The 72,089-nt window shown below is 37.3% G+C and overlaps 4 long non-coding RNA genes across 5 annotated transcripts; 3 read left to right on the plus strand and 1 right to left on the minus strand.

Moving 5' to 3' along the window:
- Nucleotides 1-5,641: 5,641 nt before the first annotated feature.
- LOC126927018 (uncharacterized) lies at nucleotides 5,642-17,477 on the minus strand. The gene is made up of 2 exons (XR_007715085.1): nucleotides 16,303-17,477; nucleotides 5,642-6,170 (listed from the first exon to the last, which is right to left on the minus strand). It is a non-coding gene; the product is annotated as an uncharacterized LOC126927018 (long non-coding RNA).
- Nucleotides 17,478-36,923: 19,446 nt separating this feature from the next.
- On the plus strand, nucleotides 36,924-40,161 carry LOC126927004 (uncharacterized). Of its 2 annotated transcripts, none has more exons than XR_007715071.1 (3): nucleotides 36,924-37,119; nucleotides 39,468-39,978; nucleotides 40,061-40,161. It is a non-coding gene; the product is annotated as an uncharacterized LOC126927004 (long non-coding RNA). The 2 variants fall into 2 exon arrangements; XR_007715072.1 differs by lacking the exon at nucleotides 36,924-37,119 and adding an exon at nucleotides 39,251-39,336.
- On the plus strand, nucleotides 37,376-38,652 carry LOC126927005 (uncharacterized). Its single transcript, XR_007715073.1, has 3 exons — nucleotides 37,376-37,972; nucleotides 38,049-38,336; nucleotides 38,504-38,652. It is a non-coding gene; the product is annotated as an uncharacterized LOC126927005 (long non-coding RNA).
- Nucleotides 40,162-40,177: 16 nt separating the features above from the next.
- Nucleotides 40,178-40,502, plus strand: LOC126926991 (uncharacterized). Its single transcript, XR_007715052.1, has 2 exons — nucleotides 40,178-40,269; nucleotides 40,348-40,502. It is a non-coding gene; the product is annotated as an uncharacterized LOC126926991 (long non-coding RNA).
- Nucleotides 40,503-72,089: the final 31,587 nt, after the last annotated feature.

Here is a 72,089-nt window from a genome sequence, read left to right on the forward strand (position 1 = left end):
GATGTGAAAACTCCTTACTACATTATATCTATCGACAATATTAAGAAAAAGATACATGGTAACCGATTGAAAACGTACTTTTTCCAGGATAATGCTGACCCTGGCACTAGTAACAATACCCTTGGTTAGTTGTCTTAAATTCACAGGATAGGAATTACGATTTATAAACAAATCCAACCAATTCTACTACGATCTTAGAGGACCAAGATCAATCTAAACTGGGGGGTATGTCACGACCGGCATACTTCAAATCCGATGGACCGATGATGGAGATAGAGATGTGGCGGCCTTGGCGACAATGTATATCGCCGAAGTGCCTAATGAGTCATCTGTATCCTAACGGTCCTTCCACCGAATGTCCTAGAAGTGTGACAACGGTCACGTACGCCTGCAGGGTAGTGGGGATATTGAGGGATGACAAACAAAGAAGAAACAGATGTTACCGAAAGTCAAATTGTAAGAGTTTCAGTCTTGGAAAGTCACGGCTGGAGCTCAGAACAAAATCGCAGTCAGTGTAAATTCAGAAATAAATTCTCTTGTTTTTTTGTTATCTTAATTTTTTCTTTTCGTACGAGCCTCCTGCTTTTTATTTTACGTGACAATGTCAACGAAACAACGCCATTAAGACACGTATGGTCTCGCCCTTGTAACGCCACTGTGGCTGAGAAACTATATTACTATATTACGAAACTATATTACGCGTGATATAAAACGTATTATAGCTATTGAAGTGGTCACCACTTCTAGGAAAACTCCACATCTGGTCTTTTTAGCTTCCTCAAGCGCTGAAGCCATCGACAGCACATAGACAAAAGAATAGCAGGGAGGCAGACCATAAACTGTAGACAGGCGACGTTGGCTTCGGGGTTTTTCAGTCATAAAGTAACACTGCTAGCGTGCGGATCTGGACCAGCTCAAATTGTATTCCTGTATTTCATTATCAAGTCAAATATATACTTTGACCAGCTAAACATATACTGTGAAGATGCGTTGGCATCTGGCAATCATCTTACCCGAAGGACAAAGTCTGCGTGTGGCGAGCCACGTGGCAGAAACCATTGAAACGTTTACCGTCGTGCCCCGTCCCAAGTATTTCTTTTAAGAAGAGCTATAGAATTAATTCATGCCTTTGTTAGACAAAACGTTCATCCCTTTGACCGCGGCTACGTTCGGCGACTGATTGTCGTCTCGAGCCCGAGCTCACTATCATAAATCTCAAATAAATACAGTCGGATCGAATGACAACAGTTTCTTAATACGGCTATGGTGAAATCTAAATTTCAATACTAGGGGTCTTCCCAAAGTTCCAAAGGGAAGGTTCCGGTGTTCTGTCATCTCCGACATATATATATTATTATAATGACTTATTTTAATAATGACTTAATTTGTATAGTAAAAACAGCTAAAATCTCATGTAAGATTGTTGGGATGTTACATGATATTTCTGTTGCATCATTGATTATCGTTATACTTTGAAAAATAATTAAGGAAGCGAACAATGCGTGGACGATTATGGCAGTTTTATTAATAAACGAACGTTTAATAGAGAATATGGATTTACTGGATAAATAAATGTTTCATTAAATGTAACTGTTACGCGCAGAATAATATGTTGTTACATGTATGAACTAAAGTTGATGTAATACTCATATTATATTTATGGTTTCAAAGAATTAATAAAATCTGCTGAGATTCAAACGTATGCTCTCCCTTTTATTCTATGAGAATTAAACATTTAGAAGATTTTATGAAAATGCACTAAACAATCAGAAACATCTGTTTCTCCTTTTCTTTTTCTTTTTTTTTTTTTTTTTTTTAATATGTTGATTGCCACGCGATTTTTATACTTATTTTGACTTGGATAGATAGATTAAAGCGTACCATACCAAGACATTTCATTCTTGCAAAATATTCTAGTCTATTTGCGTACGTGCTCATAATCTTGGCTGATAACCGCCATTCGCTATATACATCGTTGCTATCGACGTCAAAGGATTAACACAGTCAAATACATAATCCATACAATCCGATTTGATTGATTTTAGATCTTGCATCAAACAGATCTCTATATAAACAGATAATTTCTGATTCTAAACATTTGTATTACGTTCATCTAATTATTAGGATATTAGATATATTATAAAGGAAGATATTATGTATTAAATAATCTGCCTCTTCTTCCGCTTTGAAATCCTCTACAAACGCCATTTATAGTCGTTCAACTTTTCAGCTCACGGAAAAAAACATTACGCGTATTCCTAGCAATCGCCCAAAGACTCGAACGTGTGCTTCGATAAAGCTCGCTTAACTTTCATCGACACATCGATAACTTTGCGTTCCAAGATGTTATTACGCCCTAGAATCCCTAACATAATTTTAGAACCAGAATTTCTGTGCAAAACAATTCCATCGCTTTGTCACGCTTAACGGCTCAATCATCGAAACATGTATCATAACGCACGAATTATGATAAAAAAGAAACTGTCTTTCGAATAAAAGCAATCCGTTTGCCAGGTGCGCTTAAGGATGTACAGGACGTCGACGGAGCAAGTGTACGAAATACAGCCGCTGGAGGGTAACAGTTCCGCTCAACGTTACACTCAACAGCCGAAACAACGATTCTCTGAAATGCCTACTCCGTCGGTTTCGCCGACGTCTTCTCTCCGAAAGCGCGTCTCGGAACTGCCAAGAGCCGCGAGTGCATCCGTTTCCGGTGCTGCGGGCATTGCCTGCTCTAATACGGATCTGATATCGATCCTAAGCTCGTTAGCGTCTTCCGCGACGGAAATCAACCGATGCGGCGAGGAAGCGCCGAGTTCGCGGGACGGTAGCAAATCAAACTGGCCCGGAAAAACGACCGAACAGAAAGGAAGTCGATCGAAGAGCTTCCGTTCCAACAGCTTCGACGTGTCGACATTGCACGGAGCTAAAAGTAAGCTTAGCGGATCCTCGAAAGCCGCTATTTCGACCTTTATGGCACCGTCGAATTGGTTCACGAAGAGACACCAACCGATGTCGAAGAAGCCGGAAGATTTAGTAACGGCCAGTTTAAGTCTCAAGTTCGATAAATCGAAAGTAGTGAAGGCGGTGAAGGAAACGTTGGGTAAAAAGTCCCCTAATAGCGAGGTCAAACACAAAGTCGTATGGGACAACACTAGTGGAACCAAAGTGGACGCTCAGCTAAGTTGTATTTCTCGTTACGATATCGTTTCTTGTTTAAGAGCCATCGTAGGTGAAAGAAGGAATGCAAGAACGCACATAATACGCAAAAATCTATGACAGATTCAAAGTACAGTACGCGTTGTGATATTCGGTAAAGATAATAAGTTCTCCTATGGAGATTTCATTTTTCAAATTATTCTCGTACAAGTACGTATTTGCATAAATAAATAACACACGGTCTCTGCGTAAATACCCAGGCCAGTTATAAATATTTCAGTTTGCCAACGATATCTCAACATGTGGGACACTCACATGTGTGCTACTTCGTGAGCGATGATAAAGGCGCTGGTCAAGCCTTCGTCTCGAATTAACGCGCACGATCTCGAAGGACCTCCTATATCTAATCGCGTCAACCATACAGCAACATCGTGATTTACGTCCTTCGAGGACAGCATCTTTCTGTTCCATTTGTTCACGTTCTCGAGAGATCGTCTGGCATCGCCACGGCGGACCTACGACGATTTATTAATATTTTCTTAATAAAAGCTAGCAAATATTACGAATATATTATATTTATTATTACATCATGCATTATATACTATATATAAATATTCGTCAATGATAATAAATATACGTGCAAGTAATCGTGTTGTTGATTGTAATCAAATGTAACTTGTAACGCTATTAGTATTTTAATCTTCCTGAAAAATGTTGAAATGTTGATTCGACAGCAGAGAAGAATAGCAGAAATAGAAAAGTAAAAGGAATCGCAAGTGTCGTATATTAATGATATTATCATAGGTCTATAACATTAAATTAAGATTCTTAAGAGATGAAAAAGGTTTAATAGTCGATTATACAGATATTTCGGATACACGATAAATGCGAGGTTTGTCAATGGTCCGTGAAAATTGTTTGTTTGGAAATTTGTTTCCAAGGGATCGTTCACGGTTGTCCAATTTAACAAAATGGAACTCGTTGCATTTTATCGATCTAAAACGTCATGCGCAGATATTTTGACCTATATAATTTATATACCATACACTGTACAGATAAGTAGAAAATAAAACAATTGACACTCGCATATGCGTATCTCAGATAGTTACTACTTTAGTTAAATGATTTAATTTAATGGAAATCGCTTACCATAACGTCTCGTTTTCCCGCGTATAAAATCATTCGTACGATCACTAGAATCATGTTGGATTCGAGCGATGGGTCCATGTAAATTGCACTGACCTAGGATTAAAATACGTACGAAAATGTAACAGGCGTTAAAACAGTATTACAGCCTTACAAATAAATTATTATTGAAAACTCTCGTAAATACATCGTATCTTATATAATTTTCCTAAAAAATTAATTTTATTCGTTATATTTATCTTAGGAAATGTACGTTATTAATCTCAACAGCATTGGAAAACCAATTACCGAATGGCTGAAATTAATCGATTACAAAATTCCATTACGGATAAATTATTCGCTGAACTTTTTAAAAGATACGTGTAAGCTTTGAACAGTGTAAACAGAAAATACAGAGCTTCCATCCGAATATACGATCGAGATGTTTGAAAGCAAATAGCGTACCTTGAAAATACAGAGATACGCATAACTCTGCCCTATGTTTCCCGGTTGCTTGCGTACATATGTAGTTGGAGGTATTCTATATCTAAGTATAATAACAGAATTTCGTTTGGTATTACTTACGATGTTTAAAAGAGCCAAGATATATTGCTGTACTCGAATTCCATGAAAACGGAGTAATCAGCAGCTATTCCAAGCTCTAGCCATCGTGGCGACGAATCCTTAGCAGCTGGTCTTTTCTCTATGAAATGACTTATCTTAGAAATCGACTTATCTTCCACGAAATTAGAAAGTCTACTCGACTCGACTTGATAGGTTAAACGCATGATTATTAAAAGCATAAATTAATATCTACGAGCAAGTATTCGTGAAATAATTATTATGATATAAATAATTATTTCAAAAGTATAATTTCAAAAATATCAATTCGGTATCACCGTGAATTTCATCCTGCAAATTTCTTTAAAATTCTTGACAAATTTTGGTAAACGTATTCCTCCAGCAAATTTGTCTATTTTTCTATTTTTTACATTAAATTAGGCAAGATAGATAAAGATTCGTGCAATGGACAATATACATATGTGTAATAGACAGGGAATAATAAAATAAATTAAAAACAGCGAAATATAGATGCACGTGTAGAAGATGAAGCGAGAGTGGAACGCAATAGGGAGAATAATTGTAAACCGAGTTCCTTTTAAGGCTGAAGATAAGCTATTCTTATATTACATGCTGTTATTATTACTTTTGTACACGATAGATTGGAATATCAGTACAATTTCTTTCTTTCAGTAATATTCGATGATTCGTTAATTTATTAACCGCTATATTGTACGTGGTAAGTAGAAAAGCAACGATTCTACAAGAATGGCATTTGGAAAAATATTTGACTTACTTGATAATCTGTTCCTTTGCAATTTAGGACCAGAGAAGTATCCAATTTCCTCGGGATTTGTTATTTTATATAGGTTGGGGTTGATAATCAATCTCGGATCCACTCGGATTGGTTATCACACCTTTTATTTTCTCTCTTATACAAAACACCAAATCACACAGCAAACGTCTAAACTCTCCCAATGCGTCTTAGCAAATAAGGCGTGGTCGACTCCTATGACAAAAGAGCGTCGTTAGGAGTCGTACCAACATAACCCTAGTAACCTTTTAGTAACTAGCGGTCATACCAACTGAGCATTTCTCAACAGGATTTACGTCGATCGATAATTTTTCCACTATTGTATCGTTGTATTCTGTGCAGACATCGTCTTTTTCATCGTACAGAATCAATTTCTCAGCTTCTGGGTATTCCACGTCGAAGACGTCACCGGAAAGATTATAAAATCCCTGAACATCGTGGCTTAAGGAATCGCGTTTGCTTCGTTTCGACTTTCTCTTACTTTCTTCAACTTCAAATTTATTCGATTTCCCTGTAACCGAATTATCAACGTTTTACCACGTTTGTCTGTCTTATCTTCGCTATTCTCGTTACGGATAAAATGAAAAAATAGTTGCAAAATTTCTGAAATTGTAAATACGACCAGACTGGAACGTATCAACGACAAATACGGTGTCACAAAATTGTGACAAGTCAATATTCCAGTTGTTAGTTTGTTGAATTTACGCCACCGCTGATTAAACGTATCACGCTTTAATAGAAAATTCAATTTCCCAGCGGGGAAAATGGAATTTTGCGCTAATTAAAGTATTGCGCTTTTGTACAAAATTCCAATGTTTTCTGTTGCCCGCGAAAATGCAATTTTACGACGGACATTTCAGACAAATTTTCATCAGACGGCTTTCCATCCGTAAAAAAGAATGCTATCTATAAAAGTGTCAATGGAAATTGATCAAAGTAACGTCAAGCAAACCCGTTTAAACAGCGAGGTAAAGAGACCAATTACTTTTAACAAAACCTGTATCGTTGCTCTTAACCGTTTCACTTTTAAATATCAATCGGCGCTGTTCCTCATTAAAATTTCGATTTAAATCGAACGAGAAATACAGCGTAACACTTGGAATTTTCTATCGTTTCTCAACCATACTTCGAACATTTACGTCGCATTCTTCGATTCATAGGATCGCGATGTTGGATTCTTCGATTTCGATACAAAAACGTTTCACAGCTTTCGACGCGGGCAATTTAATTAAGAGAACAAATAATTTGTTTATAAACTGCCAATTACGTGCCTTGAATCTCCGATATATGCAATAAATTTCATTGCTACTTGACCTGAGTGGGTCATAAAGTTGCAACCGTGTAAACCGTGCCACGTAATTTTATTGCATTCAATTTTCCACGTTTCCAACAATTTATCAAATTAGAATTTATCCGCGCATCGTACGAAATTTTTCATAAAAATTGATTAATAATAGTAGATATATAGCTCCTCGTATTCGTAAAACAGATTTTTAATCTGTAAACAACGAGTCGTGGTAATTACGATACGATCGATTTTCAACTTAGCAAAATTTGTTTCCATTTAACATTCACATCCAGATTGTATTTCCTTTGTAATAAATTAATTATATAATTAAATAAATTTATTATTCGAACCGATATTCAGATACAGTTCGAGTATACTTGATAAATTTTCAGACTCGATTCTCCAAGTCGAAAATGAGAACGTTTTATCCTATACTTTTTCTTCATTTTTCCACAAGGATTCGCGTTGTTCTCGCTTTCAGACATTGTTCCGTTGCATCCTGTATATACGGGGTGTGCCAAATTTAAACCGTCAAATTGTAAGTAGTTGATTTACAGACAAGAAGAAGAAGAAGGAAGAACTTTATATAATGTTCGTCAACGGACGTTTCTTTACAGAATTACAAACGAGTATCGTTCGTACGAAACAGGTAACGACGCGTTTTCCATCGCAGCGTGCAAAAGTTCGCTGTATTATCGTGTCAGCGCAGTTGCATGCTTTTCATCATGCGACAACAAGCCCGTGTCGTTAATAGCTACAATAATGATACAATGAAAAATTATTATCTGGTATGTTTGATTGGTCGTTGGAGAACGTTGTCCGCGTGCTCGGATAGAAGCCTGACATCGATCAACGATGGGAGTAATACGATCTCGTACACACAGTTGCTAACAATTCGATCGAGTTGCAAAAACCGCGTGTTTTTACTCGTTGCGCTAGTTGTTCACGCGAACTCGCATCTCCAGAATAAACCTTCCGTTTTACAGTTGCGAAACCATAAATACAGAAAAGAAAGTGCAGTTCTTGAAACTCTGACGAAACGCTGATAATACGGTCAATTGTCGCGTGCCGTGGAATGGAAAATTCGTCGTTACTTGTTTCATACGTACGATACTTGTTTGTAACTGTGGAAAAACGCGTTTATTGCCCAGCTTCGTACGACATGTTTTTCGGTAAATATTTACAAAGCGGACAATCTCGCCATATTCAACGGCTTTGAAATATGTTTGCCAAGGCTAACATTCCGAACAACTTTTTCCTGTAATACTCTTTACCGTCGCTCTGCTTTCCGCGATATTCGCAGCAATTTCTGTCTCGACGACAGCGATGATTTCGTAGTTTCGCTTTTCTCGATATCACTGCTAAAGCTTTTCCTACCTCGAATAACGACGCAAAGCTTCGTATGAATCGTATCTATCCTGTTACTTGATACGCGAATTTAATTCGAGGTAGCCTCAGTGATGTTTCTTTCCTGTGCGAGTTGAAAATGATTATCAGAACTGCATATATATATATATATATAAATGTACGGACATCAACGTCCGAGACGTTCGTCCATGCCAAACGGTAACGCGTACAGGAAACATTTGTTCAAAATGACTTTGACTTTAGCTATATTTTTAAATTGGAATTAGCTAATGGTCGTTCGCTTTGTAAATGATTATTTCTTTTTCTCCTTTTTGCCTGCAGATTAAGCCCTCCCTGTTTGACGGTTTAAATTTATTAAATTAAATTTATTAAACCGAATATATATATATATATATATATATATATATATATATATATATATGTCGGGGCGGCGTTAAGATTTGAGTTAGGGTTGAGGGCGTGAAACGAATCCCTATTGGCGCTAGACGTGATCATTATGCAATAGAGGAGATATTTACTAGTGCAAATATGACTATGATGGAATTGGACAAGTAATAGGATAATTAGGTACTCAAGAAGCTAATGACAATGATCCTAGGCTCACTAACGAATCCGCGGTCAAGGGGATGACAGACTCTACTTTTCCTCAGCGTCTAAGTTGTACTCAATGTTAATGCACGAGGCAATCACTACGTATCTGAGAGTTACTTGAATCGTCTTTGAGATCGTACCGGAGAGTGGTTCTCCATCACGGTAACGCTGTCGAGGAAAACTATGATGGGTGTGCCCAAGGGCACGAAATCATCGGATTCGTGGAGAAAAGCCTTCATTCGGAAAGTGAGGGAAATTGGCGTTACTGTTAATTGGTCAATTTCCATGTTGGTGGTTAGGGAAGGGTGCTAGCCGCCCTTAGGAGAAAGTTCGAGAAGAGGAAGCGTCGTTGGTGAGAAAAATAGATTTCTCCTATTTTCTCGTAGCTGGGACGAGGACTGTTTGTCGGTTTGAAGGACTTTAGTTAAACAGACCTTAAGATTTATAGCAGGTCCTCGGGCTAGCTGAACATGTACTGTGGAGACGCGTCGACATCTGGTAATCATCTTACTCAAAGAATAGAGTCTGCGTGTGGCGAGCCACGGGACAGAAATCGTTGAAATGCTTACCGTCGTGCCCCGTCCTAAGTATTTCTTTTAAGGAGAGCTATAGGGTTACTTCATGCCTTTGTTAGACAAAACGTTCATCCCTTGACCGCGACTACGTTCGGCGACTGGTTGTCGCCTCGAGCCCGAGCTCACTATCATAAATCTCAAATAAGTACAGTCGAATCGAATGACAACAGTTTCTTAATTCGGCTATGGTGAAATCTAAATTACAATACTAGGGGTCTTCCCAAAGTTCCGAAGGGAAGGTTCCAGTATTCTTTCATCTCCGACACGGCCATTCTGACTATCACACGTCCTCGTGTGTAACTAAAATATTGAGTTTCCTAACATTAGACTCGATACAATTGACATTATTCACAATTTAACTAGATGTTCGAATAAGGCAAGGGTCCAGTGTAGCAACAAATCCTGTTCGGGGGTTTGGCAGCAAAGAAATAAAAGATAATGAAAATTAGTAGCGTTATAGTTAGTACTCAAGGTGATAGTTGCATTCTGCAGGTTATTAGTCGGATCGTATCGGCATGATGGACCATTTTCGATTTCGCACTCCAAAGGATCTCGGTCTTCTAGATCGTGTGAGCACATAGAGCTTTGTTCCACGGTTTCACCGAGCTTTACCATATTGTTGCCCCGAGATGCATACGAACCACACCGCATGTTCTCACTGAGCCCTTATCATACTGTCGCCCCGAGATGCATGCGAACCACACCGCATGTTCTCACTGAGCCTTATCATACTGTCGCCCCGAGATGCATGCGAATCACATCGCATGTTCTCACTGAGCCTTATCATACTGTCGCCCCGAGATGCATGCGAGTCACATCGCATGTTCTCACTGAGCCTCATCACACTGTCGCCCCGAGATGCATACGAGTCACATCGCATGTTCTCACTGAGCCTCATCACACTGTCGCCCCGAGATGCATGCGAGTCACATCGCATGTTCTCACTGAGCCTCATCACACTGTCGCCCCGAGATGCATACGAGTCACATCGCATGTTCTCACTGAGCCTCATCACACTGTCGCCCCGAGATGCATACGAGTCACATCGCATGTTCTCACTGAGCCTCATCACACTATTACCACAAAAGCGTTTGAACTACATCACACGTTCTCTCTGAGCTTTATCACATTATTTCCCCGAAACACGTGCGAACTCGCTCTGCCGGGTGTTACTGGCATAGTGCTACTGATCTTCCGAGGTCGAAGTGCTCATATCGTCATGGTCACTGTTATTGCCTTCACTACAGACATCCAACTCGGCAGGGGTGCAACCATCTGGCATTTTCCTTAACCTGTCGTGACTGTACTTGTACGGTCGCTTACCGTCTAATGTCCTTAAGATATACCTGTCCCCTTCCAAGACTTCTGCTATTACAAATGGACCTCTAAATTTTGGATCTAGTTTGGTTTGATTCCTTTCCTCATTCTTGCGTAATACGAAATCACCGAGATTAAACCTAACCGCTTAAGCTTTAGCTTTGTCAAATCCATCCTCATCATACCTAGCACTAGTTTCCATCCACTTTATTGCCTGTCGTCTTATATTGGAGATATCGATACTTTTGATGTTATCGGGTAACAACAGATCGTGAAGTCTTGCCGTTCTACCTATTAGTAGTTCTAATGAGCTCGAGTTTGTCACGCGGTTGGTGGTGCAATTCAAAGCCAACTGTATTTCCCCAATCGCGTCTTGCCACGGCCGCCCGGTCGTCTCTACTACCGTGAACATATTTTCCAATGTACCCATAACACGCTCTACCTGTCCATTGGCCCTACTAGCACCGATCGCTATCAAGTGAACTTTAATTCGTTTGCTTTCGCAGAATTCTCGAAATTCTTTTACCCTTAAAACATCTTCCCCCGATCTGCTATTATCCGGCAGGGACTCCCGAATAAAAATATAGCGGATTTAAGCGCTTTAATGGTGTTAAGGGAATCTATCTTACGAGTATGATGCAGGTATACGAATTTAGTGAAGACGTCGATCAAAACAATGACGTACTCCTTTGAATTGCTTTTACCACTCAACTTGCCTGTTATGTCCATGTGGACCGTATGCCAGGGTATGCTGGTCTTAGGTATAGAATGCAGTTCGGCTTGTATCTTACCTAAACTAGCTTTCGAAACATGACAAGCATGACAGTTCTCAATGAATCGGCGAACGTACTTCGCCATCCCTTCGAACCAGTAATACTCGTATAGTTTCTCCAGCGTTTTCTCCCAACCTAAGTGCATAACTGACTGGTACACATGGTTAATAACAGACTATCTAAAACATCTTGGGACTGTAGGTACACAGAGAATCCTGCCTTTTCTTTGTATCCTACGGTGCAGAGTACCGAACCGTAATTCGTATGTATTCGCGATGTCTTCCGCGAGTCCATCGTTTTGCAATCCCTTGACGATTTCCAAGGTTTGAGAATCACAACGTTGTCCCGCTAATAGCCAATCTTCCGAAATTTCGGCCAGTCAACTATTTTCTCTTTGATTTTGTCGAATTTAATAGGGTCAACGCCTGTGGGGTTTCGCGACAAGAAATTTGTGAGCCGTCCGTTTACTTTCCCGATACATAATGTCAAAAATAAAAGTCTGCAAGTAAGCCCATCACCTATGGTCCCTGTCATTTAAATGTACTTTATTACTCGATGCTTTCAACGAGTTGCGATCCGTGACGACAAGAAATTCCCGTCCCTATAGATAGTGACAGAAATGTTTTATGGCGTTTACGATAGCTAATGTATTGTGTTCATAGGAGTGATATCTGGATTCCGCGGGGCTGGTTCTTTTACTGTAATACCCTATTACCTTGTTCTTACCTTCGGCTTGATGCGTCAAAATCACCCCGTAACTCTCCGAGCTAGCGTCAGTATGTAGTTCTATCGGGTAATTGGGGTTGAATATCGTTAGCACCGGCGCGTCGGTCAGGGCGGAAACTACCTGTTGTCTTATTTTCTCGTGTCTATCTGTCCAAGTTATATTTCTGTTATCTGAGATGAGCGCATACAGGGATTTCATCGTCTGTGAGAATTTAGGGATGAATTTTCGGAAGTACGGAGCTAACCCTATGAACTGCCTGAGTTGTGTAACGGTCGTTGGCACAGGTGAAGAACTTAAGGTGTGTATTTTACCCGGGTTAGGACGAACTTCTCCGTTATGAATTACATATCGCAAATGGAGCACCGATGTCTTTAGAAAAGAACGTTTCGCAAAATTAAAAGAGAATCCGGCTTTTACGAGGGTATCTAATACGGTGTTCAATCTTTCCAAAGCTCGATCTATCGAGTTGGCAATAATTAGGACGTCATTGAAATAAATAACAACATACGAATGAGCGAGGTCACCTAAGGCCTTGCGAATGACCCTCCGAAAGACGGACGGTGCAATTTTTCAGTCCAAACGGCATCGTTATCTACTCATATTGTCTGTCGGGGTAACGAACGCTGTAAACTTCGTTGGATTAGGATAAATAGAAATTTGGTGAAACCCGCTGGCCATGTCCCGGCTAATAAAATATCTCGCCTCTTGCGATCTCGCGACTTGATCCGCAATAAGGAGTAAAGGGTACCGATCCGCGACGATACTTTGATTTAGATCTCGGGGATCCACTCGTAATCTATCTGAGCCGTTTTTTTTCTTCACGAGTTACGGCTCGCTAATGGCGAATTACTAGGCCTTATAATTTTTGCTTTAATTAGAACGCTTATTTTCTCACGTACCGCTCTTCGCTCCTCCTCGCTAAGTCTATGAGGACTTCCTCCTACGGTGGTGTTAGGATCAGTTAATCGTATTTCTAACCGGCCTGCATTTACGCGAATACGTAGGAAACCCGTAACGAATGAATCTTTGAATTTGTCGAGAAGAGAAATTGATCGACTTTTATTATTACCATGTACATCAGCGTCAACTTCATTAACGACGATCTCGTTTGCAGTGGTTTCATTACAGACACCAATCATTTTTGTTTTACACATAGCGAGGCTATTTTGTGTAATGTTACGTCAAAAACCAGACTTAGAGTTCCGCAACTAATCGCGACATCATATTTCAAATAACTATCAGCAAGGACATGAGAAACTATCTTCGATGTAAAAATCATTAATACACACAATGAACAAATGGGAGGCGTATGTTTAATACAGGTATTCCCTACTCCTCGCATTACTAATATGTCAGTCATTCCTTTGCCAAAAAATCTCGAGGCCGCGGACACTTTAATTAGTGAACGCTCGGCTCCCGAATCGGAGTAAAATGGAAACGACTCACCCAGATGACTTGATCTATCCGTTGGTGCTTCCAGTACGTAGAAGTCGACTCGCCACTCGTTATTGAAATTATAGTTTCCTTCCATAATCAGGTTGGCAGCTGCGCCCCATGCAGCGGAGTCGGAGCACGCGATTTTAAGGGTTAAAACGTGGTAGCGATAATTGTTAGGTCTCACACTCGATTTGCACTAGCGACTGAATTGCGCACGACTTGCGACTTGAGCACGATGATCGTAAGTTCTAGCACTGTTATAATCGGCACTGATCCCACTTCTGATGTCGGGGCGGCGTTAAGATTTGAGTTAGGGTTGAGGGCGTGAAACGAATCCCTATTGGCGCTAGACGTGATCATTATGCAATAGAGGAGATATTTACTAGTGCAAATATGACTATGATGGAATTGGACAAGTAATAGGATAATTAGGTACTCGAGAAGCTAATGACAATGATCCTAGGCTCACTAACGAATCCGCGGTCAAGGGGATGACAGACTCTACTTTTCCTCAGCGTCTAAGTTGTACTCAATGTTAATGCACGAGGCAATCACTACGTATCTGAGAGTTACTTGAATCGTCTTTGAGATCGTACCGGAGAGTGGTTCTCCATCACGGTAACGCTGTCGAGGAAAACTATGATGGGTGTGCCCAAGGGCACGAAATCATCGGATTCGTGGAGAAAAGCCTTCATTCGGAAAGTGAGGGAAATTGGCGTTACTGTTAATTGGTCAATTTCCATGTTGGTGGTTAGGGAAGGGTGCTAGCCGCCCTTAGGAGAAAGTTCGAGAAGAGGAAGCGTCGTTGGTGAGAAAAATAGATTTCTCCTATTTTCTCGTAGCTGGGACGAGGACTGTTTGTCGGTTTGAAGGACTTTAGTTAAACAGACCTTAAGATTTATAGCAGGTCCTCGGGCTAGCTGAACATGTACTGTGGAGACGCGTCGACATCTGGTAATCATCTTACTCAAAGAATAGAGTCTGCGTGTGGCGAGCCACGGGACAGAAATCGTTGAAATGCTTACCGTCGTGCCCCGTCCTAAGTATTTCTTTTAAGGAGAGCTATAGGGTTACTTCATGCCTTTGTTAGACAAAACGTTCATCCCTTGACCGCGACTACGTTCGGCGACTGGTTGTCGCCTCGAGCCCGAGCTCACTATCATAAATCTCAAATAAGTACAGTCGAATCGAATGACAACAGTTTCTTAATTCGGCTATGGTGAAATCTAAATTACAATACTAGGGGTCTTCCCAAAGTTCCGAAGGGAAGGTTCCAGTATTCTTTCATCTCCGACATATATATATATTCGTTTGTACTACGATTACTCTCATACTCTATGTATGGTATTATAATATCGACGCTATCAGTTCTTACAGTATCACGATCAGAGTCAATTTTAGAATAGAAGAAGCAATTAACGGCGGATCGCAAAGTAAGAAGCTTATAACATAATTGGCAAGGAAGTCGGTAAATCGATCAACCAATCACCTACATCCAACCGTCTAACGAAAGATGAAAAGCCATCGCGATAACGATCCTTCTCACCTGCAGGATTTTCCGGATTCACAGACACGAAGCTCGAATTATTCCTGATCGACCACCACTTTTCGTTTTTCGGCTGAAACATCACATGCTGGCCATTCGTCAGCGGCTGAACGAAGAACGATCTCTGCCCGATCAACATCAAGGCGTACACTTCTTCTTCGCATATCGTCACGACGACGAAGGAACTCGCGTCTCCTTCCAAGCTGCCTTGTCGAAGATCGCAGTTCGCCTTGGCGTTACGTCGCTCGGACTTGGTTTTACCCTGGCGCACCCAATTCACGGTGAAATTCGACGACAGTATCAATCGATCGTTGGACATGGTCCTTAAGGTCCAGTTGCTGATCTCGAGGAACACCGGCTCTTGGTGGAGATACTCGCGCTAAGTTTCTCGGTCTTCGTGGGTCGATCTTCTGTTCCGCGCGCTCTCATTCGGGATCACTCGAGGGTAAACGATCTCGTACTCCTGCAAGCTTTGCAAAAAGTCGCTCATTCGCGACTTAGTAGCGATCGTGCCGAGCAGCCACGTGGCGAGGAGAAAACTGGGAAGTTTCGATCGCGTCATGTCTCGCGCGCTTTGATCGAAATTTCAATAGGATTTTCTGGCTACCCAAAACTCGCCAGGCATGCTCGTTCACTCGCAGACGTAGTTATCGCGATGAAAGCAGCTAATTCGCAGACCCGATATTCTCATTTCATTTCGCCGGTTCGTAACGCGTTCGAAACGCCGTGTCATATAGACGCGGATGCGACCATACTCTCGCGTTCTAACATTTTCAATGTCTCGCGCTTTATCACGTAGCTAGCGCGGAAGTAATACGAAGGTGAATCGTTGGTTTTAATACACAGGGTGTTGTTTAATCGATCGTATAATGGAGAAGGGAACGATTCTACGGTACACCAGAGATGAAATGAAATCATAGAATGCAGTGGTTTTGTAGGTAGTGCTTTATCGAAAAGATTAACCGTGAATATTTGCTCGACCTATTTATACCAAATTGATACAGTATCTTAAAATACAGACGAATCTTTCTCAATTTCCTTCGATCATCGTCTCTAGGCGTACGAAACTGCCTCGTTGAATTCGAACGTTTCTCGATTTCCTTCGACGTCTTTCAATTTCTTCTTTTTTCAATCGCCGTTCGCCTTCTCAAAGCTGTCTTCGAACAGAATTCTTAGAACGACTTCCAATTCCTTTCGATTCGTCCAATCGTTTAGCTTTACGAAACTGTTTCGCTAAACTCCTTTTTCCACTGTACTTGCGTATCGTAACAAACTCGTCGGCGGTAACTCGCGTCGATTAACGATTCACCACCAGTAAAGTAACCGGGAATGCAGCAAACTAGTAATCGGTAGAACGAAGCGGAACGTAAGTGGAGCGAGCGATAAGAGCGATCGCGACAATCGCACGCCTCGCCCTGCGATTCCCACGCGAACGAATCATCAAATTCGAGCCAAAGATTCTCACTAACTCGAAGATTCGCGCCAGTATTTTCCACGCGCGCGTCACACAAATTCGAACGACTTTCGCGAAAAGGACGGAAGGATAAGACGATCGATCGGATCTCGGGTCGATCGCGATACCCCCGGACAGAAGGTTTCGACGAAAAAGTGGAGTAGACGCGACGAAGGAGCGTCGTGCAGCAACTGGTGGCCAATTTATTCACCACGTGCCGTAGGAATTTAATTTTCTTTCGCGCAAGAACGATCCACCATCGGAGAAAGTAGAATATAATTAATTTCGATCTCGTGTCGATCGCGACGTTCCGGATGGAACGTTTCGCCGAAGAGGTGGAATAAACGCGACGAAGGAGCGTCGTGCAGCAACCGGTGGCCAATTTTTCCACCACGTGGCACCACGTGGAAATTTAAACGTTTCCCATGAAAATGATGCACCATTGATGAAAGTAAAATACGATAATTAATCGGTCGTCGAGTCGAACGTGATATTCCGGATAAAACTTTTCGATGAAAAAAGTGGAGTAAACGCGACGAACGAGCTTCGCGTTACGACTGGCAGCCACATGGACGGATGAACGCGGCTGGAAACGCATGCGAGTGCAGCGGCGAATTGTGCGTAAGAGTAAGCGCGAACGCGAGACTGGAAAAAGCACCAGCGCTTACCGCCCACTGAAGTTCTAATAATGGCAGCTTTATGTGCAATCACCGAGAAACGAGGATGCTGGCGAACGCATTGTTCGAACCCGACCGAGACGATTTAACAAGGGCCGAGGATTTCATCTTGAACGTTGCTCTTGTCACGACCGGCATACTTCAAATCCGATGGACCGATGATGGAGATAGAGATGTGGCGGCCTTGGCGACAATGTATATCGCCGAAGTGCCTAATGAGTCACCTGTATCCTAACGGTCCTTCCACCGAATGTCCTAGAAGTGTGACAACGGTCACGTACGCCTACAGGGTAGTGGGGATATTGAGGGATGACAAACAAAGAAGAAACAGATGTTTTTTCTTTTCGTTCGAGCCCCCTGTTCTTTATTTTACGTGACACTCTCGACCCCACCAGAATTCTTCGCTTTCCCTTGAACCGCGAACTCGAAAATATCGTATTCAGTAAGGCGACGAATCTAATGAACGGGAATTAAATCTGTTCCGACAGCTTCCTTTGCCTGGATGAAAGAATAAGTACGAGAGATAAATTATGTCAGATAATGCACAGTGACTGGCAGAAAAGTCATATCTACTTACGTGTATGAATTCTAAGTAAAATTTATATTAAACATTTCTTTTTTTGTCTATTACACACTTTTTTTTCTATTCTACGATATCTGTCACACGTTTGCTCGTCTCGTCGATTACAATTCAGTTTTATAAAATTACAGCATTTCTTCTTCAAATTTTCTTCATGGCTTTCGATATTTGCAATGCTCAGTGCGTGGTGGCTGTGCAGCTACAGCTAACAATATCTTGTATATCAGTATCTTTTATAATCTTATACAGTGGCTGTGAAAAGGTATTTATATGCGTTAGGTTGTCCCAAAAGTTTCTTTAGTTTTATAAGGAAATATAATGTTATTATTATTGAATTCTGTACGAATAAAATAAAATGGATTCTATTACTACAAAATAGATCATACATAATTCAATACAATAATATGATACAAAAAATGTACATTTATTATTTCCTCACAAAACGAAAGAAACTTTTATGCCAACCTAATGCTAATACTTACGTATCTCTATCTTTTTCAATTTTTTTTCATCAGCCGTTACATTTCACTTTCAACTAGTGTCAATAGTTCGTAGTCATACGATAGTACTATCAAGTGACGCGAAATTTATCTGTCCATCTGCATAGTGGATGGTTTTCGACCAGTGACTTTAAGCGATTTTCCACTTTCTTCATATTTTTGCTTAGATTCCGCTTCGCTTAAAAAGATTCACATGTATCGATATGAAAATTATTGGAAGATATTCTAACAACTTGCAAGAGTATTCAAGAATTTTTGAGCACACTTTTTAAAACACGAGAACGTAAACAGATATTGCATGATCCTAAACGATCCAGCGTGTAAATGTCGGTAAGGCTTTTGCAGACAGAGGACAATTAATATGCTTTCAATTAATATAATTGATTAGCACGCTGGGATAAACACAATGGTAGAAATAATACAGAAATACTTTTTGTAGCCACTGTAAGTAGCTGTTGGGTACAGTATTGTTCAAAAGTAGACAGACGCTCGATTACTTTTGGCAAAATGTACTTTACTCGCAAGATTATGCATAAATGGACTGCAAAATTTCATAACAGTTAAACGTAAAACGGACAATAGCCTACGTTTTGTAAAATGGTTTATCGAAATTAGGAGATAAAGAATTTCAGATAAGTAAGAGTGTAAAAAAGAAGAGAAAGATGGTTTTAATATTAATTTTAAAAATATTAAAAGGGACATTTCTGATTTTCTTATCCGTTGATAAATTGTTGTTTGAATAATTGCTTCTTGGAATAAAAAATATTTCTTTCCATTTTATTTGCGTTTTACACAACGAGATGAATGGCAACGAACGAGATGCAAAATGAGAGATGCTTAGCATCGAGGCATTACGCGTGGGCGATAGATTAGTATGACTCTTCAGAAAGAAATTACATTACGCTTAACGACGATCGTTATTCTTTCCTGGAATGGTTTTATTTCCTCTTAACAAGGCGATGTCGTCTCACGTTTTCTACGAAAAACAAAAAATTCCATTCTTTGCCTTAGTTTTCATTATATGCTATCGCACGATAAATCATATCCCTTTGTTCACGGATGTGGAAATTTAATTAAAACCGATTTCTAGAAACGAATATGTGTTTTCCATTGGAACAAAACCCTATATCCCGTTAGAACCTTCCAGGAATTCAAGAACTTTGTAATTTTCCGTTTGACGATGTCGGATCTACATTCAACCTAAGCTCTCTCGATTTCTACGAAAATGATAACACGCAGATTTCCAGGATGCTGTTGAAAGAACAGAATGCACGAGTATAAACTGAATGCTTTCATTTAGGCAGTGTAATTACGTTAATTGGTTACAGCTGTAAACGCGCTGGTATAAACTATATAGTTTAAGCGATTTAGTAGATACCTGATCTCGCGTTTCCCTGTTTCCAGCGAAATTTTAGTATTATAAACGGAATGCGGATGTTTGTGCGTTTGAGAGAAATGTGGGTGTGTATAAACGTCCAGGTTGTACACTCTTGTTCACGAGTATCGAAAAATATGCCGATCGTTAAAATTGTTCGCTTCCTGCAAAATAATCAAAATAATTGGAAACCAATCGGAGGATACTTAAAAATTAAAGTAAAATAAAAAGAAAATTAAGGTATAATTAGTAAAAGAATATTGTACAGAGATCGTACGAAGGAATTTAAATAAAAGTTGTGTACAATTTTCTAATGTTATGTGTCCACGAGAAAATTCCCATTCTATTGGGTTTTCCCAAAAATTTCTTTCGTTTTATAAGGAAGTGACAGATGCACATCATTTTTTGTTTTACATTATGATCCATTTTGTTCTATTAGTAGAAAACGGATCATACAAAATTCAATAAAATAATGTAAAAGAAAAAATGTTGTGCATCTATTATTTTCTTATAAAACAGACAGAGACTTTTGGAACAACCTAATATGTTTCTCATTGACATCCTTGGGAATTAAGTAGAGGATAATGGAAAAATGGAAATCGATAAAAAGTATTTATTATTAAATCGAGAGTTTTAATGAATTTTTTTTTTTAGAAAAGTTTGTTACTTTATACAATTTATTGGTAGTGTATTGCTATAACAATTTTTCTAAAATTTACAATTTAAATTACATTGGTTCGTTGAACGATCGAGTAATAACTTAGCAGTGTTTTAAATCTCATTCTCGTAGATTTGATTGTATTTGTAATTATTATAATTATGAGCATCGTATTCTTAAGAACATCCCCTTTTTATATTATCAATTGTTCTTTGATTTATCGACATCATTAGAACGAGAACATCATTATTATTTTCTTATTTCTGAGCTTCGTATTATCGATATCGTCGTAATTTTATTGATTTATTAATCAATATTCATCGTAATATTATTATGAAACACATAAGGAATGAAACTCCATGTACACATTTATAAAATGAAAACAGCATTTTCATTGGTAATGCGATAAATCTTATGTATCGTGTTGTTGTGTAATATTACAGTGTATGTTACAATGTACGTATAAACGCGTTAATAGAACCAATTATTCTCATCGGCGACTAAAATGATTCACGATCGTGTGTTACTTCGTCTGCAATGTCAGGACGGATACATGATAATTGTTAATGTAATTTGTAATACTAAAGCTAGAAACAGATCGATCCCTCTTATCGTCAGATCGTTCGCAGCACCGGTACCGATATTGCAAAACGATTTCTCGCAGCAAGTGGTGCAAGCGGAGAGTTTTGTTCGTTCACCGACCACTATACATCCGGAGTCGCATTTGTTAGTACACTTTCTCTCCACCGACCAAGTTTGTGGACTAGACGTTGAATCTTCGGTGCTGGTAGTGTAAGAAAATCGCTTTACCTGAAGAGAAAGAAGCAAACGTGAAAGGAATATTTGCAGATTTTAAACTTTCACGATGTTCGTTATATGACATGTCCTAGCGGATCGCAAGAGACACTCGTACGCTAAAATATAGTATTTCTTTTAATTTTGTCCGAGTACGAGCTCATTTTGGGCGGCATTAAACCACGAACTTGATAGTATCGAGCGAAAAGAGAAAAAAGAAGACTGAAAAGAAAAGATGAGAAAGAATTCTACATGTACGTAGAATGATTCTTGATACTAAAATTAAATTAATATTTGCAACAATTCCTTGTTTCACTCTGTATGACATTTCACATTGGAACTTGTAACGAACACGAGTGAGTGTGAACGTAACATATTTTTAGTCAAGGGAATATCAATTTTCCAGAATATCTCGCATCATTTCCAGAGAATACGGCTCGTTCATGGTTAATTCGGTCGGTTAATATCGATTACGGATTTCGTAAAATTTTTGCCGTGTATGTGCAAACTGTACAATTATATCATATCCAATATCATTGTTGATTACCAATAAATAAGAAGAACAAATAAAAAATTGCATTTGCATATTCTCTCAAATGTGTACACCATGTACATATGTTCCTATAAAGCGGATTCAATTTCAATAAAGTACGTAATTATTATGAAACTGAATTGATCGACTATATTGAACATTTCCAAACACTAAAATCGCGTTATGAACGAAATGAAACTGTGGCTCTATCTTGAACAGCCTTCTCTCGCTCTCGTGTTGACGATAACTAATATCGCTTTTAGCTAGCTGTTTGCTATATTCTATTTGCTTTAAAAGCACGCGATCAAAGCAAAATATCAAACATCTGCTGAAACACGTGCGTGACCTGTGTATAATCAACAAGCGTTTGAATCGCTGTTATCATTTGTCATTACCATACAGGTCCTTTTATCACCAGTGCACTTGTGCCCGAAAGTGGTGAAGTTTCCGGTCAGATTGGCGCATCTCTCTCCATCTTCCATTGTATCACACTGATGACACCATAAATCGTTTGCTCGTTCCGACGCTGCGTGAGTTCGATGTTCCGTAGTTAACAGTTGGCCTGATCATCGGACACAATCAACCGACAAATACGTATTAATTTATAGAAATCGTGATTTATCCTAGATTTCTAAAGATTATTAAAATCGACGTAGGAATCGGACGTAAGACGTTGGGCAAATCGTTGTCTACTTTTTAATGCTTCGCATCTTTCTCTCTTTTATTTCTTAGAAATTACTTCCTTCTACTTCTTCCTTTCTTTCATTTTTCAAACAAATGTGTCGTGCTTTCATTAACGTCAGATTTTTGTACATTTTTGTAAAAATAAATAGATATTAGTCTTGACATTTACAGACACATCGGCGATATGCGTAAGATGAAATTTCGTCGCGTTCGTTGACAAGATTGCTAGGAAGATTGCGGAAAGGGATATCATCGAGGAAATCGTCTAATAAGGTGAAACATCGGTTTAGGTTTCTTATTTAGAACGGAATTCTTCGGATGTTTAGCTTTTCCGTCGAATAGCGTCTCTAACGATATTTCGCCAAATTTTCCTGCTGTTCTTGCGATACGTCCGACGGTAAGACTTGGCAAGCAAAATATCGTAAACGTATCCGGAAATTACGAAAAATTTATTTCGATTTATTTCAATTAAACGTATTCCGAGAGCAGCAAACGTATTCCTTATCCATTGGCAGGTAATCAACGAAATCATACACGGGTACTTAAAAATACCTACAGTTATGAAAGATATTTCCAAGTTCGGAAAAACGCTTCCACGCAAGTTTGATCAATCGTACCAATCCTCTAGAGTTTCAGCTTCTTAACAGATTCGATCATCTCCGAAGACTAAACAGACGGTATACGACTACGTTTGCATCTACACGACAATTGGATCTACGCAAGACTGCAGATTCGATATCCACGAAATATTCTATGTATATTTCATGAAGTTAAAAATTATACTGTTTTATTTCACATCTGGTTCCAATAGAATAAGATGGATTAAACGTAATTCAATAAAATAATTTAAAACAAAAAATGTTGTGCGTCTATTATTTCCTTATAAGATAAAAGACACTTTTGGGACGGTCTAATGTTAAAAATTCTCTGTGAAAGTTGATTGTAATATTCTTCTTATCTAAAGAAAAAGAGAAAATAGAAATAGATGTATTCAGTATGAATTATTTATTTTATACATAGGAAACATAGGCAAGACGGTAAATGAAAAAGGTAGCCTCGAAATGAGAATTCATCGCGAAGCTTATCACGGAAGAAAAGTCAATTAAATGCACCGTGTACGATGATCGTTGTTTACACGATTCGTAACACAAATGGCTAACACCTACGAGTGAAGGCTTCAACAGGTGCACTTTCCTCTATATGCAGTTTATATGTAGAGAAAGATCTTCGCTATAAATAGACGAAACATCGTTCCTTCAGACATCTAGTGAAAACTCCCTCAACGAAACACGCTCCTAAAACGCAACTTGCTCGTAAAACAAATAGGGCCATGTAACTGAAAGGAACCTCGAGAAAGAAAGAGAAAAATGGGAAGAAACAGAAACTTCCATTTTCCATTACAGAAACGCTCTTTGTTGAAAGAAAAATTCCTCAAATTAAAAATTCTCAAAGACGAAATACCGCCATTGTCTATCCTGGCAAATTATCTTCCGTCTTAACCAGTTACCTACTCTTGACGAGTATACTCGTCACGCGTAAAAAGCAGTTTTTGCTGTTTAAACTGCAATTTCAGCGAAAACTAAAATATATTCGTAAATTTGAAGACGTTTCGACCATTTGGAAGCCAGGACCAGGTAAAACGAACAAATGAAGAGATATAAATAATTATTATGAAAAAACTATAATACAGCGTGAACAAAGTAGTTGTTCTGTCCTTTCTAACGCATTTTAGTCGCATTAGTCGCAACGGCTAACTGGTCAATACATTGTCGAGTCGATCAACTTTGGTATTCCGATCGTATCGACGTGAAAATCGGCGTGACGAATAAGGCGCAAGAATCGTTTTCTTCTCTCGCAAATACCGAAGATGGACAACGCGTATCGGCGAATTTTTAATTTCAGAAAAATGTAATTTGATTCGTGGCGAAACGTGTGAGAAACGCGTCGAATTAAAGAGGCGAAGGTTTAAGCAGCCCGACAAAGCGAGTGAAATGCGAGGCTTACCATTGATGCTTACGACCATGGAGATAGACACGACGATCAGGAAGTACGTGACAGGGTACATGTATCGGCCATGTTGATAACGTCTAGCGCGTCACATTCGAAAATAAATTCGGCTGATGTCATTGGCGCATTGATCGCATGCTGGTGTATGGCGGCGAGCGCGTTGCGACGCAAAACGAGCGGATTTGGGTACAATAGGCAGCCATATTGAGAATAGCCGGAGTCTGCGCTGGATGGGTACAGCTGCTCCAGAAACCTTGAAGCCCAAGGAAAATCAATATCCATGGCAGCCGGAAGGTCCTGTTCGTTCAGCGGGAACGTTTGACGTCAAAGTTTCTGCGCATTCGCATCACACCCAGAAAAAAGAAAATTCACTGTCACTGAATCAATGATTTGTCGACACCGCAACTAAAATTCAACTTACAATGCCTCGAAAGCTAAAATAGTCCGACACTCGCCGTAAAAATATCTTTCGTTTCGTACGTTCATTCGAACGAAATAACTCGTCTGCAACTGTGGACCGAACCATTTGAATTTTGCTCGACGAGTTAGAGGAAATCTTCGAAATGTGTTATTTAAATCTTCGTTACAGGTCCAGCTAGAAAAGTTGTAAAAAGCTACCTTTACTTTCTTCTTCGCTATTCCGACTAATTGTACTTCTTTCAACATTTCTTTACACGTCACCTATTGTTAATCTTTCCAATTCTTCTAACTCGTAAAAAAAAAAAAAAAAAAAAGAAAGAAAAAAGGAAAGAAACAAATTGTTTGACTCAATTTTTGAAAAGTTATTCTGTTTTAAAGAACGCACCAACGCCTCCTATAGCCCGTTACACGAGACTTCGGGATTTTGTTCGTTTTGTAACGAAACACGACTATCCAGATCACATTGGTAGAATTTGAAATCATCCTGAAAGTGCAAATGTAAAAGGCAGAAAATAGTTGTGGCGAATATTTGGGGGGAAAAATAGTACATAGTATAGATAGGTATTTTGAGCGTACAATAAATATCAAAAATTATTCCATTGAATATCAAGACGTATCGGTACAACAGATAATTGACTGTTTAATTAATTTCGTGAAATTAATTTCCTCCACGAGATACACCATAAAGAGCTATCTTCAACATGTTATAGACGCGAAATACTGTCCCATTGAACATTGAGATGCATCGATGTGATGGATAATTGACTGTTTAATCACTTTTGGAATCTCTGCGAAATATACACTCGCACTAAATATCTTGTTACTTAAAATACAATATAATATGTAATATGCGATATGTAATATAATATGTAACATACACGTACACACGCGATATATTTATAAAGAAGCACGTATCAGAGTTGGAATAATTTCGTGAGCAACAGTAGACGGTAAATGTAATTTGCAAACGACCTCTTTATCAAATATCGATAAACGCGATCGATATGGAAGGGATCAGTCCTTATGCTGGCCAAATATTCCGTCATCATTCAAACATCCATCGAAACTAATCCCAGTACATACCATTCGAATAATCGAGTAACTTCGTTATCGCGTATGATACAGTGCAATTACTTGATTGCAATGATATCTCAACGATTATTAACAGATACCAAGATGTCTCGACAGTTGCAAAAATCTTTTATAAATAAATTACACGTGGCTCGCGAAGCTGTTTCAACGTTGCTGGAAACTTTTTGCGTATATGATATACGAAGCATTTCGAAATGATCATTGCAGCACTGTAGCGAGACACGCCTAACTTGATCGTATCGGTGAAATTTCAAACGGATTTGGAAGTGTGCATAGAAGTTATATTTACCAGGGACACGTACTTTCCAAAAATCATCAAACTATTCGAACAGTCAATTATTATTTAGTATGTTAATAAGCCACGATGTACAATACCCTTAAAAAGTTAGAAAGAATAAATTTTCGGAAAATGGAACAATTTGACTTTCAAATGGCTTGTACGTGATGTAATCATCTGTTTGATGAACTTTTAATTGCTATCGTAGATAGGATCGTAAAATACTACGAATGTTACAGACATTGTCGTGATTTTCCTATAAAGTAACACACGGCGCGTAGTCCGTTTGATGTTCGATTTGCTTGGCTCTTGTAATCCAATTTCAATAAAATTGTACAAAATGCACGTGATACGAAAGAAAATATAAAATATACAAAATACTCTTTACTTCTCTTTTTTTTTTCAATCATATTCTCAAAAATATGAATTTGCATCAAAATCTACAGTCCAATTAGAATATTAGAAAGAATATTCAGACAGACGATGTATATAAAGGAGATACAAATTACGACGATGAGAGAACTCGCAAGATATTTGTATCTGTGAAATTGCAACTGTTGCGTCGATAAATATCTACGCCGATTAAATGTTTGATACACTTCGGATTCTCATCGGAAAACCAGTAATAACATATTTCTATTTCGTAATATATTTCTGATGTACAGAGGATGCTCTCAAAAAAATATACACCCACTTTAATTAAATGGTATCGTGAAATTGCTGCATCGTATTATTACAATTTTTATACAAATCTTCCTTTCCTTCAATTTTGTGTACATTTCGGATGTATTCCTTTCTTTTAATCCTATTAATGGATCGATAGATTTAATTTTATAAAATTGATTTTTTGAATATTTATACATTCCATATCTTTTTAAGCACCACGTCACACGATTCTTTCGGTAGAAATAACTGCGTAAATTTAATAACTGCGTAAAATTACATTTTCTCTGTACCTGGGAGCTTTTGCGCGGTGAATTTTATACGATCGAAGGCCCTTTTTCGAATGGCATGGGTGCTTCGGCATGGGAAAGTGCCTCTCCATTATCGTTTTAGCTGGCTGTTTCCATTTGTATAAAATCGTCGTTATTATCGTCTTTATCACAACGAAACCATCCCATTACATTAGTGTATTTAAGGTTTCCCCACAGTTACCCCATCATTCGAGCAATCCACGTGCTTTACATAATTCTCAATATCACGTTTCCATTTTCTAACATCTGTGACTGTAGCTTTTCCAACGTCACGTACTCTTGATGAATTCTATCGCCGATTCTTACACCACCTCCCACCTTTTTAATTAAATTCTATTTTCTTTCTGTACGACTGGAACGTTGTTAGTTTCATACCAAATTCTTATTTATCGGAATTCTATTCTATCGAACAGAGAAAAGAATGTGTAGATTTTTTAAAAAGAAACTTATCCGTCACTGAGAAATGTTAGGTTCGACTGATAAAACGTACAGACACCAGAGTATTCGTGGGAGCAGTCGAACATCAACGATCTCGGCATATTCCACCTCAAACGCGATTCCGTAAAATTCAAACTAATCGTCCAGCGAGCTGTTCCATGTTTTCCAAACTGAACAGATCGTGAGCATCGGCCAGCGATATGGGAAATGAAGATAATTTCCAATTGTTCGTAACATCTGACGATCATTCGACTTAAAACATAGTTCTCGCGGTCGCGGCAAACAAGTTACGCAGGCAATTTGTCAGCTGTCGAACGAGAGAGCTGGCTGGTTGTACTGCGTTGAAGCAGAGCGATGCGAAGAACGGGAGAGACGCGAAAGGGAAGCGTTCACCGAGAATACGTCCGTTTCGTCTTTCTCGTTAGACGGTGGAAATGAATTGGCGATTTCACCATGAATACTACAAAGGAAGTTAACGCTGTAACTGGCGCGAGTTTCGCGTGAAACGTAGCCTTTGACGAGGTGAAAGCCGGTTTGTTTGCGCGTCTCGCCGAACAAATCCGATAACCAAAATTGTCTGACGAAATTGTTTTACACGAGCCGTGTTCTCGGTAACGCTAGCGGCTATTTAATCAAAATTGTCGGCCGCGTTTTTCGTTGGCCGTTCGATCGACCAACGTGTAATTAAAATGATACTCTTAATAGATCCTCATGGACAAAGATAGCGAGGCTGGCAGTTGGCGAAGCGAGCTAAGCAAATAGCGAATTATATCGCGTGTTATAACTGGATCGTGGAAGTTTGCGCATATTTTTACACTGATAAATTAACCCTGCTGCTGATCCTCTTGTCGTAAGACAACATAGGAAAATATATAAGTAAATAGTATCGCGAATAATTACGAATAATTGCATTCATTTTCGTTAAAGGTAAATTATATTGTATTTACGTGCCAAGGATAGAACTGAAATTGCCGCTAATATTGATTTATTCTTGTTAAATTTCAATGTCAGAATAAAAAAGTTTAGTAGTTAGCGGTTGCGACCTCTTTGAAAAGCGTGTACCTAAAAGTGTGTCGCGAACAGTAAGCGATGGCGAGTATACTCGTCGAACACGGAGTACGGGTGGCTGTTATAATATAGAATTAAGTTGTTACGAAACGACTGTTTTATTTTTCAATTTAGTACTGACGGGGCTCGTCGTAACGTAAAATACTGCCATCTCTTCGTGACGAGTATACTCGTGGAAAACAGCCAATTGGTTAAACCAGGACCAGATCACGATACCGTTTAAAGATGAAATTTGTAGAATGGTTAGAGTTAGAGAATATCGGAACTTTGTATTATTATAACGTTTACCATCGCTGCGCTCTCGATATTAACCCTTAACTGCTGCTCTGGGACTCCCAGACGATATAAACATCCGCGTAACTTCGCTCTCGAGCAACGCGTGATGTCAAGTGTCTTGGTAATTTTCAATTAAGTCGCCCCTTATGACTATAACTTATAACTTCTGATCTTTGTTCCGTATAGGAGTAATTGAGAACGTACAACTTTCCTTTCGCTTTGTTTCGTCTTGTCCATTATGGATGAAAATGCGATTATAGTTACGAAACGAATCATTCTTCGTTGATCGCGATACAATGGAAATGTTTACAGCGAACGTTCCCGAGTGCTTCGAATAAAGAAAGAACGATGCAATACGATACTCTTTGACTTATAAATAACTTTCCTTTGAGACCAATCGGTGGATCAATTTTCTGGCTCCGCAGACGCAATGTTACACGTAATCCTAGGAATCGTGAAGTTTTCAGTCTTTTCTAATATTATTTTTCAACTTGAAATTCAATCTATTGGACGTAGGAATATTTTTACTGTAAACTATTAGAAAAATGTCCATCGTATAATCGACGAGCATCGCGAGAGTAATATCCAGGCTTTAAATTCTAAAGGCTCGTTACCGTACAACTGTAGTAGGCAACGTCGTTGCTCTAAACACGTACGTAATTTTGTTCACATTGTATAACCGATAACTATTTTCTTTTTATTATTTCTTTTTATTCGAATGTCCTTCAGCTTTCGCTTTACCACCGTACATCATCCCTACGTCATGCACCGATACTATTTTTCTTTTACACTGTGACACTTACTTCTCTGCTTGACCATGAGATCCTGATCATCATGCAAATGGTCTAAGACTGTTGTCGTAATACTCTACGGAATAACTAAAATTGTTGTATCGTTCTAACACGTTATAGATTTTATTAAAGAGGAACGTTTACTCGATAGAAGACTCAGATTCAGGAAATAAGACACCGGTTTTCCCTGACGCCACTTTACGATATAAATAATTAAACTTTTCCTCCCTCGTATATGGAAAGCTTAAAATACTTTTCCTGTATTATCTATGCCAAATCTCCTGTCAATTTCGTTACTAAAATAAATGTTACAGTTATCAGCAATAATCGCTTGCACTCGACTATACGTTTCTTTAATTAAAAATTTATCAAAGCGAAGTCTTCGATTCTTTAAATTCTGCAAAATTTGATGAAACGCGCAATGACTCGAAACTTCCGACGAGTAATGTACGCGAAAGACTCTGTATACTCGTTAGGTCGTTCCTCAAACGAGAAACAGATCAAACTGTTCGCGTTCGAGTCAAAAGTAAAGGGAAAAGATTAAATTTCCTAACTTTCCGTCGATAGGATCTTCATCGATGTTTATGACAGTTGACTTCTCTTAATTAGCGAAGCTTCAAGCTTTCGATATTTCCAAGTTTCAATAATTCTCATTCTCCGTTCGCCTTTCAATGACCGTTATTAGCGTGAGCGTGTGTCAATAATCAAAGCGAACGATGCTCTTTTGAACCTTCCTTTCCTCTTCCATTCGTCTTCCTTTTCAGAACGGAATAATGGCTAGATCTACTTTACTCGTTGCGCTGATTTAACGAGTGCGTGTTTATTCTCTCTTTATTCTTCGTCTGCTTCTGCCCTCGCATCTGTTGAACATCGATTCGATTGCTGAACTCGACTGTGTGATTCTCCTATCAGGAACGACATTTGCGTCGGAATATACATGTTACGGTCGTTCTTTAAAATTCTTCTAAATTAAAAGTTCCTTAAAACTCTCCTAGCTGCAAAGTTCTTCTCCTGAAAGAGTCGCGGTAAACGTGGATATCTGACGTTACGCGTTCGTTAACGAGCTTCTCTTATGTCAAATATTACAAAGCAACGATTTACCCAAAATATAGAAATATCTTCCGAAATAGCGGACTCATCGTTAGATTATTAGATCGCGGATGTTCGTGCATTTGTGGGAATTTTAAAAATGCAAAAGTCCATGAAACGTTTAGGAAACGTAGAGGATGAAATAAATCTTATCTATATATATCTTGAATATGTTTGTGTATGAATATCTTATGATTTGTGTGTATGAATATCTATATCTTTGTGTATGAATATGAATATCTTTGTGTATTTGCTACGATATAATTATTAAAAAGAAGAAGAAACTTTCAATCATGAGAAAGATGGAATATAATGAAATATATTCAGACATTGAATAAAAATTTTTATTTTCATTTCGGAAGATGGAACGAACACGAAATATGCAGCAAATTTTGCGAATGTTTCAAAATGAAGGAACTGCGCAAATATAAATATTTGCAAGTTAATTGCACTTAATATGGAACACCTGACTTTAAAAGCTTCCCAAAAACAGAAACATGCTTTTCTTTTCAATTGCCTTCGAGAAATTAATAAGTCCTTTCTGTGTCGCTTTATAAATTCTTTTAACATCGATATTACGTTTTTTCCTAATATTAAATTCTAACAATTTCTTACAATTTTTCAGCTGAAAGTTGTATTAAAATAATTTTGGCAACTGCTGAAAATTGTTGAAATTGTTGCACCAAGAGCGTAATTTCTGGGAAAAAAGAGTCGATGAGAACTCAAATCCTTCCGGGACTGTTTTACTCGCTCTATTAAACAAACATGTTTAATGATAAATCATGCAAAAAGTAATATTTTTTACGTTCATTATTTAACACGACTCTCAGAAAAATTTTATAGGCTGTCAAACGTAACAATCAACTGCATTCGATCAACGCATGCTTTCATTTTTAAGGAAATGTTTCATTTATTATTTGCGTTATTACTTTAATAAACGTTTGCTATACCGTTAACGTTCATATCTATAAACCAACGTTTACTTACAGCTTTACCCTTACATAACGTCAATCTTCGAAAGAATTACGGATTTTTATTATACAATATATTAATCTTAGTTATTATAACGTTAAGTTATTAGCAAAATTACAAGATTGAAGTTACCAGAAGAAAAAAAGCGAGGTGTTCGTTTCCTCTTTTACAAATATAGAAGAGGAAGGTTGCTTAAGAATGATTAAAACGTAAAATGAAATTCTAATTAAATAAACGCCGTATTACCATTTTTCTACTATAGTTTCGAGTAAATTCCGCGCACTAATCGTATTTCTCTACGGCACAATAATAACATTCTGTTAATCAGCCTTTGAAATGTCACCGCAAATGTTCCATGTGCAACGTGACGTGTATTCCGTGATAATTTTCTTAAACTATATGAAGTTAACGTTTATAACATTCTATAAAGTAATAAGCAAACTAAATGAATAGCCTTCATCACGCTGTATATCCTGTTTGCATATTTAATATTAATATCAAAGCTTCCATGCAAAAAGATGTTGTATTTTGCAAGCGTATTTTATTACCGAGTGCATAATAATTCATTAACAATCCCCACGATTTATCGTCACAGTACGAAAGTACGTTCAATAATTTACATTCTGTTTTTACACAGTCTGTTGTAGCTATACTTTGTTTTCACGTATTTCAAGTAAACATATCATCGATAAATACACCAGTACAAACGCTATTATATCGATGCAAACGTTAAAACATTTTCATCATGGTGAAATGTATTTGGTACATCAATTTTAGCGAATTCAATTAATGTATGACGAATGTTAAGCATTTACTTTGATTCGTTGAGTTTTAAGAATGAAATTAATTAAAATTTCCTTCAATCAAGGTAGATGTAATTTTAACAGAAAATTCCATTAAATTTCTATAAGTATTTCTAATGGTTACTCTTATGCCTATAGATAAAAATTAAAAAGCAAACTATCCTATAAAAATTAACAGATAAGATTATTTTTTCCTGTTAATTTCTATGCCATAATTGCCTCTTCGATTCCCCATTTCTCTACGATTTATTCGTCTCGTACACAATTTTAACGTAATATTTGTAACAACAGACAGAGATACTTAGTTAGATTTAACACGATTCTTTTTTTCGCTTTTGTTAAAAAATTATTCGCAGACCGCAGCTCCTCCTTCGATAAATTTTAATTCTCATTACGTGTACGTACATAAAACGTAGCGAGTACGAAACAATCACAGAATAACGTGATCTTCGATGAGATGCGATGTTTTAATAAGTTCTGATAATAGATGCATCATTAAATATGTAATTGGAAATGGTTGTTAATCGCGAGCATTAAATAATAATGTAATTTGAAAATAAATTAAATTCGATATATTTATACCGAATATATTAAAGACGTTTTAACATCGACATATTCAACATTTACTACTATTTTCCAGGCACAATATCTTCTTGTCGTTACGTATTTGAAACCTCCATAATATCTGAATTTATTTTAGCGGACAGAGCAGTATGTAAAAGTTTTATTCATTACATTAATGAATAAAAAAAAAAACAACAACAAATCACGAGTATCTTCGTTAACTTACAAGATACGTATTATTAAATATCCAAAGAACAATTCTAAACAATTTTGCAGAAATAACATTCCAAACAAATATAATACTTATTAATTGATATATTAAATTCGTCGGATGCAATTTTTTAATCGTACATGAAACAAACGTATATTTCTCATTTCGTTGAATTGTTTTCTACATTTAAATTATTCCTGGATAGATAAGAATTATACGAAACTCACGAAATAAGGAAATAAGCAAAATAAAAAGAAAAAAAGAAGAAAAAAGAGAAGAAACTGGTAGATTTCACTTATCGTTAAACTTATATTCTTAAACCAAGTTAAACTTAGTTCGCCATCTTCGTGATATTACGCAATTCAACAAACTGTCAGATGCAAATACAACGTTAACATAGAATTGTAACGATAAAAGTTATATTCGAAGTTATGGTAATCTCTTCTGCTATGACTCATCATTGTGCAACTGTAACTTATAGCATTAACAAATCTGTATTTTCAGCCACGTTTCTAACTATAATCGTACATTCCATGTACATAAGTAATGTCCACATTGAGGAAGTATAACGCTTAGTTAATAAATTCGAAACCACATCGTTCGCGTGTAGTCCACGTGAATTATATTTGAATTGTGTTAAAATGGCAATTTGTAAATTTTATAGGTCATATCGAAGGGATTAAGGATATTGAAGGAGAATACATAAATATTCGAGTCGCGTACATAAGTCTTAATATTACGAGCATAAATCTCCAAAATCTTCCGAATCTCCGTCGTATCTCAGCCACGTGAAATTATTTTTCATAATCTTAGTACGTTATTGATCTACGATATAGTAAAAGTTCTATACAATAAGTAATAAGCTTTATACAATAGCTCGTGGTTGATAACTCCGCGTTAAATACAATTTATGGCAACAAAATTTTATCCTATTCTAACAGTTCGTGGAAATAAAAATCGACGGACTTATGCAACTTCCAGTTGGCGAACAAATTAACGCAAGTTTCCAACGAATGAAACGCGAATAATGGGCCAAGGAATTTCCGACGATATGAAGAATTAGGTAACGTTGTCGGAGAAGAGTGCGCGAATGTAATACAATACCTTGGAAAAGTAAAACGTTTCTTTTAATAATGTAAATGGGCTGAAAAATATTGCGGCAGAAGCGAGCAATTACTGATTCTACGTGAAAAACCGAGTGGAAAATGTGGAATAAAATTTGTAAAAATTTCAGTACACCGGTTAAATCCTCAATTTCGATCCTCGGATGAAAAAAAATTAATTGTAATAAATCATACCAGGTGTTTTTCCTATCTTTCTTATTTTTCACGTAGAATCACACTCTGTGTTTCTATTCGATCTATTGGCCAAAATCTATAAAATTCACGTGGCGATCAACGTATCGATGCATTCTGTCAATTAATAAAAGAAGATATAGCTTAACGTAGAATAATCTTTTTTATTGCGATAGTGACGGAAATTTCATTATCGAGATTAATCGTTACCTTGTTGAAAGTCTGATCGGCGCTATAGCGAAAGAGTAGTTAGGCGAGCGGAATCACGGCGTGGAATGGAAAAGCGTGAGAAAGTAGTCTCATAATGTAATTAATGATCGAGGAATCGAAATTCTGTCGTATTTTACAGCGAGGATAAGAACTACTCAAGCGACAATCGAATGTCACTTAAGCGCTCTGGAGATGGAATCAATTAGTACTTGAGTGGCGTTAATTCTTGCGCGAAGATCAATTCTCGCAAACTATTCGAAAAATAAGGATTAAAAGGTTTTTACATAGGGAAGCGTAGGATTGAAGCTTAGGATTTAATTTTGACGCGAATAAATGAAAGTTTAAGAATCGAGATTTAATTGAAATAAAAGTAGGATCGTTAAATTAAAAAACGTGAATAATTCTCAATTTTTGTCGCATATGAAGTATAGACACAAGTCTTTCAAATAATAAAATATTTAACCAACGTTAAATATTTAACTATAACGTGAAAGTAATATAAATGTAAATGAATATCGAACATTCTGAATTATAACACCAATTAATCGCATGCTAATTAATATTTACGAATCATAAGCGAAACACGATGGAAAATCGAAATTCGATATATATATTTCGAACCGTAAAAATAAGATCAGTAGAATGAACATGAGTTGGTGTACACTAGTTTTTTATTAAATGAAAAATAATTGATACGAATAGTAATAATAATAGAATATTTCTTAATTAACTTTTTCATTAATAGATATTATGTTTACATATATACAAATAAATATAATTTTCTACAAATAATATATATGTTATCAATTTAGGATATGAGTATAAAATTTCTCACCATGTCACAAATTTTCCCGAACGTTATTTTTCGCATTTGAACTTGCAGTTGGATACTACGACTATATTTCTTGTATTTGTTTACAAGTTTAATAAAACTATTTTACGCTATGGCTTCGCTTGTTACTTACGGCTTCTTCAAACCAAGCGATTAAGAGATGGAATAAAGCTGAAATTACGTGATATAATATGCGCGTATACTTCGTGTGCCTGACATTACGAGCATCACACTACTTACAAAGGAGATTTTACCTTGTATAAATCATACTTTTACTTTAGCAGCATGATAAATTTTATCCGATTACTTGAAAGCTGTTTGTATTCCGAGTTATTAAGCATCGTTATAACAACGAATGGTGTTGATAATTCTCTAATTTATTTAAATTTCCAAATTAACATAAAGTGTTACGTAATTATTTTATAAATGTCTTAAAACGTTATGAATATTAGTTTATATGAAATCTTCCCTTAGAGTACGTGGGCGGATGAATATTAAACTTTGATGGAGCGCATCTAACGATGAAATATTACATATCTATGAAATTCATCTAAATGATTAAATATCAGATATCTATGGTATTCATCAAACGATTAAATATCAAATAATATAAAAAAAATATAAAATAACAGTTAGCAACATTTCGATATTATGGATTAATTGAATTAACTTTTAAATCGAAACACAAACGTGTTAACTACAACCTGTGGATTAAAGCGATTACAACTTTTTCCTTTTTTTTACTTTTTTTTTTTTTTTTTTTGATAGGAAAACTTCAACCAATACTTTTGTGTAAGCCTGTGAGGTAAGCCTCGACTTCTAAACTAACTTCGTAAGCTATAGAACTAAAAGAGCATAATCGTAATGTGATACGAATAGTCGGAAGAAATTTAACATTTATTTAAAAACTATATATATTTATTTAAAAACCGCTATATTACAAAGTCTTTAACTATATTTTTATGAATCTGTATAATTTTTTAGAATTTTAAAAGGATACATATATATATGCAAGCTCCCTAGATTTCATGTAGGATAGGGATTCTTTTTGTTTCGCGGGTAGCACGACAGGCTGTGTTTCACGGACAGACCGATCTTCCCTTGTTTTACGGACGACCATTTTAAGAAGCACGTTTTTCCCGAACGGACGGACAGAGAGTTACATTAGAGACAAACAAGGTTACGGAATAGTTATTTAAGATTTTAAAGACTGAAGAAGAAAGATCGGTAGCTCAGGACGTTGAAAATCGATTCTCGATTTTCAGGTAAACATTGTACTAAAGACTTGTTATTTCCCGTTTATATAATTATTGTTATTTATTGTTATAAACGCATATTAATTGTCGTTTATTTTTGTATTTTATTATTTACTTCATAATAAAAACTCGATTTTCAGACTACAGAATCGATCCTGAATTATCACCAAATTACCATCTTACAAATCGATTTTCACTACGCCATGCCGTTAAAAGTGAAGCTACGTATCGCCGTGAACGAGAACGCAATGGGGAGAAAATAGAATCCATAAGAATTCATAAGAAAACCAGAAGATGAAGTATGTGATGTCTTTCCTCCAGAATATCAAGCAAGAGATCATCATCCGCGGTTATTCAGTTTATCGATAGTGAAGAAAGCCGCAAACAACTTAACCAAGGTAAGCCATTACAGAAACATTGCACTCACGATGGATGACGCAACGGCAGCGTCATACATCGGTACAAGTTTAAACTTCGTGTTTCGAGATATTTACTTAGAAGAATCGGAGATCATCCCCACAAGGAAAATAAAGACCGAAATCGAAAAGCCCAATCTTCAAACAGAAACATTATTAGAGATCTTCCAGAAACAAAACATGCATGAGAGAGAAGGCACAGACTTTGTCATAAAACAATTTGATGGAACGCAAAAAGCCACAGATTGGAGTATGAAATATTCATATTTCACATACGCATCCCTTCCATACTCTAATATGAGTATGAAACCGAATACCAAAAATACAAAATCCAAACTGATGAAAAAAGGATCAAGAATTTGAAGAAATATTTGGGAAAAACAGCATCAGAATGGTACCAGACAAATCTGCTGAAGGATGAAGAATACAACTGGGAAAATTGGAAGGTGGCAGTTCAAAAAGCCTCTGGCAATAAAGGTTGGTCTGCAGTACGATACGCTTATAACTTTAAATACATTTCAGGTTCATTCACTGAATATGCCATAAAAAAGGAATGATTAATATTGGAAGTAAGGAGGAAGACTTCTGAAGAGACAGGGATAAATCTAATTGTTATTGGATTACCCATACACATTCAAGATAAAATCGATAAAGAAACAGTACAATCAACAAATGGCTTAATCGGATTCTTGGGGCAATATCAGACGAAGGGAAGAAAAACACAAGGGAATAACGCAAGATTGGACAGAAAGCCAGAGCCACCGCCCAAGAAACAACCTTGTGTGATTTATGAAGCACTGAATTTCCCAGGTCGATTTCACCCAATAACAACTCACCAAAGAAATACATGCACATACTCATCGATCATTTTTCAAGGGCTGTTTTTATGTCCACATCGAAAACACAACACACAGAAGATATCATAAAACTTATAGACTCGACAGGAGAAACTGATTGCATAAAAATTATCCTTGCAGACCGATACCCAGTAATGACATCCAAAGAAATTCAAGAGTATACGAGGAAAAGGAACATTAAATTAATTTTCACCTCGACAGACTGCCCATCCTCCAATGGACTGAACAAAAGGGTAAATCAAACATTAGTAAACAGGATCAGATGTAATTCAGACGAAAATAAGAGAAACTGGACAAAAATCACAGAAGAAAGCGTAGAAGAAAACAATAACACCAGACACAGTGTAACGGGGTTTGCCCCAAATCATTTACTGAATGGAAAAATGATTGAAATCGTCCCTAAGGAAATAATGGTGAATAAGATAAACCTAAAAAGAGACAGAGAAGAAGCATTCAAAAACTCAACAAGAAATTTCGAAATCAACAAACAAAAATACGATAAAAAAAGAAGAGAACACGAATTTAAAATCGGTGATATGGTCTTCACCCATAACGGAAAAAAAATGAATAGAAATAAGCTGGAAGAAATTAGGAAAGGACCTTTCATAATTCTAAGAAGGATTTCAAACTCCATATATGAAGTGGATAACGGTAATCGGGGATCTGAAGGGAATCTGTTCCACTCCCCATTCGAGGGGCGGTGTAAACTCCCTAGAGTTCATGTAGGATAGGGATTCTTTTTGTTTTACGGGTAGCACGACAGGCTGTGTTTCACGGACAGACCTTCTTTTGTTTTATGGACGATCATTTTAAGAAGCACGTTTTTCCCGAACGGACGGACAGAGAGTTACATTAGAGACAAACAAGGTTACGGAATAGTTATTTAAAACTTTAAAGACTGAAGAAGAAAGATCGGTAGCTCAGGACGTTGAAAATCGATTCTCGATTTTCAGGTAAACATTGTACTAAAGACTTCTTATTTCCCGTTTATATAATTATTGTTATTTATTGTTATAGACGCATATTAATTGTTGTTTATTTTTGTATTTTATTATTTACTCCATAATAAAAACTCGATTTTTAGACTACAGAATAGATCCCTGAATTATCCCCGGATTACTATCTTACATATATGTACATATTTGTATATTTATATATATATATATAAATACATATATATATATATATAGAGAGAGAGAGAGAGAGAGAATGTTACAAGGAAGTAATCTAAAACTCCGTAAATTTGTAGTACATGTTTAATGAGAGAAGTATTAAATATCTGATAAGCGTAGATCCAAAAATTAATCCTATTTATTTGATATACCGTACTTTTTATTTAACATTTAAATCGAACGTTTAAATCGAACCCTCGATAGAATAGGTAGAATAAACGTGTCCAATAAAATAATCTCCTCCATCATCTGATTTGAATTCAACGAATTTTTTTTTATGAATACACATAGAGAGAAATCTACCTATTGTGGACACACGTACAAATCAATAAATAATGCATGTCGTGCAATATCGGCTACAGAAGGAATAAATAGAGAATTATGTATTATCCACAGATGGCAGTTATACAGTGACTACGAAAGGTATTTAAATAATATGAATATAAATACATGATACAGGTATTAAACTTGGTATTATTTAGTGGTACTTTCATACGATTATAAGGATTTGATTTGAAATATAAAAGCTGATAGGAAAACGGTTCATTGGAAAATATGGACACGCGCAAATATTTTCTCGTGCCCGCAGTATATTAAAACAGAAAGTCAAATATTTGTTATGAATGGCGAAGGATATTTTTCTCTTCTTCTTGACCCAGCAATTGGATTTCATCAATATTATATAACGTTGATTAAAATTTCCTTTTCTCTCGAGTGAGTACTATAAGATCACAAAATAACATAGATCTTTTCTTTGCAACTTGCTGAATATAAAACTGCGTCCTTTTACAGGCAACCATGTATATTCCAAGCGTGATGAAGGGATTAGATCATCGTATCGTAAATTATGCTTACTTCCAACCCCAAAGGCAGACTTTCTATGTGCTTGTCTCTTTGCTTCGAGGGCCAGCGAACTCTTCACTCTATATGACAGAAACAGCCTAGAATCCAGGGGGAAATTTGAAAGTCAATCAAGGAAGGAACTGCAAGATGGACAGAGCAAGGTCTCGTAGAAATGTATGTGAGATTCGTTTCTCGCAAATTACGAGATACGGAAACGTTTAAAGTCATCTACAGGCGGAAATCTGTTCAAGACAGTCGCGGTAATGTTTCGACGTTATATTTTATACGTTAAGCCAGCTATTATTTAAATATGTTCTTTGAAATTAAGTAAAATCAAAGTAGCTGAAAAAGTACAGCTGATAAAATTACGTTCAAAACGTGAATGAACAATAATTTTTACTTTCGTTACGCTGTTGTTATCGATTATCCATTATTTCTTATGGCAAGAAATGGGAACGTGCTTAATTTACGATAAAAACGAGAAACAATACGTAAAATATTTTTCACGATAAATTATTTTCATATTGTTTGAAATAATTTTACGCTTCCGCGATATAAGTGGCGAATGTAATTGAACAAGAATCATTTTTGATAAATGTAACAGATATATACCGTATATATATGCAAAATATATTATAACGTGTTAATTCATAAAGTTACTTAAAATTATTGGAAATCTATGTACGTAGGTATGTTTAAATATTTCATTCATGTTTTTATTCCATTGAATTGCAAGTTATATAAAATCATTTCATTAATAGTATAGTTAAATAATATAAGAATTGCGAATTAAGAATATTGTTTATTAGTGATATAAATAATTAAATTAGTAATAATGTATACTTAACACGTTCTTGTATTTTGCTATTAAGGTAGAATTAAATGGTTAAAGAATTAAAATTATTTCGCTCTTCTTTCAAAATTATTTCAATCTCGATCTCATGTTTTAGAAGGGAAAACTATAATTTTTGTTCTTAAAACATATCATCCCCTAATAGTCTGCGTTCGAATCATGATTATTCTAAAAACCACTATGATTGTGTTATTGAAATAACGTCATCAACTAGTTTCTTAAACTACGTAGATGCTACTGAAACAAACTACGTACATGCATAGTAAGTTTATATGAATATTAAACACAAGAAACTTCGTTTGACTTGATTTGGCTGAAATCAGCTTGTCGAAGTGCATCATAGAAATAAGTCACGTCGATCAAAGTTGTAGCGCAATATCTATTAGACCGTCATTAAAGTCATCGTTGGTACATTAATAGATGGTATCACACAGTTAAACGACATGTCATAATATTCTTTCATCTAAACCATAGTAGCAACAGACTGTTTCCTACAGACTAGAGGTATTTCATGGGACGATCATATAAATTCTTAAATACAATAATGTATAATACACATACGTACATACATGAACCAAGTCTGTAAGCATAATCTATAGACTATAATAAATACGTGAAACATTTTGAATTCTGTATTAGATTTGAAGAAATCTCGAATAAATCAAAAGATATTAAATACTACAAAACTGTGAGCATTATTAAGGATTAGGATGTGATTTTTTGAAAGATATAAATATAATTTATGAATAGTTTCAAAGATGAAGGTGAAAGAAATCTGTAACAAGAATTAGTCCCTTAAGGAAACGTTAATTACTTTGTTACTGTAGAAACACTTGTGGATTCTTCGATATAAAACTAACAATTATCTTTTATCTAAAGGATATGTTATAATACAAAGATCCTTAAAATTATTCGATGGAATATCCAATTGATATTAATGCTGATTACCTACTTTTTAACCTATCATTTACAAAGAACAGTTTATTTATCGAAGCTATAAACTCTTTTGCCCGCTTCAGAGCTTCCATCGACGATTTATGACGTACATGGTGCAATAATGCCTAATGCGATTCTCTTTAATATCCCATATTGCATACATTCTCGTACCGATTACACAAATTGTTTGAATTCAAGAAACATGCGATCACTATACCGGTATAAATTTGTTATTTACTTGATCTGAAATATCCTTTCAAGTTTGAAGTGAAATTGAAATTCTTTCAAATAATCTTTGACTTAAAGATGTTATTTATAGCTTCGCGTTTATCGATATTGATTCCCTAAATTTAACTGATTTTACATGTATATTTATTTTACGATTTAAGCATTACATGTTAGTTTAAGTATCATTTACATACCAGCTACTTGAAATCCATTTAATTTCATGTAACTTAACTAATTACAGAACAAGGTTTAACTTTTACGTTAACTAAGCTCAAAATGTCCATGAAGCATGATTTGTTTCTGGAAAGTCATTTAACTATTTTAACTAACGAAATGTATAACGAAAACTATCGATTTTCAGAACTTTATAATATAATGGAATCGTTTTACATATTTGCGGACAAACAACACAACAGTTTTCGTCTATGAATACGAAACAAAAAATTTAAATAAAAATTATATTAATCCTTTCGGTACGAGTTGTTTTTTAACATCGATGGTACGTATAAAGCAGTAAAGCATGTGCGTGACCTGAATACATTTCCGGTCTTTTTATAACGATTGTGAACAAATAATGTAAAACTATAACTTCAAAACTATAACGTATGTTTCCAGATAAAGAAAATAATCACAGACTTCGCTGGATGCATAAGCATTCATAGACAACATCAATGGAATTTTTTCTGATGAATATGTCCTTCTCCTGTAGGAAAGTATGAGATGACTCGTTTGTTTGTAAGAAATGTTCAAGAGCAGTTATGAAATCATTTACGGATTTCACTACGTTTTACATATTCGAAACTTTCCATCTTTGCATTTCTTTTCTGTCTCCCCTTTCTCGTGAATACTTAAATACATGATTTTTTCAAAACTTCACAAAAATAATCGTAAGAATCTATTCTATTTTTTCTCGTATATTTCCTTGTTTGGAAAAAGGAATAATTTATGACTTGTAATTTGTAAAATTACGCTAATAATATCAGTTTACTTGTACAAGATGGCCACCATACACATATTTGTCACATTAGAAAATATAGACCTAACCAAACAGGAATATTACACATTACAAGTTAACGTACATATATATGTAGTATCTATTTACAAGTATCGCAGATTACCTCTTGAAAAGTAAGAAAACATAAAGACTAAAGTAAAGTTGTAAATCTAAACTACAGTTCAAGTTATACAAGGCATGCAAAGCTTCTCTTGAAACGTTAGGTGCGTACTTCGATATACAATATAAAGAAACATAGCCCGCGAGAAAAGCTATATAGTACATACCATACAGATCCCTCGCCATAACTTTGTCAATATGCGCAACGAAATCGGTAATTTTCGCGCCACCACTCAAACGCCGTTTCCCTCGCTTTGGATAATTGAATTAAATCCAGATCGTCCATGTTTACAGCGAAGCAACATGTAATACCGCCAAAAGTGCTTTCCACCCCCTCACATAACTGACATCGGCCGTCCGTGGATCCAACGGAAGGATTTTGAACGTTGGGGAATGCGTAACGCTGATTGGCTATTGAGCTCGGGGGTCGATCGTATAAAGGGACGCCGGGTCGCAACGAGCCTCACAGTACCGCTTCGACTGTGAACGCGATAGGAATTGGACCGTTTATTTTACAAAGCTCATTTATCTTTTGCAACAATTACATTCGAATGTCTTTTCAAGCGCTAACGACATAATCGACGTTTGGTAAGCGATTAGTAACTGCGAATTCGTAGAATTCGTGGATAATTCTCGAGCTGTTTCGTGCGTACGCGATATTAAGTGGCACGCAAACAGGTGCACCTATTCGCGTAGCGCAAGAAATGTATCACGGAGGTCGTTGCAGGTAATATCCATCGACAGACGGGACAATTCGGGTGCACGATCTATGCCTATGACTGTGCAGTAGGGCATACTCTTCTCGACCACTTGTCTGGCGCCAACCACCACTATTGTCTCGCGAAGGCCAAGCTGTAAATCTTCGTTGCTTATACCGTTTTCTTGGTGAGTGTTAATTTTTTACTTATTCGATGGTATAATAATACCGTTATTACGAGGTAAAAGTTTTGTTAATTTTCATCAAATTCCGTTCGTTTTTCATTACCAATTTTCAATAAATTATCGTTGCTTGTCTGTCGGATTCGTATTATTATAGTATTTTAACTGTCTATGTTTTTAACGTTCCATGGCTAGAAATCCACGAACAGTACACAAATTACCAATTGCTGTTCTTTTATCTACGCGACGTTTAATTTCCGTTAAAAATAAATTACGTTTAAAAAGCTAGTTTAAAAAATGACTCGGTTAACCGGTTAATATCGGATTCTTGCTATAGTTGTTACATGACTTTTTACTATTTTTTGTCTATTGCCAAATAACCTTTCTCATGGTAGGCGGATCGTACACGATTATAACGTGGAGAAAACGTGAAGGGTAATCGTTTTACTAACTCGTTGCCTTAATTGGTTTACCTTAACTATGTTGGCTGTGTCAACCGATGATACGGGTTACGCTTATTTCATTGTTCACGCAACACGGTATAACGGTACATATCTGGAATCTGCATAGATGATTAGGGATGAATGTTATGGAAATTTCCAATCTAAACAACCCAGTCTTCAATGAGTATCGATCGATCGCATTTTAATGTCGTTAATTACGAGCAATTATATTAATGAAACTATCGTAAATCTTGTACAAATAAAAACAAAAAAGGATCAAGAAATTAATATTATTGTTACCATCGTTGCGCGCAAATATTACGTACAGTGGGTATTTTATCGTAAGAAGGAACATATTACTTTGTCCCAAAAGTTTCTTTCCTTTTATAAGGAAATTATTTAATTGTTAGTACATACGCATCTTCTAACGAATGGGAACAACTTCGAGTCACCGTAATCATCATATCGAATGGAGAAAAAAAAAGATCGAAAAATATATATATTGGAAACTTTGAATCTAAAATCTGATATTTATACGAACGTTGTAGCACGAAATTTAATTTCTCTTCTTTTTCCGGCTTCCGTAAAACGACTGCGTCTAAAGGACTTTCGAAACTTAATTATCCCGGTTGAATCTTTAAAGTAATATACATGGACTAACTTTTCATTGAAGACACCGGTAAGGAAGAAAATCGCCAGGAACTGGTAATTATCGAGCGCTTCCACAATGAGTAGACGGTCAGTTTGTCTAACTCCTTCATTCAAGGATAGCGCATACTTGAAGTGTTTCCTACTCCGGGGACTGTTATTGAAATGCTTGGAATTGCACGTATAGTTGCGCAGTTATGCGTTTAAGGGCCACATCTGTCATCTCGATTTTTTTATTATCGTTGCACACCACCTTGCATGATTTTAATAATATTTAGACAGAAGAAAAAATATGAATAAGTATTCTTGTTATTATTTGCGTTATTAAGTCAAAATGGAAAATACCTTCGGTTCGAACAGTTGATTTTAATCAACTTTAGTTGAAATTCGATTTGTACTTTGGAAATTTTAATCGGTTGCAGAATATATAATATTAGAATATATAATAACGGATATAATATGCAAAGTTAAATGTATTCTACGTCATTGTCATTATTGTTATTGTTTGATCGTGATCGGAGAATAATATTTTAAAAGACATGACGAATATATGGCATAGAATTTGTATTATGAGATCGAAATGGAAGATACTTTTAGTTCGAAGGTTTGATTAAAATTCAAATTTCATTGTGCTTGGCGAATTTCCATCGATCGTAGAATATACAGCTAAAACATCGATGTAACATCGAAAGTCAAGCAATATTCTACTTTCTCGTTTCGCTTGTTATCGTCATGTACAGCCTCGTAATATTTTTAAAACCATAGGACACATATAAATGAGATATAAATACGTAAGTGCGTTATTAAATCGAAATGGCAAGTACTTTCGGCTCGGATATCGATCAAAATAATATTGAGAGTGAAATGCAAGCTATGTGTATCACGCGTTATTTCAGCGCGAAGTTTCGGTGAAATTGAACCGAAAAATTTGATTTCAACGCAAATCAAACGCTGGTTGGCCGTGTCAAAAACATATCGCCGTATCCACTGTTTTAGTCCGGTTATTTCACGCGTGATGACACATATGCAAAATTGAAAGTCCTTTACAACGTACGTACACAAGTGTCCCGTGTGCTTCTTATCTCTCCTTACGCATAAAACGCTATGTGTATATTTCGAAATATGAGAAACGGTTGATTTGCTGTACAAAGTGCAACGTCACGTGATTTTTATCGAAAGCTATAACCATACCAGATATAACGTTACAGAATAAAATACGTCGCGAAATACCATTACAGCGTGCTTGGTTTTATTTTCTAATCTTTTTATCCTAACTTTGTCATTTCGCTCGTGCGTGTGCCTTGTAACGTAACGGTAGTAATACAGTTTTTACGTTCACTCGCATACGTAGCTTGCAACGTAGTATACTTTATGTTCAGACTGCTGGCCATAAACTCGATTTACAATAATTATCCTCCCTCTTGCCTTGTATTCTCGCTTAATCATACACACACACACACGCAAAACCTTATTTTTATTATTCTTTTATTTTATTCTTTTTTTGTTATTTTACCTTCAGTTGCGATACGTAAAAGATTCTTGTAATTACGCTCCATCTAAGTGTTAGCCTTATACCTCTAACGTTATAAATAAATTCTTAATATCGAATCGACATCGCAGAAAAGGTAAAATATGGAACACTCAGATCGGTTAACAGAACAGAAATGTAGTTGTTCGCAATCATCGAGATCCGAGCATCAAATTGTTTGACTACTCGATGATCCACATTTTGCCATCAGAATAATAAATCTAAAATTTAGCGAAAATAGTTTCTGGCAAAATAAACGTTCAGAAAATGAACGACTAACTGAGTGAAGTAGCCTATAGTCGTTTGGCAGACATTCATCATCGATCGGATTAAGAAAGAAAGGGAGACCTGTTCCATATTTGGCCACTTTCCTCTATGTATGTAAAGTGTTTATAACGTAAAATGCTAAAGTCGAACCTTGTTAGCTCGAAGCCCAAGGGATGAGCAAAAATTTCCGAGTTCTAGAGGTTTCTTCTTATCGAAAACGTCGAGCAAATGAGGTTCGACAAGCGGAAATTCGAAGGAGTACGAAGGTTGAATTGCGTTCATCTTTTCAGGAAACGTTGGTATTTTAAGGTTCCCCTTCGAATTCGTTTGATTCGACGCAAAAGATCAACCCCTGTCATTTTTGCGACTTAATGCGTCTCTCGTTTCAAATATGTCAAATTGACAGAATAGTAGAACATCGACTACGCGAAAGGATAAACAATTAATTTTCCTCTTTGTCATTTGCACGCATTCTAATTCGTTCTTTTTCTCGGAGATATCGGATTTCGTTCACCCGTGAAGGTCACAAACTTTTAGACAAATCGTTGCAATCTCCTTTACATCTTCGATGTGTAATACGAATGGATACGATGGATACGATGGATAATACGAAATCGTTATCGATGTATTAGGTATAATATCGGTTGGTCGGAAAATTCGTTCCGATTTTTAAGGAATTTAATAAAATAAAAGCTTTGCTTAGTACCTTTCCATTGAGGAAATTTCAAGTATGTTTTCATTTATGTTTTTAAGCATATCACGCTGAAAAAACGTTACTGTAAATGTTTTTAAATATGCTCGTTGATTTTTAATAAAATATTACACGTGTTAAACGCTGCTGGGAAAGTTCGTTCGGATTTTTAACTCTTTGGACGATGTAAAAAATCATATTGAAAAGTTTCCCGCCGGAAAGCCTGAGAGGTTCTGGAAGAATGGATATTCAAGTTGCGTGAAATATGGGAAAAGTTTGCGGAAGAAAAAATCGTGCCTGTATAATTCGATAAACGTATTTCGAGTAGAAATGCAAATTAGAACCAAAGGATCTTTTCAATCGTTCGAAAAATACGTGGCAATTCAGGCTATATGCTTGTCAGAGCATCCGCGGAATATTAATTCTGTGTTATAACAGCCACGCATACTCCACGTTTCACGAGTATACTCGTCGTCGCTTACTTTTCGCGACGCATTTTAACACGCTTCTCAGAAAGGTCGCAACAACTAACAGCTTCATATCGTATAAATAAATTAAATCTTTTTTAAGAACATTTTGGCCATTGTATCTTTAATAGCTAAAACATTTTATTCCAGACAAATCCCTTGCTTCGTGCAACCAACACCGAATTATTTTAAATTAGATTGGTCGTTTGGAAAGAAGATACGCGTTTTCCTTTGCCCGCCAATTTGACAGGTGTTGGTAAAAACACGGTGGAAATGACTGGCGCAATGACGAAAAACCTTTAGCTTCCATCGATATGCGTCTGACGTCGACCTTCGAAGAAGTTGGGATACAACTTGCGTCTTACATTTTTCGTCTCGCGTTATTTGCGTAAATATACAAAGAAAGACAGACGTCTGTCTCAGTGTGGTTCCGATCGTTCGGGATCTAAATTCAGACCTAAAACTGTAGGTTCATTCTTCGCCATCCGCACGCTGTTCTCGTGATTCTTTGCCCAGAGTTTCATAAGACAGTCGCTAACGAGCTCGCTAACCGAAAGGTCTGCGACTGCGACCAAATGCTCTGGAACCGTACGACTTTTAAAACGATAAGGATTGACGACGACGAAGACTGAAAATGCGAAATATATATATATAATGCGTTCGTCTAATAACGCACGCACATTCGTACGGTAAATACCTGAGGTTATTTGGTGCAGGATGTGTAGATGTTTAATAGTATATTTATTAACAATTCTCGTTTTCGACTCTTTACGTACAACTTTTGATTCAACAAATGTTTTCTTGATCCGATTCGTTTCTTTTTGTCGCCCTTTAATATCCCCACTACGCACGCGATTGGTGGGCGTCCGAGACCGTTGTTACGTGACAACGGTCTCGGACGCCCACCAATCGCGTGCGTAGTGGGGATATTAAGAGACGACAAAAAGAAACGAATTTTTTTTTCCAACGTCATTTTCGTCCGTGACCGTTTACACGTGGCAATGGTAGCGGACGCCCACCAATCGCGTGCGTAGTGGGGATATTGAGAGACGACAAAAAGAAACGAATTTTATTTTTCCAACGTCATTTTCGTCCGTGACCGTTTACATGTGGCAATGGTAGCGGACACCTACCAACTGCGTGCGTAGTGGGGATATTGAGAGACGACAAAAAGAAAGGAATTTTATTTTTCCAACGTCATTTTCGTCCGTGACCGTTTACACGTGGCAATGGTAGCGGACGCCCACCAATCGCGTGCGTAGTGGGGATATTGAGAGACGACAAAAAGAAACGAATTTTATTTTTCCAACGTCATTTTCGTCCGTGACCGTTTACACGTGGCAATGGTAGCGGACGCCCACCAATCGCGTGCGTAGTGGGGATATTGAGAGACGACAAAAAGAAACGAATTTTATTTTTCCAACGTCATTTTCGTCCGTGACCGTTTACATGTGGCAATGGTAGCGGACACCTACCAACTGCGTGCGTAGTGGGGATATTGAGAGACGACAAAAAGAAAGAAATTTTATTTTTCCAACGTCATTTTCGTCCGTGACCGTTTACACGTGGCAATGGTAGCGGACGCCCACCAATCGCGTGCGTAGTGGGGATATTGAGAGACGACAAAAAGAAACGAATTTTATTTTTCCAACGTCATTTTCGTCCGTGACCGTTTACATGTGGCAATGGTAGCGGACACCTACCAACTGCGTGCGTAGTGGGGATATTGAGAGACGACAAAAAGAAAGGAATTTTATTTTTCCAACGTCATTTTCGTCCGTGACCGTTTACACGTGGCAATGGTAGCGGACGCCCACCAATCGCGTGCGTAGTGGGGATATTGAGAGACGACAAAAAGAAACGAATTTTATTTTTCCAACGTCATTTTCGTCCGTGACCGTTTACACGTGGCAATGGTAGCGGACGCCCACCAATCGCGTGCGTAGTGGGGATATTGAGAGACGACAAAAAGAAACGAATTTTATTTTTCCAACGTCATTTTCGTCCGTGACCGTTTACATGTGGCAATGGTAGCGGACACCTACCAACTGCGTGCGCAGTAGGGATATTGAGAGACGACAAAAAGAAAGGAATTTAATTTTTCCAACGTCATTTTCGTCCGTGACCGTTTACACGTGGCAATAGTGGCGGACGCCTACCAACCGCGTGCGCAGTAGAGATATTGAGAGACGACAAAAAGAAAGGAATTTTATTTTTCGAACGTCATTTTCGTCCGTGACCGTTTACACGTGGCAATGGTAGCGGACACCTACCAACCGTGTGCGTAGTGGGGATATTGAGAGACGATAAAAAGAAACGAATTTTCGTTTTCGAACGTCACTTTCGTCCTTGACCGTTGACACGTGGCAACGGTAGCGGATGCCTACCAACCGCGTGCGTAGTGGGGATATTGAGAGACGACAAAAGGAAACGAATTTTCGTTTTCGAACGTCATTTTCGTCACGCCTTTTTCCAAATATTCGGTGGAGGGATTGTAGGGATATCGATGACTGGTTAGGCCTATTGGCACTTACGCTTCGATGTTATACTTGTATCGACGAAACCGTTGGAAAGTTTTGTTATCGCAGCTACATACGTAAGTGTGTAACACAGATTAACCATCGTACCTGATTAACACTAACTCTTAACGAAATGAATAAGGGCAAATGCACAATTTTAAATAAAATTTTCTATGTCGTTTCACCGGGCTTGGTAAGATTAGCGTTGAACAAGGACAAAAGGCGCCTTTATCCGTCTAACAGGGCATTCTCTTCCCATTCTCATATCGCATCCATTTACACGGTAACGTACGACCCTCGTACTCTGTATTTCTATATCTTTATGGTTATTCCAGACAATGTCAACAATAGAAAGAAAGATTGGTTGCTGACGGCTCGTAACGTATAGCTGCAAAAGTTGGAGCTGCAGAGAGCAACTTGTTAGAGTAGCGGCAATATGGAAGTTGTACTCGCACAGGTAAACTTGGCCATGTAGAAGTCTGGGCTGGGTTAGATCGTGTTCTAAACTCGAGTTACAGAGTTAAAATAACGTATCCGGACGTGTAGATGATTCGAGTTAAAGCAAGCATTATTTTCACTTATAGGAGGCAGCGAAACGAAAGGAATCAAAGAAAATTGTTACAGCCTCGTGCAGGTTTTTGAAGTCATAGGGGCTCGATCGTAAAACAAAATTCGCCGAACGAGCGGGTATTCTATTTACCTGATAAAGTTAAATATTATCGCCCGCGCTACAAAAGAAAAAATCTATTATCCATTTGTTCCTATCTCCACCATTTACATACACCGTTTTTGCAACGGTAAAATTCCTTTGCAAATCATTTTTTAACGAAAACTACGAACAATGTTTTCCGCGTTACTCTGACGCGCTTTTAATTCGCCGTGCTTCATGCGGCTTTTGTCGCAGCCGCTAGCATTGAAATACGTGTCGCGGAAAGGTCGTAGTTGAAGCTGCGCAATAGTAAAGGAAAAAAGGCGCGATATCGGTTCATGTTGTAGGCGATTCGGCGTAAACGCGTGGGAGAGATACCCTGCAACGATTGCCGCGCTTTATTAACTAGCGTAGAGAAGTTGAAAGCGAGAGAAAATTTCAGTGACATCGATGAACACCCGGCGGTATGGAATACGGGTCACGCTTATCCCGGGCATCGATTGGAATTACTCGCACGAGATACGACCACGGATAAACGTTTCGAGGAACTTTTCCGTTGTTCCCAGCGTCGTCTCCTCCGATTTGCGAAATCTTTCGTACTTTTTCCGTCGATGTAACGAGCGTAGTTTCGGTCCAATTGGAACAAGGGTCGAAGAAAGGAAGCGAAATTGCTTTTTGACTCTCGATAGCTCGCTAAATCGCGACCTAGCAAACAACGAATCAGCTTACGCGGAAATGCTGCATTTATGCATAAGAAGCGCGCGAGCCAATTTCTTCGAAGATAATTACGTTCAATTAGCATAGAATTAATATCGTAAGGTCGGAATTTTTTTCCTTTTTATATAAAATAAAAACTGGTATTTTTAACGAGACTTTTTACTCGAGCAGAAAGAACGAGATTGGTTGTTAGTTGAAGTAGCAATAACGATGTGACGAATATCATCATTCGTTCGTTTCACTATTAATTTGGTGACGTTTTAACGACCAGGTATACCGGTTTCATGTTCTGTGCGAAACAATCAGATTGTGACACGTATACGTGTGGGAAATGTTTAAAGATTCGGAAGATAAAAGAAGCGAGTAATAGAATTTAAGGATGCATAGAATTCACAGAATATGCAACGATATATAGGACATTCAAAGTATAATCTTCGTTAGGATATTTAAAAAGTACGACAAATATCTGTCCGGGTTTTAACACTTTAGTGTGACCGTAAAAATATAAATATTCGTATATCCACAATGTAAATATAAAAATTTCAAATAATATTTCCATGTGATGTGGAATAATCGACGAGGAAGTAACAGTCGAAGACTGTTTGATGCACCCTTCTTGCGTGTCAGTATTGTTTCATAAAAATGAATTTAAAAGAAACTATTTGGAAATTGAGGTGGAAGATACCCTAAACTACGATAAAAAATACACACGTACACACTATTTATACATACGTACTGAGAGTGTTCCAAGGATGAAATGTTAAACAGCGTTGAATATTAAAACTATTTTAAAAATTAGAGGAAAATTAAGCCAGCTTACTGCTATTACTATTAGGACCGAGTATTAAGAACCAGATGTTACTAATCAGATGAACAATGAATGAACGAACAACGCAACGACAAGAACAAATTCTTTTTTTCGAATAAAGTCATAACACACACGCGCGCTTGTACGTTCACCTGAAGTATATAATAATTTATTATATTAATTAATAAGCCTATATACTCTACAATGATATAATTAGTTAATCGTTGAGCGTGGTATCGCAGGAAATGCGTGGACGAAACGTGCAAGTGCATGTTTATGCTCGAACGAGAAACTAAGTTTATCGAATAATTGAAAATATTCCGCGAACCTATTCCATAGAATTAAATAAAACGTGGCTTTAAACGTTATAAAATTCCTTCTTCTTCTCGTCTATTCGATTTAAACCCGACTTTTTCGCGCCTTCTTCTCGAACGACAGTAAATTAGAGTTGGAAATATTTAACGTCTCAAATAAATAAATAAATAAAAACTAATCGAAATTCTGGATTGCGTGATTGTGGGAATAATTTTCCCAAGTATTGAAAATTCAGGCAACATAAAGAGCTTAATACGTAAAGATCGAAAGAATGATCGGAAAGTAAAATAGAATTACCTGTCTGTATTATTTATTCCCGAAACTAATGAACTAAAGAGAAAGCGAATGAAGGTGAATTTCCTTTTGAAATTTTATCTCGCATGGGCAAATTACTCTATACTTTGTAGTACGTATACAGGAAATTCAATTTTCATTTAAATGCGGTGCACGTAACCTCTGGTCTATCGAAAGGAGAAACCTACCTGAAGAGTTCAATTCTGCCATGTGATATTTAGACTCATTCTTCTTTCATACATTTTTTCTATATTTCCATTTTAACCTCGTTTCTCCTTTCTCCGCTACCGATAATTTCGCGTTTCTGTCTCCTCCAATGTTTCATCTGTCCACGATCTGTGCAGTGTACGGGTGTCTCGTAGAATTTGAATTTCAATGCGCCGACAATGAGTTACCTACCTGCGGCTTGGAAATTATTTTTCATCGTCCTATTCGAGAGAGTTTACGCAATAGGTAAATTTCGTTTGTTTCGATAAGTCGGTCAAATTAGAAGCGATGCATAATAAAATACGGGTAAAATGTTTCGGGCGAGAAAGACTCCGTGGAACAGCGATTAACCTTTCGCGATTGCATGTAGATTCGATGACGAACTCGAAGATTCTTTATATCGAATAACCTTTGAAGCCACCATCTATGTTTATTTGTTAAGATTCAGATTCAAGTGATCGACCATTTCTGATTTCAAAGAGATGGCTTGGTTTTCTTATTTAGAAGTTTTACATTCGATCTTATGTACGAAGGGAACGTGAATCTTTATATTACTGCAGGGAAAGCTTGAAAGTTGGGGAAAAGTATTCTACATTCGTATTCTACATTCAAAAGTATTCGTATTCTACATTCACCTTTGTTCAATTCATTTTTATGTAAATCATTCCGCGACACAGATAATCGCAATAGAAAAGGACTGAAACTTCGATAAAAACGTCCCGACAATCCGATAAAAATTGTCTATGCAAAGATATTTAATGTTTCCCACGCCTTTCCTCGATCTAATGTTTCTCATCTAATTTTCTATTCGTGCATTTATTCTTCAGACTCGACGAAAAGATTCGCGGACATATATACACGTGGTTTCACGAAATTCTCGGGAAACCGTCCAATTTTCCAATCGTCAGAAAGATTCAGTCATTGATATGAAAATTGGTTTTGTTCCGCTTTCGAAATTTTTCAATTCGTCGTACTCGGGTTTTTGAATCCGATTGGTCTGCCCCCAACAACCTTACGACGAATCGCTCGCTAGGAGACGCCTCCATAGATGTCGGTAGAATTCGTCCAAGTCAAAAATATCCCTGGATCGTCTACCCCCTGCGGAGCAAAACAGATTTCAAGAAAATTTTCTCCGCCCATTATCCAGCAGCGTTTCGTCTTAATGAACAGTTCAAAAGACTATTAATCAGAGGATACGCCGCACGAAATCCTTTTTACGATCCGTCTCACAGTTTGCTAACCGTCGCCAGTAACAAACTCCAATCTGTTCCACAATCAACTCTAATTTCAAGGCAATCTCCACGCTAATTTCATTTTGGCATTCCAAATCGTATCTCGAAATGGAAATCACGTCCGAATACCCGGAAGATATAGTTCGCGGATCATCTCCGCGGGAAACATCGACTTTCTTTATTAATTCGTAATTGAGACTGATTTGTGTGGTTCGCGTGCTGTAATTCTCCGTATGTGCGTATAGCGCACGCGTGTGTGCGAGATACGTGACGGGGGAAAAAATGTGTGGGCGAATGGGAAAGACAGGGGTGGAAAAGAAATGTAGACGCCCAGTGGTTGCAAACAGTATCCGTACATCGGTGTATTTACTGCTTCATCTACGTTGGCGGATAAGGTGAGGCAGCTTCAAATTGATACATCACGAATTTTATTAAGTTTTCTTCTTTCTAAAATTTGTTCAAAATCGTCGACGATAATCGTCTATTCTGTGACACGTACGTGCCGGTGGCTGTGAAATTGCAGCAAGTCGTATACGATGGAGGACGAGAGGAAGTTTAAAAAAAAAAGGATAAAAGAAACGCGACAGTTTTAGAAGAAAAGAAAAGTTGTAATTGATAAGAAGAATTGGATTGCGAACAAGCTTGATACGGATGACTGTCTTCAACGTTGTTGGTGATGAAAGTCGCAATTAGTACGTAAGGTGCAGTTATCGTACACTGTTTTGTGAATTTTAAACTTCCCTTCGATCGCCGCTGTATCTCGTTTTTAGACGCGTTTCGACGTTCGACGTTCGGCGTTCGAGCGCGTTAAAAAGTATTTTTCCGACACGCAATAAAACGTTTCGTAAAATATACGATCTTCTAAAGTGAGATTTACGCGTCGTACAATTTTACGAGCAGTTTGTTCGAAAATGTGCCTCTTAAATGCTTAAATCACTTGCACTATTTTTAGAATTAATCGTATATTCTAGCTGCTGACTTACGATATTAAAAGATAATGGATTTTGTTGAAAAGACAAGTGAGAAACGAACAGATTTATTCTTTTATATCGCATATATGTATTGTAATTTTGCACCATTACATTGTTACATTCTCATCTGCTTCGATAACGAAATTTTCTGTTCCGTACGCTTTAAAGGCTCCAAGATATTTCGTGGTTCGATGGAACGTAGAATATAGCAGATCCATCGTGTCTTCACATTTTATCTTTTATCACTGATCTCTCACCTGCATATAATGTGGATTATAACGTTATTTTAGCATCCGCCTTTTCAGCGAAAGGTATAAAACGCGAAACTCCTCTTCGAGATCCATCGATGTTTCCATAAAACATTTTGTATGGGGTATTACCATACACGACACTTTAAGCTTTATAAACAACGTTTTCTCACTCAGTTACATCATACGAGTTACGCCATTGAAAAATGTTAGGCCGACATTAATAAAATTACAAGATAAAACAGTCGTTTCGTTGCAATTTCATTCTACGTTATAACAGCCACACGTACTCCGTGTTTGACGAGTATACTCGTCACCGTTTACCTTTTGCGACACATTCTAGGCACACGCTTTCAAAGAGATCTGGAAGAGCTGATTAATCGTATCATAAATTCACTTATCACTCGCTTTTTATCGAGCAATTATCACAATTTATTAATCACTGACAATTAGTCGGCTAAATGGTAACATGGACCGTTAGCATGGAAACGTAGAAGCATTTCAGCGTTCGCTGCGTACACGGGATTTATCGAGAAAAATACAAGTAGAGTAGAAATGCGTTTATTGAAACAAAACTTTAATTAACGCCCAATTAACGGAACGTTTGCTGGTATTATTCGAGCAAAGAGCGATACGTAGCGAGAAAAATTGGTAAGCTTCCATTATACGAACTCCAATTATATAAACTGTTCTCGTTTCCTGACAACTTTAGATAAATCGTCTTCCGCCATATTTGTCGAACGCGGTTTAACATCCGCAGCGGTCTCTCTGAATCCCGTAAAAACTGTGAAATGAAAGAAACGCATTTTGATCGTTCGCCTGTGCAACAGAACGAACGTTTCTACGTCGCTTTTGTTATTAAATGGTTTCGTAGAAAGTATTACGTGTTTCGTAGTATAGAGCCTTTTAATACAGTGAAAATACGGCCAGTTGGAAAAATCTGCGTACATCTCTTGGATAGAAAAAATATTTTCTACGTAAAGACGCAGGCAGAGAGGCGTGTGCAGTTGTTTAAGCTGTAAGCTGTTTGATAAATGTATTTTTAATATCTTTCTCGATAAATCCTCGTACATAGAAATACTCCGAAATGCTTTCACGTGTCTCTGCTAACGATTGATATTACATTTAGCCGACTAAAAGATTATGACGCGTCAGAACGCCTAGCGTTGCAGCGCGTGAAGTAGATGCGACAGGAACACGTTTACGCGTATACGGTAATAACTTTTAGTTAAATATCAACGTTTTCCTGACTTATCATCGCTCGTACGCAGAGACGAGCTCTGTCACGAAGCTGATCCTCGCTTTAAATTCTTACGTACTTCGACGATATGATTATTTAACGGGGTGTCCTGAATTAGAATGTTCTAAAACAGCGTCTTTTTGTGATTTTTTTTAGAAGGGAAAGAAAGAAACAAAGTTATTGAATTTTGAGGTGTGGCTTTATATATATTTAACGAATACAACAAATTTTTTTTAATGTTAACAAAAAAATTATATCAGATTTCTAATCGTTTTCAATCGGCGTGAAAGATTCACCTCGTAATTCTTGACTGAAACGGAAAAACTAGAAAGGATTAAATTATTATATATTTTTCTTCTCGATGAACTAAAAAAGTTTGTCAAAAAGTTGATTTAAATAATTGTTATAGCACCTTGAAGTTTATTCTTTCTTCTTAAAAAACACATTTTTTTATTTTCCGCCTTCTTTTTTTTTTAGTCCATCGAGAAGAAAAATATATAATAATTTAATCCTTTATTGGTTCTTCGTTTCAGTGGAGGATCACGCCGATTGAAAAATGCAGCCCATGAAATAGGCTTAGAAATAATTTTACGCTGTTATAATTTTTCTTTTACTTTAAAAGAAATAAAAAGAAATTTTTTGTATTCGTTAAATATATATAAAAACATACCTCAAAATTCAATAACTTCGTTTCTTTCTTTTCCTTCTAAAAAAAAAATCACAAAAAGACGCTGTTTTAGAAGTGATTAACTTGCGATTTATCGTATATTTCATCTGTTGAAGTAACTTCATGAAAAATTCTACATCTTTATTTATGTATATCCATGGCCTGGAGATTGCTATTACGCAGATATATTGCAAATAAGGAGCGGCGCATATTATCCTACCCTTGAATGTATATTATATTCTGGGTTGCAAGGTCTAGGAACAAAGAAACTAATAAACAGATTTCTCTTTATGTTCCCTGAAGCCTCTAGCCAAAGCCAGAAGCTTACCTTTTTTGGTAATATTCTTTTGCCATAAATTTATGAACGTGCTCCCTATCGTTCCATTTTCTAGTAATACTAAAAGATTAAGGATCTGAATCAGTATTATATTATATTTATACCTTTAATTTATACCTTATATTTATACCTTTAATCATTTCAGTATACTTTTCTATTACAAATTCATCCATTCGTTATTCGATCAGTCAACGTCAAATTCAACATCATTCAAAACACGAATTAAACGACGAACGAGAAACGCCAGTTCTACGAAACATAGAAAAATAGAAACATTCCGATTTTTCTGATGAAGTTATCGTTTACAGTTATCGTTTCGAGTCAGGTGTTTCCGCTCGATGCGTAACATTTTTTACAATTGAAAGTGAAATTGTCGAGCATCGTTGAAAAAAAATTCTGCGTCGCAGCATGTACGAGCAATTTCAGATAAACACAGTTTATATTTTAATCGATGAACGGAGGCTCGATCTCGAGAACGTTTGTCGAAATTAATATTTGTAATCGTGGATTTCGATAATCCGAGAATTAGCTTTTACCTGATAGAAAAGAACTTAGTGGTAAAATATTGTTTTGTCAAACGAGAGGCTGTCTTTAAGTTTCAATCATATCGGGTACTTCGATTTCTTTAGGTGACTTTGATATTAACCCTTTCCACTCTGAATTTTATTTCAATTTCGTTACCAGCAGCTCGCAACGCTTTTAAATTCAATTTGAAATTTACTTTAACTAAAAAAGAAGACAATTTAAATAAACAAAGGAAGAAACAAATTCATTTAAATACCAGTTTTATTCACACTATTGTCGTACCTTGTAATTTTTAAGTGTATGGTATATCTTGGAACAACTTCCAGGATGCAATCCTGGCTTTTTTTCGCGCGTTTCACAAAAAAAGGTGGGTCTGAAAGAATGTCTAGTGGGACTCGACAAAGGAGTTCCTGAGGTAAAAACTGATGTCGAGTCACACTCCACACAGGAATACAAAGGGTTAAATATGCCATGTATCGTTCGTGTACATACATAATTTTCTAATGTAATTTGATTAAATCCGCATGTTGCACGGTTGCACTTGATTGTCCGTGCATTAAACCACCAAGATCAATTTACTGCCGGTATCGACATTAGTATTGACATTGCTAGTATTACGCTTGACGCTTTACGCCATCAAGATCATGAAAATCTATTTCGTCTATTTTTTCACATATGCCATGCAATTTCACTCCTTATCGATATATTTCAATTTAACTTTATTCCAACTTGATCGTGGTGTTTGAAATTAGAGAAAAACGTAAAATAATAAACAGAAAATAATTCTAGTAGTTTCTTACAGTAATTTTCTAAAACGATGCTACGCAGTTGATAAAAATATATAAAATAACGCGTAGGGCAACTGCTGTATCATTTTACCGTGTTGCTGATTTTATCGATATAGACGTAAATTCGAAATATCAAATACCTTGACAGGATATTCGACCTGTGATCAAGCTGCTATAAACTCGATGGTATAAACTCTTGGCAAATTATATCGTAAGCATTAAGAATTTGCTATAAATCGTTCGTCGTGCCGTAAAATGTATCAGTTACAGAGCTGATAAAATTTTTCCATCGACGAACGAAATAGACACGCGAATATTTATTCACTTGACCGTGTAACGCTGACAATTTGCAAGTCGTGCCAAATCCGCCGACACGGTTTTGCCTCTTTCTCGCCATAAATCGCACGTGTCAAGAGATTCGTGTGACAATCGATTGCGTTGCTCTTGCTTGGTGATGTTAATCGTAATTAGAAATATGTGCGCACGAATAAATTTGCAAATAAAGCCAAGAGTAGCTTGCAGCTTGCAATTTCCGTTCCGTCGGGCGATACTGCGCGAACAAATCAAAGAGGACAACAGAATCTCATAAACAAGCGAATCTGCTAAACAAGATCTAAAATGTTAAAAACACGTCGCTGATGGCCACGAGTGGTTTACTGGATATCGAAACTTTAAACTACGTTTCTAATTCGCGAGATGCGCGGGTTACTCGTGAGATAAACGAGATATAGTGGAAACTCATTGTCTAACTCGCTACAAGTTGCAAAGAAGAAGCCATTGATCATTACTACGACGTCGTGCACTGTGCACATTGATTCGTTTGAAACGAGGTTTCTTTATTTTTAAGCGAACTCTATTTATTACCGAACCGAGGTTTTACCAATCTACGCAATTTGTGTTTGTACCGTAACTACCCTTAGGTAACACGAAAACAGAGGTCCTTGTGCCCCGGAGTACCACAGCACAGCTATGTGCCTGACGATATACGCGTTAATAAGCCACGACCCATGCGCATTCTTGAACCCGATAACAGGATAGTTGCGTTGATGCGTAACATTAACATTCGTCATTTTTTCGATCAATTTACTTTATCCAATTCTATGGGATTCACGTTGCAACTATGAAAAGAATTTGCGACTGTTTAGTCGGTACTTCTCTTCTTGCTATTTATTACTCTTCCACCTTTTTTTTTTTTTGTACATGAAGAAATCCTCATGAACACTCCGCTGCTGCTAATAATCGGTAACAGCAGAGTACGACAGGAGTGCTCCAGGAACCTCTCATGAATTGTCTTCAGTTGCACCCTTTTCCGTCGTCCTCTTGTTCGAGCCAATCCTAATAATTCTCCGACTGTTGAATTTGATGCTAGGGAGGGGGGGGGGCATTGCCCCTAGCGTTATCCCCTGTTTTAGTCGTGGGTCCGTTAGGACGGCGATGAAGCGGTTCTAGGGCCGCCTGACCGCCATCCCCCTGCATGCGTTATCCTACAAGGGTGAGAGTTCTTCTTTCTCTCCCTTTCTGCTCGCTCGCTAAAGAGGCGGACAGCCTCGTATTCCTATGGTTCGCTCTCAACATCGTTTCTAGAATCGCCGAGGGTGTGTCAATCTTTCACCTATGACGTGCCGCAGGGAGCAGCTGTGTAGCTCCCACGCCGGACAAAGCTCCAGCGCGTGCTGCGCCGTGTCCCTGCCCTCCCTGCTTTTTAAAATTCGCGATTTAAAATTTATATTAATTTATATTATATTTAAAATTTTCGCGATTCAACGTTCAAATTGAAATCTTTTTCGTTCTTCATTAAGTTAAGATTACTAGAAAATAATCGTAAATGCTGCTTTATAATCATATAATTCAAGTTAGAAGTGTGCACATACCTTACTATCATATATAGAATGAGCAAATACTGTTTACTAATATCTTCTACACGTTTCAACGATATATTCTGGACGTTTTGCTTGCGACGAAACAACGAATGCGACTGGTTTGTTGAAATAAACGAAGCCATGTTATAATGCGTCGCTATCAATTGCGCCACAGTGGCCTCCCCTGACCACCAATAAGATAAATGGTCCATTGGGGAAGAATGTTGTCTTACATCGTCATTTTATTATTATTTTGCCATTATATGCTTGGAACAATAAAAATATTCCCGTGGCGTGCTGAGTGAAACATGTGATTTCGGCGTGTCAGTCAAAGTGTTAAGGAAATTGAGCTACTTCGTAGTAATACGTCGAACTATTTTCTTTTAATTACACAACTTCCGTTTGTGTCTTGAAGTTTCGTAATAGACCTCCGTGGCCTGTCCGTGGTCCGTCGTGTTGATACGGCTTTTGCATATTCTCACACTGAGTTTCACATCTTGTACGTCTGTACGTTGTCAAAGTTTAGGCGCAGCGATAGTACAAGTAGTTAGAGGTATGTTCGAAGGTGAAGTTCAAGTTTCAAGCTTCGAGCGTAGATGTTCAGTAGGAGAGACGCGAAGGTCGTTGGTTGAAAGAGTAGACCATGGACGTAAACCAAGGAGAAACGTAACTGAAATTCTGTGCTACCCAGGAGAACGAGGATGATGAGAAGCGAATATAAAACAAACATATAGGTTGCTGGCAAACTCGAGGGAACAATAACTCGCCTCGTTCGCGTCAATGTCGCCATTGGTACGCGGTTATTCCGCTTTTTGATCCTCGAATTGAATTAACGCGAAATAGCAGCCGAAAGCCTTTGTGATTGACGTGACTTTGAATAACAGCGAACAACAAAAATTCGATGCGACGCTCGAGCGCGTGGCAATGGGAGCAGAGGACGCAAGTACGTCAACAGCGGTGCAATTTAACAATTCGAATGTGGTGAAGTGCATGGAAACCTTTAATCCGAAAAATAGCAAAGAAATAACTGCTGTCCCTTGCACGATTCTCGAGCGGCGTCATCGACCGTCAGCTCTATCGATAGCGTCCGTCGCGAAACAACAGTTTGCGTATTGTTCGTTGATAAAATTGCCGAGTATCGATTATCGTTCAACCCGGCGCGGCAATCTTTGACCCGCGGCCGGCATTATTGTCCAATTATTGGAAGAATTCGAGAATCGACGCAGCTTCCTATTGGCTTTGTTCGAATTCACATCCAATTCGCGGAATTAATTGGATTCATTCCTTCAAACGTATCTTCATTTACCTTCGATGTGCGAACGAGTTTCGCAACGTGATGGAACGTACCTTGTGCTACTTCGTTTACCCCAACAGACACAAAACAGAACGATTCTATCGATCAACGAGGATGAGGTGCCTTTATTTCTTTTTTTTTTTCCTCCTCGGTTTGAGCAGAGTAAAAACAGTGCGCGTAGAGTGCGTTTTGGCACTCGGTTCGGGGATCGGCAATCCATTAACGCTTCTCTGGCTCGTGTTGTTGCAGTTGTTTGCGATTCAAAGTGATTCGAGTTATCAAGCGACGTATAGTTTGGCGGCGTAGCCTGTACAGCTCTTAACGTACCAAGCTAAGAGTTCTCGTAGAAATCACCTCGAGTGCCACGAAACAAGTTTTTTCGCCAGCAGGAGAAAACTTGATGTAGTTCAGCCTTAACATATTCCAGATTCACGAACGAGGGAAGCGTACGGGTAGAGAGGCGTGTGTGTGTGTCGGCTGTTACTTGCAAAGGAAATTCTATTCGTCGAGATCGATGGCATAGACGAAAGCTAAGAAACGATCGACCAATGTTTATTGAAATTTATATTCTTTTTTCAGAGAAACGACGTTGCGACACAATCTTCCAGTGTTAGTGGTAGCTTATTCGGTAAGTGAAATCACAGTTAAATTTCATAATACGGTATTTTTATCGGTACGTAGAACGTTCTCCGGTAAAACATCAAAATTATTCAATTTTGCAATTTACAATGTTTTCTTCGCGCAAGTACCCTTCAAGTAAATTTATTAATTTACTGCAGAGATTACTCGCGTGTTTTTATTCTTCGAAAGAATTGCAAATTAAGCGTCTAACGCAATTTTACGTCGTGCATATTTATGCGCAACTGTGATACGAATTCAGAGGTTCGATAAGGAAAAAAAGAAAAAAATGAAAAAATAATGTGTATTCTGTGCAACCACGGAGAAAGGAATATCCGTTGAACAACCAGTTTGTGAAATATCGATTGAATTTTTTACCGAATAACTTGCTGAAAATAACGTCAATTGTTTTAAAATTAATAAAATTTGTATTCCATGCAAAGATATTAAACCGATAGAAATGCTGATTTTATCTTGACGTTTTCCATTATTTTCAAAACAACTTTCTCAACATTTGTAGCCTGACCTTTTACGGTACACAGTTTAACCTTTATACGGTAACGCACTGTCGTAGAACGTATTTCGCGTCGTATAAGAAACAACAGAGAATAGATTTTCTGTTCGAAAACAATGAAAGAGATTTAATAAAAACAGTTTTATTATCGTGCAGGTACGAGAGACTTTTATCGTGAAAGCTATTTCACGAACATATTTACCATGGTGTACAAAACGGTGGAAAATTTAGGAGATAATTTTCACGAAAAAGAGATATATCACGTAGAAACGTATCATCGAGAAATATATATTAATTATCGTTTGTTCTAATAAATAATTAATAATTCAATTACGATACGCTTATGGTCGATTACAACTCATTCGAATATCTCGTAATGATTTAAACGAAGACGTTTAAAAGACATGCATTGCTCCTTCTATCAGCTCGACCATCGTTAAGATTCTCTGAAAAAGATCATTCCGCGAGTATAAAAAATTACCTTCGTTAAGTCCACACCGTTCATCAAGTCCGTTAAGAAGTTCATCCTCCGAGGAAATGTTTAAGACAGGGGACCGAGGCAAAGCGTTCGATGAAAGGGCAATTAAAGCGAACGCGTCCAATGAAAACATATCAAATCGAATTCGTTGTTAACTAATTTCTCGAATTATCGAAAAACATCGCTTTAATTGATTTTCGAACGAAATACATCGGTTCGAGGGTTTCAGGGTTTCAATTAGACTGCCGATGTTTATATATTTATGGAAATTCGCGTAGCATGAAAAAAAAAAAAAAATATACGCGAAACGTGAGAAGCGGAAAACACATTGTAGATGTGGCAATATCGATAGTGGACGAAACAAATTTTAATTTGGCTCGCATATTTTTATGGAAATTCGTAATTCCATCGATCCGAAATTTTATTAAAAAATATTTTTTATCGCTTCGATGAAGGTACGAATGAATTTACGCGTGAACACCAGCGATCTAGTTATCACGCAGTTGTAAGTTAGTTATGCTCTTAACGGGACCCAGAACTTGGCAGATTTGTCATCTATTTTAAAAAACCTTCCATCGTTCGATTTGATAGGCTGTTTCCCTTTTTGATCTGGTATTAAAATATTCCCTTTGCTCAGCCTGGAAGTGATCTCCAAGTCATGGAAATAAAACGATAAAAGAAAAACAGAGCGCAGATAAAATTTTCCACGAAACGTTGGACATGTCTTATGCCGTTAAAATTACTGAACCTGCTCGAACAAGCTGAATAGCCTTTTTCGCAGCTGTACGACTAGTTGCACATCGTTGCACGCCATTTGTCGCGATTAGCTGCCGCCGACTAATGTGGAGAATTTCGTACAAGTCGTTGACTCGCTGCTAATTAAGAAGGCAAAGTTGCCGAGTAAGACGTCCGAATTATCTCCCTTTCTTTTTTCCCTTTGTCTATCCAAACGAAACTGACAGTATCAAAAATGAACGTTTTGGCGGCGAATAAAAAAGCTGAAACTACGTTCCTACTAACGCGATTCTTGTCGTGATAACAAAACGCAATTACTATGCACGCAGATTTATTTAATTTTGCTTCTCGTTGGAATTTCTGAGAGAAATTTTTAGTGATAGTGAAAGTAGCGCAGGATGACAGCTAAAACAACTTAAGGCAACTTCGACGAGTTAAAAAAAGGGCAGAAGTTTATTCTACGTCGAAGATAATACCGAGCTTAAGCGGGCTTTATCGCGATATCGTTTCACGTCAAAATATTTTTCTCAATAACGTCAAAGTCTTACGTTCGTTTTTAAAATCCTACAATTTCGATTTTCTTAACGTCTCGGAAGATCGCAGAGGAGAAAAAGCGCGACAAGAATATTTTCATTGACCTTTTCGCTTTGTGACCACCTTGTAATTAAACGGAAAGATTTTAATACTCCATTTATTCCATTCCTAGGATTCCTGAATTCCATTCATAGGAAATTCGAAATGGAACACGAAAAAATATATAAAATATATAAAGTAGCGTTTTCTACAGCAATTGGTTGGTAAGGCAATTTTCAACCGAGATTCTACCTTTTTACATTCTCCAAATAAGGATCCGCGGTTTAATTAGAATTTATTGGGAAGAATATGCAGAAACACGATGCAAGGACGAGATACAAGTTACGAAAGGATTTGCGAGTAACTTACGAGTAGCTTAGCAGCTACGATCTGTGAAATTTCAACTTAGTAAATCTTCTACACGAGGAATAGCGAGAGACAGGAATTTTGCGGAATTGGTCTTGTCGAACTTGGATTCGGCTTGGATTATTCGATAGAAAGAGTGACGATCTGTCGTGTGTAGCGGAAAAGCGTGTGAAGCTTTTCACAGAATCGTCGCAAAGGGAAACGATTATCGCGTGAATCGCTTCTCCGAGATATCGAAAGCTGCATCAGACCTGTTTCGAAGAAAAAGAATTTAACATACCGTGTCCCTTATCGATCCGGAGCTTTCACGGGCATTTATCCGCCAACAAGAGAAAGCTTTCGCTTTCGATATTTCTATCGGGCGCGGTGTGCGTTGTCCTGGAAAACGGCCACGAGTTTAAAGCGTCGTTGAAAGGCGTATTCGCAAGAATTGTAAAGATCAGATCGCAAGCCGAAGGCAACGGGAAACCGATGCTGACAAATGATGTTCATCGTAATATCGTAACACGACGTATTGTACGGGATATCGACGACGTTGTGTTCGCTACCGATGTTTTCCACTTAGCTGTAATTAAATAAAAGCGAGGATAATCTGAAAGATCAACGACGACAGTCAGTGGCTCGTTCTTCAACGTTACAAGTTCTTGCGATTATCGTTCATTTTCAAAAAACGAGATGCATAGAACAGTCGTCGCGTACGTTTTCTCTGCGTTTATGAGAAATTCGAAAACGAGTACACAGAGTGTACGAAATAATGCAGAAGCGTATAAAATATTCAAAACAGATATAAGCAAATTTTCTACTTACAAGACAAGTTTCGAAAGATTATGAAACTTCCGAGACGCGTACAGGACATTCTTTCGCTGTCCAAAGTTGCTCTAAGGGGATGAAATTCACCTCCGAGAATCGGCCTACTTTCCGATTTTCCGTTATAGCTTTCAAGCCACAAGTATACATAGAAAGAAACTTTTCGGACGAGAGTTACATCTTTCGATTAGCGCCTATCGTTCGATAAAAGTATCCGTCAATGTTACAGCAATAGCGGGAAATTGTCAGAGGTAGATTTCACTCTCCGAGGGTGAATTGTGGCAGAAAATAAAAATTGCGCCATACGCATCCACGTATTGTCTGCGTGCAATTTCAAAGTTCCACAATTTGTTGAATTTACGCGTTGACGTGTGCCTGGTTAATGAAGCGCGTTTTTATTTATTTTCGTTGGAATATGTATATCGTAGTCGTTTTATACGTTCAAGAGAAATCTGAAATCATGCAGAAATGGATACAACGTGCTCATAACGTGTAAAAACGTATCGGATGTCGTATACGTAAACGTATACAATATCTAAAGTAGAGTACCTGTTGTTTGTAACAACAGCAGGTTGTCCCCTAATCGTCTTTGTTTTACAAACATATCTTTTACGACAACGCATCTTTATACAAACACGAAAATTCAGTCAAACAATGCGATCTTCATCTTAATAGGACAAAATGGATCGTACGTAATTCGATAAAATAATAGAAAACAGAAAAATGTTGCGCGTCTATGATTTCCTTATAGAACGAAAGAAACTTTTGCCACGATCTAATATAATATTTAACAAATAACGGCAACTTCCGGTTCAAGTGTCTCTCTTAATTATTTTCGTGGAAATATGAGCGCGCAATAAATATTCACAGTCTAGTTAGACACAGTACTGTGAGAAGAAAGTAATAGAATTTTTATCACTATAAATAATAGATGCATATCCTTTATCACTGGTGGCATCCTAAATCATGCTAGTGGCTTTTGTCGTGTGACACAGCCTGGATATTTCTCTTCGGTTATTATCTGTTAGTCTGTATGTTCGGAGCAAGCTACATATGTAAATGTACGTACATATATATGTCGGAGATGAAAGAACACCGGAACCCCTCCCTGGATTCGCGGGAATACCGCAACTCTGTAACTTAGATTAAACAAATGCCGCACCGATTATTCGAGTTTTATGATCATGAGCTTGGGCTCGAGGCGACAATCAGTCGCCGAACGTAGCCGCGGTCAAAGGGATGAACGTTTTATCTAAGAAAGGCACAGAGTAACTCTATACCTCTCCTTAAAAGAAATAGTCGTAGCGATACGTGGCAGTAAATACTTCAATAGTTTCTATCCCGCGGCCCGCCACACGCAGATTTTGTCCTTCGGGTAAGATGATCGCTGGGTGTCGGCATGCCTTTGTGGTGTATGTTTAGCTAACGTGAGGACCCGCTATAGATCTTAAGATTTAGTCAAGCGAAGTCCGTCAAATAGTCTTTGTTGCAACTACGGGAAGATAGGAGAAACCTATCTTCCACGAACGTTGCCCCCCGTCAACAACCTCCCCTCAAGGGCGGCCAGCATCTCTTTCAAAACGCCGATATGGAGATCGACCAATTAGCAACAGCGCTAATTTCCCTCACCTTTGGAACGAAAGCTTTCGTTGACGAATCCGAGGATCTCATGTCCTTAGACACACCCATTATAGTTCTCCTCGACGGCATCGTCGAGACGGAGATTCATTCTTTCGTACGATCTCATCGACGAATGACAGTACCACCTTACAACCAGTGAATACCTCACGTCTAGTTAACAGAGAGTTAGACTTGAACTGTGCGAGAACATACGTTTATCATCCCGTGACCGCGGATTCGTTTCGAACCTAAGGTCATTATCACTAGTGCTACGAGTGCCTAATCTTGTTGATAAGCCTGTGTTAGTAAACTCTTTATTGTATCACGGCAATGGCTAATTGTAATGAGAACTCATCAAACGCCCCTCTCCATAATCCTGACCCTAATCCGACATATACATACATACATACATACATACATACATACATACATAGTATATAGCAACGACAGGAAAAAGACTCGCAGCGATTAATTTTCGTTTGCCACGAGTCTATGAATCATTGGCGTTAGTCTGCTTGTTCGACTGCATTTTCCGTGGTAGTTCGATGTGATTAGGATAGCTCGTTACATGGTCGAAACATTGTTGAAACTGCTATATGACCATGATGTTACACAATGAGTGTGTAAAGATGAGAGAAAAGAGAGCGCGATAGGGAGAAATTTTGGATCTTTGTTTTGATCTCAAAATGGATCTTTGTTGAAACGACCTTTTTCGTTTAAATAATATGTAAGTTTTTTATTTATTTAAAGATAGCTACGCATCTTTCCATTTACGTAAATCGATCTCTTCCATCTTCGTGAGTTAGATCTGTCGAAAGTTTTTTCGCTTTCTCGAGTTGGCAAGTTGGAAAAAAAAGAATCCCTGACATCGCGACGCGAAAGAATGATCGATTTGCCATAGAATGGTCATGTACAGTGAACGGCGATACTATCGCAACATCCTTCGCAATTGAATAATTTCTTCGTAAGGTCAGATCAAACGACTTGAGTTTTTGCGATGAACAAGGTAGAGGTTTATTTTTCAAGCTTTCTTTATCTGGGTTTAGAGCAACGGAAATTGGAACGTGTTTCGAAGATTCGCACACGTACAGAACGTTAAAAAAATAATTTATTTCGAAATCTTTCAACTTTCGATTCGCCTTTCATCTCTTCGATTCGCCATCTGAACAAATATTTTGAAAAATTCAAATCAATTTATATGCTCGTCCTTGCTTCTTTCATAACACGGATTACTATCATTTTGAATGAACATGTGCTTTTTTCGTGATTCGAATTAAAAGAATTAAACAAATCGGAACGTTGTTTTCCTTGTTGTAGCATTAACATTTTTATTGCGCTCGTAATTCACGATACTTAGGCTGCAACATACCGAAGCTCTTCTCATACTTGTATCGCATTAGGGGCAAATGTTACATGGTTGCAGAACCGTACAAGCAATATGCTGGAGACAAAGTGGGGTGGGATTTTATGTACCAAGTTAATGCTACATTCCGTTCTCGTTCACTCTAATGGGACGGCTTAATAAATATCATTCGATATATCTTGAAGGTTCCGCCATTTCTATCTGAAAGTTGTTCACCAAGGGTAGAAGGTAAATTATCGTTGACATTCCCTTCCTACACTCCCTTCCATCTGACATAAGAGACACGAAGGGGACGAAAAGATTGAGAATTAATGGTCAATATGATCTTGTAGATGATTTCTAAAATGTTCTGAAAGGGAGATAGCGACTGAACCTACACTGAAGCTATACAATCTTTACATTTTTTTTCGTGTTTAAAATTACCAATTTCTACATTTTACGTTTCCTTCATAAAATTAGAAACTTTCTTGACGAAGTTGCTAATAATCTACTTGGCCAGTCGACTGTTGCCACCTGTTTGGAAAACGTTTTCCTAAAAAGCGATGACGAGTATATTCAAACACAGGGTATGTGCAACTGTGTAGTATGGAATTAAGTTGTCAAATAAACTAAACCAGAATAACTAGTGAAATTGACTGGTTTTACAATTTTATTTTAAAATTCCTACTTCATGTTATATTCTTTTCCGCAATGATGTAATGACTTTTGCAACGATAACTAAAAGAATAATATAACGAATCTTGTTTTGTTTTTTATGTATTCAAACTCAAAATAATGTATCAAGGCTACCTATACCAATATCAGTTAAAATACCCGGTACTTGTCAAGGTGTAAAAGGGTAAAAGGGTCCCACAATCTGTTTCCCACAATCTGAATCCCAATTAACCAGTTTCCTCGTTTTGTACAACTTGCCACGCGTTCTTAAAATGTTTATTGCGTGTCATTCGATATAATGATAACATTTATCAGGAAGTGTATCAATCCTATTATAAGTGTATCAATCCTAGTTCAGGGATGATGGTCCCAGATGTATTAATAATCCCAAAAATGCACTACATAACATGGAATTCCTTCTGTAAGAAAGTAATAAATCACTAAATATAAAAATATTCCATTGTTACGTATTTTTTAAAGACCAGTCATTTTCGCTGGTTTTAGTAGAAATAGCTTCGTGTTAACTATCGGTAGTTCTAGCGTTAAGTTGTAACGAAACGACTTTTTTATTTTTCAACTTTATTGCCGAAATTTATCGCAATTGAAAACAGCAAGTTTTAACTATTTTTTACGCACGACGAGTATACTCGTCAAAGACAATTAACTGATTAAGATATTCTGTATGAATTTACCATAGAATCTAAGCGGGCTGACATCGATGATAAACGTACTGTCTTTTTCACCTTAAAAATATCTTCTTATTAGGTCTAAAATAATGAAAAGGGCAGGAAACTTGTGAAACTGCTTCCGAGGTATAAAAAGAAGAAGATATAGGGGGGGGGGGGCGTTAAAGGTTTTTAGCAGGGAGCGTTTCAAAGTCCCCAAATAAAAACTTCGAATGTGGTAATTTTTTTTTAATAATAAAAGTTTTATCGATGCTATATCGTTTCTCCCTGGTGTCTTCTGTACGCTTTGAGACATTTATGACCATTCGTAGGTGAGAGTGAAAGTTAATGATATCTCGCTTACATCGGAACAGCGACTTTATCCCTTCAAATTTATAATTTCGATCTTTTATTTTATCTTGTGAAGTTTTATGCTTCCAGCGTGTAGAGAGGTGTCTTTGCATCTTCGACTTTGCTTTGATCAACGATCGAGAATTTTATCTTCTGCAATCAAGTTTATTAAGTTGGACCAACAAAAGAGTTGCTCCAGTATTACTGTTCCTTTGCAAAATAT

Source organism: Bombus affinis, unplaced genomic scaffold (genome assembly GCF_024516045.1).
Source record: "Bombus affinis isolate iyBomAffi1 unplaced genomic scaffold, iyBomAffi1.2 ctg00000068.1, whole genome shotgun sequence".
NCBI classification, from domain to species: domain Eukaryota; kingdom Metazoa; phylum Arthropoda; class Insecta; order Hymenoptera; family Apidae; genus Bombus; species Bombus affinis.